The 70,122-nt window shown below is 50.7% G+C and overlaps 8 annotated features.

Annotated features, from left to right (window-relative positions):
• Nucleotides 16,246–17,445: an enhancer, noted in NCBI's record as "CDK7 strongly-dependent group 2 enhancer chr22:48841523-48842722 (GRCh37/hg19 assembly coordinates)". NCBI's record gives its function as "activates an origin of replication core promoter dependent on BRD2, BRD4, P300/CBP, MED14 and CDK7 cofactors, with strong dependence on CDK7, by STARR-seq in HCT116 cells {active_cell/tissue: HCT116}" and the evidence as "EXISTENCE:reporter gene assay evidence [ECO:0000049][PMID:35650434]".
• Nucleotides 18,661–18,790: an enhancer, noted in NCBI's record as "active region_19276". NCBI's record gives its function as "activates an Ori minimal core promoter by ATAC-STARR-seq in GM12878 lymphoblastoid cells {active_cell/tissue: GM12878}" and the evidence as "EXISTENCE:reporter gene assay evidence [ECO:0000049][PMID:35858748]".
• Nucleotides 26,680–27,181: an enhancer, noted in NCBI's record as "H3K4me1 hESC enhancer chr22:48831787-48832288 (GRCh37/hg19 assembly coordinates)". NCBI's record gives its function as "activates a minimal SCP1, AML or CMV promoter by ChIP-STARR-seq in naive H9 embryonic stem cells {active_cell/tissue: H9 hESC(naive)}" and the evidence as "EXISTENCE:reporter gene assay evidence [ECO:0000049][PMID:30033119]".
• Nucleotides 29,484–30,024: an enhancer, noted in NCBI's record as "H3K4me1 hESC enhancer chr22:48828944-48829484 (GRCh37/hg19 assembly coordinates)". NCBI's record gives its function as "activates a minimal SCP1, AML or CMV promoter by ChIP-STARR-seq in primed H9 embryonic stem cells {active_cell/tissue: H9 hESC(primed)}" and the evidence as "EXISTENCE:reporter gene assay evidence [ECO:0000049][PMID:30033119]".
• Nucleotides 38,180–39,171: an enhancer, noted in NCBI's record as "H3K4me1 hESC enhancer chr22:48819797-48820788 (GRCh37/hg19 assembly coordinates)". NCBI's record gives its function as "activates a minimal SCP1, AML or CMV promoter by ChIP-STARR-seq in primed H9 embryonic stem cells {active_cell/tissue: H9 hESC(primed)}" and the evidence as "EXISTENCE:reporter gene assay evidence [ECO:0000049][PMID:30033119]".
• Nucleotides 47,828–48,365: an enhancer, noted in NCBI's record as "H3K27ac-H3K4me1 hESC enhancer chr22:48810603-48811140 (GRCh37/hg19 assembly coordinates)". NCBI's record gives its function as "activates a minimal SCP1, AML or CMV promoter by ChIP-STARR-seq in primed H9 embryonic stem cells {active_cell/tissue: H9 hESC(primed)}" and the evidence as "EXISTENCE:reporter gene assay evidence [ECO:0000049][PMID:30033119]".
• Nucleotides 48,366–48,904: an enhancer, noted in NCBI's record as "H3K27ac-H3K4me1 hESC enhancer chr22:48810064-48810602 (GRCh37/hg19 assembly coordinates)". NCBI's record gives its function as "activates a minimal SCP1, AML or CMV promoter by ChIP-STARR-seq in naive and primed H9 embryonic stem cells {active_cell/tissue: H9 hESC(naive and primed)}" and the evidence as "EXISTENCE:reporter gene assay evidence [ECO:0000049][PMID:30033119]".
• Nucleotides 65,244–66,236: an enhancer, noted in NCBI's record as "H3K4me1 hESC enhancer chr22:48792732-48793724 (GRCh37/hg19 assembly coordinates)". NCBI's record gives its function as "activates a minimal SCP1, AML or CMV promoter by ChIP-STARR-seq in naive H9 embryonic stem cells {active_cell/tissue: H9 hESC(naive)}" and the evidence as "EXISTENCE:reporter gene assay evidence [ECO:0000049][PMID:30033119]".

Raw genomic sequence — 70,122 nt, 5'->3', positions numbered from 1 at the left:
CGGAGTCTTGCTCTGTCTCACCCAGGCTGGAGTGCCATGGTGCGATCTTGGCTTACTGCAGCCTCTGCCTCCCGAGTTCAAGCTATTCTGCTTCAGCCTCCTGAGTAGCTAGGATCACAGGCATTACACCATCACACCTGGCTAATTTTGTATTTTTAGTAAAGACGGGGTTTCACCCTGTTGGCCAGGCTGGTCTCGAACTCCTGACCTCAGGTGATCCACCCGCCTCAGCCTCCAGATGTGCTGGGATCTACCTCTTCACTGCTGCAGTGCAGTGTCTGCCACCGTCCCTTTGGGAAGCCCCTGGGCAGCACCTCCTGAAGCCAAAAACCAGCACATTCCGTGCCCATGCAGTTCCCTTCCTGGGTATCAACCCAATAGAATGGGTCCATGTGTTTACCAAGTACCACTTCCTGGAATATTCTGGAAGCACTTCTCTTGATAGTGCCCAGTTGGAGCCTGCTGCCTGCTCATCCAGAGAATGGGTACATACACCAGACACTTCACACAATACAATCACACACAACGGGAGTGGAGGGGCCACAAGGTCACGCACAGGGTCATTCCTGGAGGAATCCCACAAACATTCCATCAGCAAAAAGAGACTTTGGTTCCATTCACATGGAGGCTAAGAGGCTCAAGAGGCATCCCTGCCATGACAGGGAAGATTGGAGCCTCCCTTCGGGTGAGGCAGAGCGCCAGAGACTCCTGGGGCTGATCAGGTCCTGCCTCGTGATCTGATGTACGCTGTGTGTGAACACTCAGGGAGGCGGGCCTTTCAGATGTGTTCTCTATGGCACAATAAAAAGTTGATATGAGAATTTGTTAAGTAAATCATGTTTTGATTTGCTAAACCTTGGTGGTGGGCAAGAGGGTGTTTATTAGTCTCCTTTATAGTCTTGTCTTATATCTGAAATAACTTTAATAAAATAACATAGATATGTCTATAAAATGAGAACTGAAAATTCCCCATCCTAGCGTCTACTCAACCCTCTCTCCCAGCCCTTCTTGATGCAGCCACTTCTGACCTTGATTTTGTACCGTAAGTTCTGTCATTTTACCTGGAAGACTCTGGTCACAGTGGAGCTTGGGACTATTTTAAAAATCACCTAATAAAAATGACTCCTTGAGTTAATGATTTCCGAACTGTATTCTGGTTATTCTTTAATTCCTGATATTTAAACTATTCCAGAACACACAAAAAGATGAAAAGCTGAACACCAAAGATTGATAATGATAATAAAAGAAGAAAAAATTACATGTTAATTTCATTTCTAAATTTGGATTCAAAAATCTTCAATAAAATTTAAATAAGAAATCAAATCCTGTGGTATATTTAGATGGATAATCCATCATGGACTAGCAAGTTTATTCCAGGAGCGGAGAAGCCAGCCTTGGTGGAGGCGGCAGAGCAGGTCCATTTGTTCTCAAGGCTGAGAGTAAATGAACTGATGCCGAGCTCTGCCCGCATCCTTCCCTGTCCTGCGGAGGTCCTGAGCACATCTCAAAGCTCTTCTGGTTGCTTCCAGATGTCAAAAGCCTAGGCTGGGCACGGTGGCTCATGCCTGTAATCCCAGCACTTTGGGAGGCTGAGGGGGCTAGATCACCAGAGGTCAGGAGTTTGAGAACAGCTTAGCCAACATGGTGAAACCCCATCTCTACTAAAAATACAAAAATTAGCTGGTGTGGTGGTGGGTGCCTGTAATCCCAGCTACTCTGGAGGGAGGCAGGAGAATCACTTAAACCAGGGAAGTGGAGGTTGCAATGAGCTGGGATCACACCACTGCACTCCAGCCTGGGTGACAGAGCGAGACTCTGTCTCAAAAAAACAAATAAACAAACAAATAAAAACCTGTGCAGCCTGAGGGCTTCCCTCCAGACTCTCTTCAAAGTGACCTTCTCACTGTACTTCTCTGTGGGGGGCTGCAGGGTGGCCTCGGTGGGGAGGAGATGCCCCACCTTCTCTCCTCCGGGCTGCGCTTTCTTCTCTGTCTTGTACCTGCCCTTGAAGAACCTTCCAGGTTTATCCCAAGTGACCAGGGGTCAGGAAGCAAGAGCAGAGGTTTCGGGAGTGCCCGGGGCTGCAATGGGGAGTTGGCGTGCTCTGTGCAAGATGGGTGCCCTCCAAACTGGTGCTGTAGCCAGTCTTCAAAAAGCTATTCCATCATTCTTTTGGAGGGGGTGCCTGTGTGTGTCTTGGGCACTGCCCCCCTTGGGTTCCTGGGGCAGGTGACACCCCTCCCCCACCTGGCCTCCCGCAGTCCTCCCCCACCCCAAATCTGCCTCACATCCTCCTGTCCTTGCTGCCGCAGGGCCCTTCCCACAGCAGGAGTCTCTCGGGGCAGGGCTTTCTTAGGATGGCTGAGGTCTGGCTCTGGGATGGAGCCAGGACATGCTCCTGGCCCTTGGGAAAGGCGACCTGGCCCGCAGGTGGTGGGGACACTCTGCCAGCTCCGCAGGGCACTTCTCTCCACTTGAGAAGGAGCATTGAGGCTGGGGGATGCCAGCCCCCGGTTCCCTTCCTGGCACTGCCTCTTCCCACCTGCAAGAAACAGGGTGTGTCCCAGCCCCTCTGTGTCTTGGTTTTCTCAGCGGTCAAAAGCAGGTGATGCTGGCACCAAGGTGGCGGTGTAGCTGGCTGATCACCCCAGGGAATGGTGCCACATCGGGGCCCAGCGCTGGTCTCTGCTGCTTCAGGATTACACAAAGCAGGATGCGACCAGGGCATTCTATGAGCCTGAGCCCATTGCCGCACTTCATTTGTGTCACGTGAGCTCCTTGGTGAGAGGCAATGCCGTGTGGACAGCACGATGGTGGACGAGGCAGCTGTGAGCCCAGGGATGGTGGTTTTTGCAGCAGCATTGAGTGCAGGGAAGACAAATCCACGCCCAGAGTGCCTGTTCCAGCAAGGACAAAATGCTGCCTTGTCCAGGGTGGAAGCAGTCCAATGTAATCAACCTGCCCCCAGGTAGCTGGCTGATCACCCCAGGGAATGGTGCCACATTGGGGCCCTGTGCTGGTCTCTGCTGCTGGCAGGTTGGACAATCCATGGTGGCCATAGCCACTGGGGCTTGATGAGCGGGAGTCTGTTTCTGAGGCAAAGCACAGCCTCCATCCCAGGCACCACGGGCGCTTTGTTCAGGAGCCCTGGTATGCAGATACTGATCTGGCAAATGCTTTCTTCTCCATTCCCATCATAAGGCAGTTCGCTTTCAGCTGGCAAGGCCAGTCAGGCACCTTCACGGTCCTGCCCCAGCAGTCCATCAGCTCTCCAGCCTGTCAGAATTGAGTTCTTAGCATGTCAACCACCTTTCACTTTCACAAGAGCTCACACTAGTTCATTCCATGGATGACTTTATGCTGATGAGACCTAGTGAGCAAGAAGTAGCAATTACTCGCGACTTACTGCTAAGACATTTACATGTCAGACTCTCTGCCACTTGGGCCATAAGACCCAGCAGATCCAGTGTTGTTTGAGGTGTCAGTGGCAGACAGGGACTGTGTGTGTAGCCTTTGGCAGGCCCCAGAGGTAAATCACAGCGGAGGATGTTTTAGAATTTGGGAGCAAAGCCCCACCATCCGCTGTCGTTGCTCTCCTTTTGAGAAACAGCTCTTGGCTTGCTGCTGGACCTTAGGACAAATGGAACACTTCATCAGGGGCCCCCCAGTAACCGTGTGACCTGAGCTGCCCATCATGAACTGGTGTTATCTGACCCAGCAAGCCACGAAGTTGGGCGAGTATACCAGGGACCAGAGGATGTGTCCATTAGCTCAAGCCATAAAACCTGCCCCCAGGTCTTATTGTACCCCCACATCTGGTACAGCAGTCACAGGTGGAGTGTCCCCACTTGGTTAAGTGACTTGAGAACTCAGTGTCATTCTTCAGGATCTAGTTGTCCTTTGCACAGGCCAAATAAAATGCAGTGAAGACGCAGTGGGACTCGCCACCCCTGCATCCTACAAGTCCTTGGTGGTGGCACCAATGTCTACAGTGCTTCCAGGGTTGCAGTATTGTTTTTGGTTCACTATTGTCCTGGGTAGAGGCTGTTATAGTGGCTTCCACTGGCCTTTCCCACCACTGTAACACTCCTCACAACACGGGTCAGGGAACCTGTATGGAGACCCTCCAGGTGCTGAGGGCGTCTATCCCAACCATGCACTTGGAACTAGGAAAATAACCGCACGATGGGTTCAGGGACCCACCGGGCCCACCGTGAGATGAACGTGAGCAGAAACTCCATTGACCACCTGACCTCCCTAAGCCCCGACTCAGACTAGAGGGTGATAGTGACTTCTGGGGTCCCTGGAATTAATGTCAGTTCAGAGCCAGTGTCCAGCAGTCCCCCAAAGCTCTGATTAGTTTCTTTTCTCCAATGTACATCTACCCCAGTAAACGGCCACAGATCCTTTGGGGAAGGTTGGGAGAAAAGTTGACTAAATTTTTGGCAGCCTAGCTGGGTCCTTCCTAAGGTGGAACAGGCCTCCCCTTTATTCAAGGGATTTTGTGTTTGTAAACTGGCTCAAGACTGGAAATTGATTGAGGGGCTGTGGCTGAGTGATTCAAGTTACATTTTTGTTCACTTGTTCTAGAACATTTCCACTTATATAGGTCACGTAAAAACTTAGACTGCCCATATACTTCTTATTTATTTATTTAGAGATGTAATTTCACTCTTGTTGCCCAGACTGAAGTGCAATGGTGCAATCTCGGCTCACCGCCACCTCCGCCTCCTGGGTTCAAGCGATTCTCCTTCCTCAGCCTCTCAAGTAGTTGGAATTACAGGGGCCCGCCACACGCCCAGCTCATTTTTGTATTTTTAGTAGAGATGGGGTTTCGTCATGTTGGCCAGGCTGGTCTTGACCTGACCTCAGGTGATCCACCTACCTCGGCCTCCCAAAGTGCTGGGATTACAGGCATGAGCCACCATGCCCGGCCTGCCCATCTACTTCTGTTTTATGGACACCGCAGTCCACCAACCAACACAATAGGTCTCTGCAGGTCAGACTATTCTAATTGCTGCAGTGACTCTGCTGTCCATCACCACAACCACGCCCCCTTGTTCTCTGGCTGTGAAATGCTGCCCCCTGACCCTGCCACACCAGGGGCCAATGACCCCCATTACATTTTTGGATCTCAGTTCCCTGGCAGCGTTTCCCACCATAATATCTGACCTACAGAAGGGAACAACGACAGGGCACTTCAACAAAGCTGGGATCCTGCATGCGTTCATTTCTCATGGCCACAGGCAAAGGCATGGCCTCTAGGCCCTCCCAGGGTGAGAGTGGGTCTTACTGATATGTCCACTGTCATGCTCCAACCTCTCCAGATCTTCGAATCACTTCTTCTGCAGTAAACCAATTCCAGCCCTGCATTTCCAGCTCACATGCTGTGGTTCAGCCTTCAGGCAACCAGCCCAACACATGGTTAGAGACCCCACCACCGCCTCCCCTCCACCTCTGAGCTACAGCACTGAATTGGGAATTTCTGCTTAGTGAGCCTATATCAACAAATTGAGCCTGAATTTATATTCCTTCCACCATTATCCCACATTCTCAATGTCCATTTCCACACATAGTCCTGAGATTTCTGTCTCTATAAATTGGAAAAATGTAGGTTTTTAAAATTGTAGTGAGGCCGGACGCAGTGGCTCATTCCTGTAATCCCAGCACTTTGGGAGGCTGAGGCGGGCGGATCACCTGAGGTCAGGATTTAGAGACCAGCCTGGCCAACATGGTGAAACCCCATCTCTACTAAAAATACAAACAATTAGCTGGGCAGGGTGGCGCGCCTGTAGTCCCAGCTACTTGGGAGGCTGACGCATGAGAATCACTTGAACCCGGGAGGCGGAGTTTGCACCACTGCACTCCAGCCTGGGCGACAGAGAAAGACTCTGTCTCAAAAAAAGAAAAATTATAGTGCACCTTCTCACAGGTCACACTCGTGCATGAACCCCTGACCTCTCGGCTTCTTCTGGGACTTGAGCCTAGTTACAGGCCTGGAAGCAAAGAGAGGTGGGTGGCGGGGGGGTGGTCCTGAGGGCATTCAGGTCTGCCCTCCAATCAACACCCTCCCTAAAAAGTGGGATTCAATTTTGATTGCAATTCAGCCACTTGTAGGATGAGACTCTGGATTTCGTTTTCAGAAATCTAAGCTCTGCAGCAACAGGAGGGAAGGGCTTCCTTTGGGGTAGACCCAGACAGTTCTAGGTCACTTACCGGGTGCTCGTGCTGGAAATTCTAATCCCTGAGCTCATCTCTCTTTTTTCCCTGCTTTGCCGAGCACAATTAGGAGAACCAGCCAATCTCCTTATGCTCTTTAGTTTGACAAAAATGTTCTGAGGCACCAAATACATGGCCACCCAGAACCTTGGCTCTTCTGCGTGTTTTATGAGGAGCATCCGGTTGTGGGCTCGTGTGTGTCTCCATCGCCACATTGTGTTACAGACGCATCACCCCTGGAATGGAGTCATTAGGGCTTTGAAATCTAATCCGATTAGAGAACTGATTCAGAAAATTTGAGGTGTGGAAAGAGAGGTTTATTTTAAGGAACAGGCTCATGTGATCACAGGGTTTAGTAAGTCTAAAATATGTAGGACAGGCTGGCAGGCTGGAGACTCAGGCAGAGTTAGCGCTGCTGTTTGGAGGCAGAATTTCTTCTCCAGGAAATCTCAGTTTTTCCTCTGAAGGCCTTCGGCTGATTGGCTGAGTTCCACCCACATGATCAAGGGTCATCTCCTTTACTTAAAGCCCATCAGTAGGAGGTGTGAGCCACATCTACAAAATACCTCCACAGCTACACGCAGGTTTGCGTTGGGCTGAGTAACTGGCTACTCCAGCCCAGCCAAGTTGACACATAAAAATGGCCATGGCAGTGACAAATTTGGGCATTTTGTTATGTTCCATTGATCTGTTTTGGTCTATGTGTGGAAATGTCATATTGTCTTGATGGAAGGAGGTATTTATACTTAATTAAACAAATAACAATTCCTGGACATTCTATCTTCCGTGTGCAGTTGAAGATTGCTTTGTCCAGTCTGCCAAAATATCCATGGGGAATCTGGTTGGAATGTTATTCGATACATAATTAACATTGAAAAGACTTATTCACTGGTCCAGGATATGGTTGTATCCCCAGAAAACCAAAAGACTGAAGACACCATGAACACCACCCGTGAATGTGGTGACGTCGCTGGGGCAGAAGGTCAATTCACAACAGAATAATAACAATTCTTTCAGAACTATCCAGTTTCAAGTGGAGATGGACAGAAAATCTATTCATCATAACGAATTAACTTTCTAAAATACCTAAAGGTACATTTAATCAGCAAAGCATAAGACTTATATGTAGACAGGCCGGGCACAGTGGCTCACGCCTGTAATCCCAGCACTTTGGGAGGCCGAGGCGGGCAGATCACTCAGGAGTTTGAGACCAGCCCGGTCAACATGGTGAAACCCTGTCTCTATTAAAAATACAAACAATTAGTCAGGCGTGGTGGGGTGCACCTGTAATCCGAGCTACTTGGGAGGCTGAGGCAGGAGAATCACTTGAACCCGGGACATGGAGGTTGCAGTGAGCCGAGATTGTGCCACTACACTCCAGCCTGGGTGACAGAGTGAGACTCCATCTCAAAAAAAAAAAAAGACTTCTATGTAGAATCTATAACATCTGAATAAATGACAAGATACAGGTTGCTTCTGGATGGTGGGATTTTAGGCACCTGGACAGTGATGATCCTGGAAACCCTCCTGGGGTGGAGGGTGAGACAGCAAGGGAAGAACAATGGAGCCGAGAGCAGGAGATGTACCCACGCCCCACAGGCCCCAGCCAGTGTTGGGGAGTGAGTTCTCAACTCCCCGGATCTCCATCTCTTTTGTTTTTCTTGAAAAATGGTAATCATGATACCTGTCTCTCTACCACATATGGTTTTGTTTTGGAGGGATCAAATGGGATATTCTATTGAAATTGTTTTGTAATCTGCAAAATAAGGTTTTATGACTGTAGCATCAACATCATGAGGCAACGTCGGATAGGAGGGGGTTTCCCTTTCTCTCTCTCTCTCGTGTGTGTGTGTGTGTGTGTGTGTGTGTGTGTGTGTGTGTGCATGTCCATGAATGTTCTTCACCTCATGAACATCTCAAATAACCATGCTTCCACACAATTTCTCAGGAAAAATCTCTAAACTCTGCTTTCTAAATCCACACCATGGAGGCGATTCTCTGTTGGCTGCTTCCTGGGGCGTGGGGGGCTCTGGATTTTCCTAACACAAGTGTCTGGTCACCTGCGACTTACCACCTGCACTTCTCTTCCTATCTCCCTCATATATGGGTTAGTGAAGAAAACTGACTGCTGAAATACACTTGCAGCGGGGAGGTGTTTGAAATGCAGAGTTAATGTGTGTTACCAAAGGGCCTTAAATTATTCAGGTAACCTTCGGTGAGCCAACTAACCTCCCAGGGCCTCACTGTCCTCGTTGGCAAGAGGAAGAGGTTCTGGGAGATTGGCTGTGGGAGTGGTCTCTGAGCTCCTGCCCTGCTCTGGGGCTGGGATGTTGGGCGCAGCTCACCAAGACGTGCAGATGTTAAAGCTTCCTGATATTGATGGTGCAGATAAGAACTATAAATAAACCGTTTCCAACGTGAAGATGTTGTCATAAGACTAGTATGTGTCCTCAGGTAGAGAATAATTATTATCTTCAGTGAACAAGAAAACCACCTAAAATTATAACAAATTCAAGCAAATCCTCTTGATTACAAAATACAGCCTATAATTCAGATGTGGCTGTATATGGCTGCAAAATGATATGTTATTAGGGGCTCAGAATAGCAGCAGGGATTTTTCATCTTGGGCCGTATACACCATGGAGGCATGCTCTGGGCCACGGACATCGCCTCGCCAGCCTGCTGCAGGAACTGAGCTGGAAGATATTTAATCCTGAACTATAATAGAATTCAGTGCTCATTATTCAAGAGCAGGCGTGGGTTCTGGCCCATGGTAATTATTAAAATCATGTTTATGCCAAGTAATGCAATGAACGTCACCTACTTTTGACCCACTGTGCACAGAAGGTGGGGGAGGCAATGTTTTACATCTTATCAATTGGATTTAGGACGTGTTGCACGGTGGTGGGGGCGTGAGGTCTGACTGTGGTGATGAGGGACGTGGCAGTGCAGGAATGGCTGTTGGATGGCCCACCCTGCTCACAGCCAAGGGATCAGCTCCCTCATTTCCTGCGTGGGAGACATGGGGAGGCAGGGGTGTAGCAGGGGCTGCTGTTGGCTACAAGATGAGGCCCTGACTTCCTGGCCTGGATCCACCACCCCTTCTGCCGGGCCCATCTTGCATTTGGTCAGTAGTGACAACTATTGCTGGTGCCCCGGTTTCACATGATAAAGGGTGCGGGTCTAGGGGTGGGAGGCACCGGAGAGCTCATCAGAGGCCAGCGAGATGCTCTTTAGGCTGCAGGAGAAGGAAAGTGTGCTGGCTGCTGGCAGGCACAGCTCACCACCTCCCTCTGGCCTATGGACATGGGGATGGGCCATGTTACCAGGAAGGACCCAAATGTCCCTGGACCTTGCCCCATCTGCTCTCTCAGAGTCCCTGTTCTCTCACATCTTATCTAGGTGTTTCTGGGAGAACTCCCAGGGTGTCCCACCCTCAAGAGAGCCAGCCACAGCATCCTATGTTTTAAATGCTGAGAATTGTGCTACACAGCTCGTCTCTGGGGGCTGCCGGAGCTGTGGCCCTGCAATCTCGGGGTGCCCAGCCTGGTCTCAGCTCTGTGCTTTGCAAACACACGGAGGAGACACCTATGCTTCTGTCCTCATCGCACTTGACGCTTTGGCTTTGGCCTCGCTACCCTCCTCTGGCCATCCTCTAGGAAGAGTTGTCCCACTCAACCCTCTCCCCTCCCATAAGTCTCACACAGCACCACCCACCCAGCCTGAGGGAGGGCCTTGCTTTGGAAGTCACAGGGAGAGCAGTGAATGTGGTTCCCCGAGACCACCCGGCCCTTCTTTCTTCCTCCTTTGCATTCACTGACATTCAAAGCCAGCCTGGCCTGGACTCTGTGCTTCTTGGGCTCCCAGGAAGCCCGTCTCTCCTCAGTCCCCGCTTTGTCCCGCCCCGATGCACAGGCCCTCACCGCAGGACTCAGGTGCAGTCTGGGGGCTACACCTGCCATCTCCCATGCCTCCTCTGGGGCTCATCAGCTTGTGCACGAGGGTGGCCCCTGGGAGGAAGTCCGCTCCCTGCAAGCAGAGCTCTGTGTACACGGACCAGGGGCTGGACCCCAGGTGGCCCAGGAGAGGGTGAGGGCTGAACCTTCTCAGTGTCCTGGGGTTTGGGTAACTGTTGGAATCTTCCCTCAGAATGGAGAGGATCCTCCAAGTCCCAGAAGGCAGCGCTTGGTGCTGTGAACGGTTGTTCTCATTACTTGAGGCAATGGCGTATCTTGATAAGTGCAAATAGATTTTATTTTTTTCCAGCAGAAAGTCTGTTATTCCAAATTTCTTAAACTTTGTTCACTGTTCTGTTTCAGTTCCTCTGTCAGTGTCTTTGCAGGAAGAGTTTGACTCTGTGGGTAATCTATGGGCTGATGAATACAACAGATTGAGGACTGCGTGGTAGAAAGAGAAAATTTGTGCCATTGACTTGTTGGGAAGCAGAAGACGAGATCTGAAGATATAATTAAAATGTAGATTGAGAGCACATTCTCAACTTACAATGCTGAAGATAAGATTTAGCATAGACGGTGCCCTGGGAGGGGGCAGAGATTGCTGCTCTTGCAGCCTCAGTCCCCATGGTGCTCGGGTGGGTGCTGGAAGCCAGGCTTCTGCAGAAAGGAGACCGGGGGGCAGTGCTCACTGCTGACCCTAATGGCACCTCATTCATAGTCACTGAAGCCACATCAGAATCATGTGCTGTGGGTCCAATCTCATCCAGTTCCCCAAGAAGAATCATTAGCCCTTGGGGACTGGATTTAACCATGGCCTCTACCGCTCACTAGCAGCACCCCCGGCTCCCATCTGTGAGAAGGGGTGACAGGCAGGGGCCCGTGGGACCACTCCCATGTGACCTCGGTGGCAAATCCCAAGACAAGCTTGGCTTCCGATGCCACTACTTCCTCCTCTCAGCCCTGGCCGTTGTCGGCATCCCGACAAGCAAGGATGGCTGGCGGCATCCTCCTCTTTCCTCCTATCCCCTTCGCAACATCGTTTCTGTGATGAAGAAAGCTAAGGAAGACCCAGCAGCCCTGTGACACCTTCACCTTGGGCTTCTGGCCTCTGGGACTGGGAGAGAACAAATTCCTGTTGTCAAAGCTTCCCAGGTTGTGTTATTTTGTCATGACTGCCCAAGCCGACTCATACTCCATCTCAGATGTGGTTTTGTCATCCTGGCAGTGGCCTGCCTTGAATAAATGACATGCGTGGGGCAGCCCGAGCAGGTTGAACGCAGGTCCAGGGTCCAGGCCTTCCAGCGCTAACACCAGGTGCTCACCAGCAAGCCTAGATGCTCAGCGCTCCCAGGAGTGCCCTGTACCTTACTCAGCTTCCTGCGCAGCTGTGCCAGGTGAGTCTCACTGCAGAGGGCCTTTCCCCTCTCTCCCCTCCCACATCTGCTTCCTGCGCTCCCGAGGCCCAGGAGACCCTGTTTCCGCTGTTCCCACTAAGCAGGCACTAAGGGGTGAGTTGACCCGGAAGTTTATTCTTTCGCTTCTGTTTTTGGTTTTTTGAGACGGAATTTCACTCTTGTTACCCAGGCTGGAGTGCAGTGGTGTGATCTCGGCTCACTGCAACCTCTGTCTCTCAGGTTCAAGTGATTCTCCTGCCTCAGCCTTCCAAGTAGCTGGGATTACAGGCGTGTGCCACCAGGCCCAGATGATTTTCTTCGCATTTAGTACAGACGGAGTTTCACCATGTTGGTCAGACTGGTCTCGAACTCCTGACCTCAGGTGATCCACACGCCTCAGCCTCCCAAAGTGCTGGGATTACAGGTGTGAGCCACCGTGCCCAGCCCTGAAGTTTATTCTTAAGTGGATTCTCTCTTTCATAGGAAACTTTCAGTGGAAAAAAATAAAAGAAAACAAAAAGATGATGCTAATTATAGAAATCAGATTTAAAAAAGAACTAATATACCAGAGCTTGTTGCTAATCAGTAAAAAGTTCAAAAATAGATAAATATTATATATTCCATCAAAAATTTACAATTAATTACCATTTTAGTATATCATTGAAGTTGTCAACGAATTTGATTACTATTCTCAATTATAGACTTCGCAAATTACCCCCCCCTTTCTCAAAAGCTCAAGTGACATTTCTAATTGCTGATCTAAGACTCTGCTTCCCAGAATAGATAGAGAAGACAAAAATAAGTGTGGGAGATAATGAAATTTCATCACACAATGTTGAGCAAATCATCACAGGCAGCAGCAGGCAGGGCCGCTGGTCAGCCTCACCGCCCTGCCCAGGTCACCTGCTGCGAAGGGTCGCCCGACCCAGCCCTCTCCCCTCCCATGAGTCTCAGGGCAGCGCCACCCACCCCGAGGGAGGGCCTTGCTTTGGAGGTCACAGGGAGGGCAGTGAATGTGGTTCCCCGAGAGCACCCGGCATTTCTTGCTTCCTCCTTTGCACTCACTGACTTCTGCTCCTGAAAAGCCGACTGGCCCAGGCAAGCTCCCCCACTGGGGAGTATCTTCTCAGCCTTGAATTTCAGGCTTCTGGGTGCCCACCTGCCACCAGCCCCAGGGAAAAAGGAGTCCTCCCTCATCCCAGACTGCTTCTGGGCCCATTCCCAGAAAACCCTCTCCACCCTGTGGAGTCCTGTCTCTTTCCTGTCTGGGGAGGGTCTGGCTTCCTCTCTGCTTCCCCAGCTCCAGGCTCCAGGCTCCGCACATCACAGGCCCCCGCTAAACACCCAAGGGCGAGTAGGCCCCAGGAAGAGGCAGAGTGGCCCACTGGGAGAGTGAGGGTACCTGACCCTGAATCCTGGCTTCTCCACTTCCCACCGGAGCTCCCCAGCCCAGTCTATTCATCTGTGACATGGGACAGGAACAATGAGACATTCCTCAGAGCTTGGGTGTGTGCATTAAGAAAACACACGCGTGGCTTGGCCCCGGCACCCAGCCCAGGACTAGCACTCAAGCAAGAGGAGCTTTGGAAATGACAGAAAGCCTTGGGGAGAGAGTTCCACCATCATGCTCATGTGTGAAGACACTCAGATGTGATGGCAGCACAGCCACCTGTTTGAGTGTCTCTGTCCCCAGGGCTGGAGGGCCAGGATGTCTTTCTCGGGGGTGGAGTTAGCAACCCGCCGACCAGAGCCTGGGCCCGGCCTCTGAAGCCGGCTCTCTGTTCTTCCCATGTTCCTCCCACCTCTCCCTGTGTGCCACGAGAAGTCCTCTGAAGCAGATTCTGCAGCGCTGGTGGGGGCAGCCGCAATGCTGGGGTCCTTTCCCTGGCCATGTGGTCAGAGTAGGGCAGAGGGCTTTTCCCAGGCCTGCCTCCTCCTTGGCCTGCCGATCCCAGGGCTTCCCTCTGCTGGCGATGCTCCAGCACAGCCCCCTCCTGAGCCAAGAGCCCCCCAGGTCCCAGCACCTTCCAGCCCTCTGCTCCTGGATGGCTCCTCAGACTCAGTGTGTGGGCAGAGCACCTGGCCCCTCTTCTTCCCCGCACCCTCTCCCCACCCCTCTCCCGAGTTCTGTGGCTGGGCCCTGGGTCTGCAGCACAGGATGGAACACAGCGACCCCCACAGGTGCCACTTTAGGACCCAAGACTCCTTCACTGTCTCCTCTGTCACCCTCTGCACCCAGTCACTCACCAAGCCCTGTGCATTGTGACCCCATAAGACTGTTGAATCCGCCCACCGTGTCTTCTTTCTCAGGGTCCCAAGATGGTTTGTGGTCTTGCCGTGTCTCTGCTGGGCATATTCCTTAGTCACTGACAGACCTGCCTGCCATGGCTGTCTGTGGTCAGAGCTGTTGGCGTTGTCTACACTCCGAAAGGCCACCTGAGGCCCAGAGAGCTCCAGGGCTTTCTGAAGGACACAGCTGCTGAACGACAGAGCTGCGCACAGAAGCTTGTCCCCACAGCTGCTGCTTCTGTGGCTGGCTGACCTCACAGCTGGGACGTGGGCAGCACCGACACCACCCTCATGTGGGTGTGGACAACACTGCCCAGGCCAGGGCAAGGCATGCTGGGAAGGAAGGCTGTCAGACTGGAGGCAAATCCTGGTGCCAAGGGAGGTGTGGCTGTCGGTTGTAGGGCAGAGCATCATGGGAAGGAAGACTGTTGTTGGCTGTGGGGCAGAGCATCATGGGAGGGCAGACTGTTGTTGGTTCTGGGAAACAGCATCATGGGAGGGCGAACTGTTGTCAGCTGTTGGGCAGGGCATCATGAGAAGGGAGGCTCTTGTCAGGCTGTAGGGCAGGTCATCATGGGAAGGAAGACTGTTGTCAGGCTGTACAGCATAGCATCACAGGAAAGAGGGCTGTTATCAGATTGTAGAGCAGAGCATCACGGGATGCTTCCTTCATCATGGGAGGGGAGATTGTTGTTGGTTCTAGGGAAGAGCATCATGGGAGGGCAGACTGTTGTTGGCTGTTGGGCAGAACATCATGGGAAGGCAGACTGTTGTTGGTTTTAAAGAAGAGTATCATGGGAGGGCAGAATGTTGTTTGTTCTAGGGCAGAGCATCATGGGAGGGCAGGCTGCTGTTGGTTCTAAAGAAGAGTATCATGGGAGGGAAGAATCTTGTTTGTTCTAGGGCAGAGCATCATGGGACGGCCGACTGTTGCTGGTTCTAGGGAAAAGCATCATGGGAAGCAGACTGTTGGTGGCTGTTGGGCAGAGCAGCATAAGAAAGTAAGGCTGTTGTTGGCTGTTGGGCAGAGCATCATTGGAAGGAAGGCTCTTGTTAGCCTGTAGGGCAGAACGTCATGGGAAGGAAGACTGTTGTCAGACTGTAAAGCAGAGCATCATGAGAGAGAGGGCTGTTGTCAGATTGTAGAGCAGAACATCATGGGAGGATAGACTTGTTGGCTGTCGGGCAGAGCATCACGGGAAGGGAGGCTGCTGTCAGGCTGTAAAGCAGAGCATCATGGGAAGGGAGGCTGCTGTCAGGCTGTAGAGAGAACATCATGGGAAGGCAGGCTGTTGTCAGGCTGTAGAGAGAACATCATGGGAAGGCAGGCTGTTGTCAGGCTGTAGGGCAGAACACAGTTGTCTGGGCTGTATGGTGTCTGTAGAAGAGCTGGGAATGGAGGATGCAAATACATGGGGTGTTTATTTGCTGACCATGGAGTTTGGGGTTAAAAAGAATCCTTCTGCCTGAGCTGAATCTTCAATGAAGTGTCCCTGATTTGATTATCTTTAAAAGTGCATTTCCTTTATAATTTAGCTGTCTCAGATGTTGGGAGTCCTGTGAGACTTCCCTTGGCCAGCCCAGCACTGGCTCTGCCATTCTCTTCCTGGCCATATTGGGCGAGTGATCCAGTCTCTGTAGATATTGGCTTTCAATACCCTGTAAAATGAGGGCTTTGCTGTACACCTAATTCAGCTCCATATTATTCACTGAATCCATGGATTTGTCCATACCCATTTCTTTACATGGTCATGAAGCACTTCCTGAGTACCCCATATCCGTCTATGTTCCTGTTCAGTGGTACTGAGGTTAGGGAACACGCTGACTTTCTCAGCATCAGTATGCCATGGTCCAGTGGTTGGATTATTCAGATAGAGAAAATCCCTGCTCGCATCGGAAAGCAAGGCTAGCAGACGTGCAGGTAGATGGAACACTCAGGGGGAAGCTACTAATGACAGCACTGATGATGGGCTGGGCCTTGATCCATATTGTTTCATTAAATCCCAGAAGTGACCCTGTGTTGGCCTTGTGACCCCAATCTTTCAGTGAGGAAATATAGGTGTAGAGAGGTTAAGTGGATTCTTGGAACAGTGAGTGTGGAGGCTGGGTTCCAGTCAGGGCTGAGAAAGTCCTGCCCTCACGTCATTTCACGATGTGCGTGTTGTACCCACTCTGTCTGATATGGAAGCTCTGCTGTAGGGGGCTTGGCAGAGATCTCTGGCCATGAAGACCTCACTTTCTCGATGGCTGGCAGGAACAGGGTAGAGAAGGCCGAGCTGAGGAAGGAATGGATGGCAGAAGAGAATGGCTCTCATTGTCCTCTGTGTTGTGGGCAGTGCTCTGGGCTTGGGGTGTAGGCACATTGCTCAGTTAAGGGGGCTGAAGACCTACTGTGCTCCAGGGACAGGCCTAGGTGTGACGAGGTCTCCTACAGCCCCTCCATCGGGTAGGACAGCATGGGACACCGAGACAGTGACCCAGGGCCCCTTGTTCTGTGCGTCCTGGTGCCTTAGCTGGGTCAGTGGTGGGCTCCACAGAGAAGCACAGAGCTCACAGTTGCCGATGGCAGAATCACAGAATCGAGACCACTCCTCACCAGGGTAAGAAGGAATGGGTGTATCCAGAGACAAGTAGACACGGCAGCGTCTGATCTTTTATGACTCAGCCTGGGTCAGCTCTTTCATTAAAAATTAGAATTCCTGCTTCATCATTTTCGTGGCTCTGACTCACATGTGATGAGAGGTTTCCATGATCACCCATAAATTTCAATGCTCATTTAAGGGAAAAAAAATAGTTGTGGGAATTTATGATGAATAGGGTAAATTTTTAGGAGCCAGCATTGGGCTGTCAGAGGCCCAGAAGGTCTCCATCCCTGGAGGGGGTTGGGGGGTCTGAGAGAAGCCTCACCTCCCTACCTGTCACTCCTGCAGCTAGAGCCACCCACCAGCTCTCTGGGGCCGCTGGTCAGCACACTCTGACCTGGGCACACTTGGCAGGGAGGAGAGAAGGACTCCAAATCTCCCTAACTTCAAACAGGAGCTATCCAGGCTGCAGAGTTCCATGAGGCATCAAAGTCAGGAAGACGGGCGGCGCCTGCATCTTCTAAAACTATTGTTGGCCAGTGTCCTGTAGGAAGGCCGGGCGCGGTGGCTCACGCCTGTAACCCCAGCACTTTGGGAGACCGAGGCGGGTGGTTCACAAGGTCAGGAGATCGAGACCATCCTGGCTAACACGGTGAAACCCCGTCTCTACTAAAAAAAAAAAAAAAGACAAAAAATTAGCTGGGCGTGGTGGCAGACTCCTGTAGTCCCAGCTACTCGGGAGGCTGAGGCAGGAGAATGGCGTGAAGCCGGGAGGCAGAGCTTGCAGTGAGCCGAGATCATGCCACTTCACTCCGGCCTGGGCGACAGAACGAGACTCCATCTCAAAAAAAAAAAAAAAGAAAGAAAGAAAGAAAGAAAGGTGGCACAAAGTTGGGGGTGGTGGGGAAGAAACATTCTCCCCACACTTTGGTTTCCATGAGGGTCCACGTACATTGCCGCTCTCGAGCCCCAACACGAGCTTTTTGCCAGGGCTACAGTGGGGTGCCTTCCTGGGCAGAGGGGAAGCTGGGCAAGTGTGACTCACACTCACCATGGGAGCTGGTGCCTGCAGGTCGGGACTCATCCTGACCAGCTCCTCCTCACCGGCTAGTGTGACTGAGAAGCCCTCTTCGTGCTCGGCACTGGGGGACCAGCGGGGCTGCAGAGCTAGGCGTGCCCGTGAACCTCGCTCCAGCAGCAGTGAGCATGCCTTTTGATGGTAGTTTGCTTGTTTATTTGTGTGTATTTTAATTTAACTTCCATCCTCCTGGATTCTTCATATACCTCAAGTCATTCTGGACGAGGACAGAGAGAAAGCTGGGCTTTCCAAGGACTTTCCTGGCTATAAAACTGGAAGTCCCAAATCTTGGGCACCCCTCAGTCCTGAGCCACGCAGGTGTGAAAAGAGAAGTCTTGTGAACCGACCTCTCAAACCAGCTTGCCTGGAGACAGAAGATGCACAGTCCTGCCCCGTTCTGCTGTTTGCAAGCGGTCCTCTTCAAGGAGGGCTTGAATTTGCCAGGTCTCAGTTTTCACAGCTATTTCATGGGAGTAAAACTCTGCCATGTAACCAGGAGTTAAAATGTGCCATAGACTTACTCCTTGCAGAGGAGGTTTCTGCTTGCAGAGCAGCAGACGATAGAGAAAATGTCACTGCCAGTGGGAGTTCTGGAGGGCTCGCTGGAAGAGGCAACTGCATTTCGGCCAGGTCTTGAGGATTCCAGGAAGGATGGCTTGGGGCTGCTGGGGGTGGCAGAGCCTCCATGGGTGGCCACCATCTGTGTGTGTCTTATGCCTCCTCCCTCCTTCCCTCTTACCCCGCCCCAGCACAGAGCAGGTGCTCAGGAAACATGGCCTACATTGCAGCCTCTCATGGCACTGGCCACAGGACTGGAATTTCCTGGAGATGCTAATCCATCAGCTCCTCCAGACGGGGTGCTGCTGTCTGACATCCCAGCTGCGGCAGGACTGACTCTGTAGGCAGGTGGGCAGTCAGACCAGTGGCTCCTGGCCTGGCTGTGCCCTGAGTGCCTTCTCCAAGCCAGTTCAGGGTGTACGGCAGGCACTCAGTGTCCTGCATGGAGTGGGCCCGCATCCTTGTGTTTTGCAGCTGAACAAGACCCGGCCCTGCCCTCCCAAATGTGTCCTCCAGCCGGAAGATCAGTAAGCGTGTGTGAGCGCTGCAGGCATGCGCTGGCCGAGGACATGTGGTTGCTCGCATGAGTGAGCCAACCAGCCTGTGGGAAGAAGTGAGAGAGCCCCGCTGTGCAGACCTCTGAAACGAAAGGCACCCGCAAATCCCAGAGAAGCTTTGATCAAAGCCTCACTTCTGCTTTTACCAGCACAATGCCAGGTCGGTCACCTGGGGCCCTGGGGCAGCTCCAGCCACAAGAAGTTTCTCTTAAGCAGCCCCAGATCTGCATCGGTGAGCACATGGGCATCTGTGAGGCATCTCCTGGGCGCTGGGCTCCATGAGCTGTCCCTCTTGGTGTGGCCATAGACAGAGGCTGGGTTGATCCATGGGTTCTGATGCATTAATGATAATGTCACTGATACAGGGAGACTTTGCCTGAGAAGCTGGGGCTGGCCCATTTTTCATTAAATAATATAATTTGTTGCATTGGTACGCAAGGACAAATAGCTCTGTCGAGCTGAAAGCCTGAAAAAAAAAGGTAATATAGTGTTGTTATTCATGAGCTGAAGCCACGCTTGGAGAATATTCCTCATTTTGACTAAAATGTATCTTCTGCCCACTCAAAGCAAATGCAATTTTCCTTTTTATGACTATCGGTTATTTACATAGAAAAAGTTTAAGTAAGGTCTGTACTACCAACAGCCACTGCTCCCTACAGTGTGGCACCGGAGGGGTTGCTGGGGTCAGGTCCATGCAGGGGCCTCTGGAGTCCCCAGAGGGAGGGAAAAAGGCAGGGTGAAGAGAGCCAGGGATACCCTCCCACTTGGCCAGACAAGAAGCCCCTTGAGAGAAGGGACAGAAACCCCATGCCACCTTCCTTCCCTCCCTTCCCTTCTTTCCCTCCCTCTCTCCCTTCCTCCCTTTTCTTTCTTTCCTTCCTTCCTTCCTTCCTTCCTTCCTTCCTTCCTTCCTTCCTTCCTTCCTTCCCTCCTTCTTTCCCTCCCTCCCTCCCTCCCTGCCCCCTTCCCTTCCCTTCCCTTCCCTTCCCTTCCCTTCCCATCCCTTCCCTTCCCTTCTATTTTACTTTCTCTCCCTCCAAGAGTCACTTGGCTACTTCCTTAATGTCCCATAGGATGTTTCTCTGGGTCTGAGGAAAGAGAAATCTAACAGTTCCTCCATCAAGATGTAGGCTGGGTGCAGTGACTCGCCTGTAATCCCAGCACTTTGGGAGGCCAAGGCGGACAGATCTCCTGAGGTCAGGAGTTCAAGACTAGCTTGACCAACATGGCAAAACCCTGTCTCTACTAAAAATTAGCCAGGTGTGGTAGCAGGGGCCTGTAATCCCAGCTACTTAGGAGGCTGAAGCAGGAGAATCGCTTGAACCCAGGAGGTGGAAGTTGCAGTGAGCCAAGATTGTGCCATTGCACTCCAGCCTGGGCAACAAGAATGAAACTCCATCTCAAAACAAACAAACAAACAAACAAACAAAGATGCTATAGGTTGGGTTGGGTACAGACACAGTCAGCTAATTTTTGTAATGTGTGATGAGCCTGTTTGCTCACCCATTTACTCAGGACTTATCGTTCTAAGCCGAGCCCCACCCCAGGCTCCAGGTGCAGTGGGCACCAGTGGGGATGCCCCTCCCCTCATCCTCAGCCTGGCCTGGAGCCATCTTGGGAGCTCACAGCCACCCTGACTGTTGGAGACTCACCCGAAAACAGGACACAGCCCCGTCCCCGGGAGCTCCTGCTGCAGCTGTCCTGTTGGGCTCGGCTCAAGGCACAGCAGAAGGACAGAGAAAGGATGGGAGCCTGAACCTCACTCCTTTTAGGCCAGAGCCCAGAGCAGGTCCTGGGGCCACGCTGAGTTCATCCCCCGCTACATCACCTGTCATTGCATCTGACCATGGGATTATTATAATTAAGGACAGAGAGGAAAATGTAACTATTAAGGATTTTATACAAGTAAAACTAGTCAATTTCCCCTGCAGGGCCTTGCCGGCCAAGTCTATGTGGGCCAGGCACAAAAAAACTGGAGCTTCAGACTCATGGTGCACAGCTCAGGGCTCAGGGTTAGGGCTCTGGGCTCAGGGCTCAGGATTAGAGCTCAGGGCTCAGGGTTAGGGCTCAGGGCTCAGGGCTCAGGGTTAGCGCTCAAGGCTCAGGATTAGGGCTCAGGACTCAGGGCTCAGGGTTAAGGCTCAGGGCTCAGCGCTCAGGGTTAGGGTTCAGGGCTCAGGGTTAGGGCTCAGGGCTTAGGGTTCGGGGCTGAGGACTCAGGGCTCAGGGTTAGGGCTCAGGGCTCAGGGCTCAGGATTAGGGCTCAGGGCTCAGGATTAGGCCTCAAGGTTCAGGGCTCAGGATTAAGGCTCAGGGTTCAGGATTAGGGCTCAGGGCACAGGATTAGGGCTCAGGGCTCAGGGCACAGGATTAGGGTTCAGGGCTCAGGGCTCAGGATTAGGGCTCAGGACTCAGACTCCTGGCTCTCCTCCCCTGCCATCTTTCTCCCGGGGTCTCAATATTGATACGGCATTCACACAATCCAAACATATGAACCTAGTAACAAAGGGCTTGCATATTATCATGGAGTTTCCCAGAATGTAAAGCACCAGGGGCCCAGGATGTCTCCTGGCTTGTCCTCTGCTGCCCTTCCCAACTTCCAGATCACATAGTCCTGTCCCAAAGGCCTCCATGAGCAGGACAAGTCTGTGCAGACACTAGGAGGCTCTCAAAGCCAGGAGACACTGCAGGTCAGGCTGTGGAGCCGTCGTTCCCCAGGCAGGGGGCTTGGACCCACAGACAAGGCTCATGGCTGAGGTGAGCAGGCAGGGGTGGGGGATGGAGAGGCAGAGGCCTGGGGCTGGGGCCTCCATGCCGGCTGCATCTGCGGGGTCTCCTCTTGGCCCAGTCCATGGTGCAACAACTCACCTGCAGAGCCAGAGCCTCAACACACCTTCAGGCAGATGCCGATAGAAGAGGACCTGCTGCAGGGGGCCTCGTACCTCTCATGGGTGCAGGTGGCCCCTTGCCACCCACAGCCCTGAACGGCTGCCTCTCCCTGCAGAGGGCCAGCTTGCAGGAAGGAACAAGTCAAGGGTGGATGAGGCCAAATCCTGCAGCTACATTTGACAGGCTTCCCTCCGGGCATCCACAGGGCAGTGGGAGATGGACTTGCACCCTTCGCCGCAGCTGGGTCCCAAAGTCAATGCTGTGGGAGGCACCGAGGGAGGGACAGAGGCGCCACTGGAGGCAGCTTTGAGGAAGCCCTGAAAGGAGGTGCCACTGGAGGTAGCTTTCAGGAGGCCCACCTGCGAGCAGGGGCACTGCACTGTGCCGAGCCTGGAGGACAGCCCGAGAGAGACGGGGCAGAGGCCAAGTGCTCCAAGCAGTCCTGGGCAGTGCACAGAAGTGTTGCATGGAGAACCTGGAGGGAATGGCAGGGACAGGGTCCCCAGGGGCGTCAGGAGGCATTCCCTGGGTAAGGTTCCACTGGGGAGTCACGGCTCCAATTTAGCCCTGCCATCAAGGTGCCAGCCCCGTGGCGAAGGCCTCAGGACGCAGACATGGTGAGAATAGTGAGGAGACAGCTGCAGGATGGGGTGCTGGCCCATGGGGAAAGGTGGTCAGGCTCTCAGCAGAGGATGAGTCTGCACCCGTCTCATGGGACAGACGGCAATGTCTGGAGACATCTGGGGTCCTCAAGACTGGAGGGGGCTCCCGCATCTAGTGGGGAGAAGTTGGGGGTGCTGTAAACACCTGATGACACGAGGGGCTGTGACCAGCCTGGTGTGTGCCTCAGGTGGATGGCACGCTAAGGTGATGGAGGAGGACTGTCGTGGGGAGGAAGAGGCCTCTGAGCAAGAAAGGGTGGCACGGGGAGGCCACAGTGAGGCCCCGCAGGATGTGTGTCCCACAAGTGTCCCAGGAAACGAGAAAGAGAATGGAGGAGCCAAACCCAGGGACAGGGCCATGGAGGGCGCTGGCTTCATTACATGCGTGTGTGCTCTTTGGAGACCAGTGTGAGCCACAGGACCCCTTTAAACACCAGGAAAGAGACAGCAGCTGCGGTTTCTGAGCATTGGTGAAACAGGGAGGCTGAGACTCCACGGAAGCGATATCTGTTTTACCCTTAAAAGCCATCCTCGGAAGACGGCGCGATGGATTGTGAGTGCCTTTCAATTGCCCGGATAAAGCCCGCGCGGCTGAGGCACAGAGGGAACAGCACCCGCCGGGGTCAGGCTTGCGGATGGCACACTGACACGGTGCTTCTCCAGGAGATCTTGCCCGTGGTGGGATTGCGTTCGTTCCCGTTCACGCAGAGGATAAAACGCAGGGGTAGGACATTTACCATGTTGTAAAAATGTGAAACTATCACCACGATCCCAATTCATTGCCTGCAAGGAGAACGCGTCATTCTTGACAAAATGATTCTCCTTTCTCCTACTGGGACTGGAAAGGCACCTGTTCCAGGATTCTGAGTGGAGGGGGGCACAGGGCATATTCCAGAAATGGAGGGACTGTTGCTAAGTCTGGGGTAAAGCGGTGCACCCGTCATGGAGCAGGTGGGTGAAGAAGCCGACGGTGGCCATCAGCACTGAGGGGAGCACCCAGCTGGGAGCATGGAGCCTCTGGCTGGTGCAGCCTGGTGAATACTTTCTTCCCGCAAGCAGCTCCAAGAGGGAGGAAAGCGTCTCACTGTGGGGCGATGTAACTGCCGTCCTCTGGGTGCCCTTGGCCTCCTCAGCCACCTCTGATCACACTCCTGAGCCAGCCCTCCCTACCACCCACTCTCCCTTCTGGTCTTTGCCACCCTCACAAGAGGGCCCCTGACTGTTTCTGCCACAGGCTCTGCGGGTGGCCCTGGGCCACGCCCTGGGTATGTTCTGTCCACTGCTGTCAGGAGTAGAATTGCACCCACCCCAATTTCATGTTCTGAAGTTCTGACCCCTGGGACCTCAAGATGTGCTTATTTGGAGACAGAGCCTTTTGGGAGGGGAGAGGGCAGTGATTAAATTGGCAAAAGGAAGTTACACGGTGGTCCTGATCTACTAGGACAGGTATCCTTATAATAAGAGGAGCTGCGGATGCAGGCACCCACAGAGACTGCCCTGTGAGGACACAGGAGAAGATGGTGTTTCCAAGCAGAGGAGAGAGGCCCCAGAAGGAACCAGCCCTGCCCACCCCTTATCTCGACCTCCAGAGCAGTGAGACAATGACTGTCCGTGGTTGCAGCGGCCAAGCAGACTAACGCACCCGCTGTGTGCCTGACTCACCTTTCTACAAATCCTCCCCTTCCTGCAAAATGGAAAGGTGACAGCTCCCCGCTGCAGGCACGGTGACTGCACAGGAGACGCCGCTGCTCTCCGGGCTCAGGGCTTAGGGAGCGTCCACTGTGGTCTGGGCCATTCTGTTGCTGGGGCCATGGGAGCAAGAAGACAGGCAGTGACCCCCACACTCTTGTGGCCAGATCCTGGTGTGGAAAGGAGTTGGGAGGGATGCCCTCCACAAGAATGTATGAGACGGAGCTTTCTAGTTCTATGAATAATCAAAACCCATAAATGACAGCGTCTCAGCTTTGCATAAGAAGTCATTTTGTGGCCGGGTGCGGTGGCTCATTCCTGTCATCCCTCTCAAAGCCAAGAAACGATTTTCCATGCCCTCCTCTGAGAATGATGCAACTCTTCCCAGATAGAACTTCTTTTCCCCTTATTTTATTTTTTATTACTTTTAATAAACATTTCGTAGATAAAAAAGAGCATGTGTAGACTCAGATGTAGGCTGTCAGGAGTCCTGATGCTGTGACTACCCCCAACCCTCCATACAGTCTAAGGACAAGCACGTGGTGTCATCTCTACCATCCTGAGTGCCACCCCGTCTGTTCCCATCCCCACCAAAGGCAGTCCCCATCCTGGCAATGGAATCCTTGCCATTCCTTTGTTTTTCCTTAGTCTCACCATGTTGATTTTTATCTATAAACGTTACACATTCATGCTATAAAACTTTATTTAGATGGGACGGCCTTGACTCTATTCTTCTGTGACTCGAGGTCTTCTCCTCTCTCTGTGATGTTTCCTGCTTGTCCGTGCTCCTGGATGTGTGTGGCATGGTGTGCCCATCGCCCCAGTGCAGAATGCAGCCATGCAGGTGTGACCGCCACCTTGTCCTGGTGACAGCTAATGGGCGTTGCGTTGTTGCCGACACCCTTGCCGTCATGGACAGCGGGGCCACAGGCATTCCCCCGTCTTCTTCTATGGCCTGCGGTTCTCGGATCTGGAATTGCCTCGCTGTCACTGGCCTGTCCACTGAAACAATTTCCCCAGCGGTTGTGCTGGTGTCCTGCCTGCCAGGGGCGTGCCATTATGTGGCTTCCACCACTGTGTATCTTCCCCTTGCTGGGCATTGCCAGGCTGGTTATTTCAGAAATGTGGTTTCTTGCTTTCATCCCATTACTTGATGAGGTTCCTTGCATGGTTTCCTCATTTCCAACATTGCTGTTGTTCAGGACGGTGGACTGGGGTGCTGTGACCGATTAGCAATGCCTGCCATGGCGCAGGTGAGGGACACAGTGGCTCACCTGCCATCATGGCTCCCCCGGATTAGGTGGGTTTTGTTTTATTAAAAATCAAGCTTTATGGAGAGTTGGTGCCTGCCTCCTTTATGTGTTATCAACGGATGGAGATTTGAAAAATGATCATGTGAGCTTAGAAACATCTGACTGTATTTCCAGCTTGCCTGACCCTGTGGAGGACGGAGGGTCCCCAGAGAGGGTGGAGTCACGTTCCTGTTGCAGAGACTGCGGTGGGAGGTTTGGGTCCACGTGTAAAACAAAGTGCAGGGGAATCCACAGGACAATGTCAGAACAGGAAAGTAGATGCTCAGGTGAGCTAGTGCCTTCCCGGAAGTGATCTCCGGAGGGTGGACAGGTGTGAGAGTTGCCTGAACGATGTCTGTTAAGAACCATATGGCCGGGCATGGTAGCTCATGTCTATAATTCCAGCACTTTGGGAGGCTGAGGCAGACAGATCACCTGAGGTCAGGAGTTCAAGACCAGCCTGGTCAACATGGTGAAATGCCACCTCTACTAAAAATACAAAAAATTAGCTTGGTGTGGTGGCGGGCGCTTGTAATCCCAGCTATTCGGGAGGCTGAGGTACGAGAATCACTTGAACCCGGGAGGAGGAGGTTGCAGTGAGCTGAGATCGCACCACTGCACTCCAGTCTGGGTGACAGAGCAAGACTCGGCCTCAAAACAAACAAACAAACAAACAAAAAAGCCATAAAATACTCATACTTCCCTGCCAGTACTATTGCATCTAGGAAGTTATCTTGAGGACATAATCTGAGATGCACTCAGAGACGTTTTACAAAGTATTAACCCATCAATACTTAGCAGGAGATAATGGCTGTTGGCCTAAAGTCCTCTGGTTTATCTCTGCCTCATAACCCTGTCTTATCTTCTCGTAACATGTCACGGACAAAAGAGGACCTTGTGCACTTATTTGACCATTTGTTTATCCATCTCCTCCCTCTGGGATTGATGTTCCAGAAGAGTGGGTGGGCTTCTCTTCCATCTACCTTCCCCTCACTTTTGCCACCTCGAATGTCCATGGAAGAAAACAGTGAATTTTTATCAGATGAATGAAGAGGCATTAATCAGAATCGCCTGTACTCTATACATCCTTAAGCAGCTAATAGCATGATGTTTTTAAAGAATTTCCAAGTGCAAATATTCAGAGGATGATGTTAAGGAAAATAGGAGGATCCAGACCTGCACACTCTCCCCACAATCACAGTTGTGCAACACACACCCCTCACATCCCAGCCACATGACGTGGGGTCTGTCACCACCACGGGTCTGTCCACCTGGCTGGTGCGGACCTGGCGGAGACATCCCCTGTGATGTCCACCAGAACCCCAGGCTCCAGGCAACTGCTTTCGCCCGGGTTGGGTAAGAGCTGGATGTAGCTTTGCCCGAAGAAGGTGCAGGCATCACCTGCCCAGGGTTCTGACTGTCCCAGGCAAGGTCTTGGCACAGCAGCCCAAGACCCAAGAGGAGAGCCAGGGGCGATGACTGCTGCAGCTGGAATTCACTCCCGTGTTTGTGATAAAGGGACTCTGCATTGGAGCTGGGGCAGGCTTGGAGGAGCTCCCCAGCAGGGGCGTCTCCCCAAACAGGGACGTGGCTGCCTGCTCCTGGCCACTCTCCCGTTCTTGGCTGCATGGGCAGGAAGAGTGAGGGCCGCCAGCACAGAGGCCTTGAAGCGCGTGATCCCCCATCCCTGCTGTCCCCTCTGCCCCTCCGTTTCCCCAGGCACTGGATGTCAGGCTTGGACCAAGCCATTTTCTCCCTAGTTCTCACATGCTTTGAGTCTTATTTTATTTGGGGGTAAAATTAGATTAGAAGAAAGCTCCGTCTGCATGGCAGTCCCTTCTCAAAGAAAAGGCAAATTAAAGTATTCCCAGGAGGCTGTGTCTCCTTTCACATGAGAGAAATACACTCCGTGGAGAATGTTTCCTCCCCAAGCCCAGACCTGCATTCGGAGGAAGAGGGTCCTTCATTCATTCATCGATGGTTTCTTCAGTGCTTGCCCGACGGTTTTCTAGGCTCCAGGGGATAAACTAGTGTGTGTGTGTACGCGTGTGTGACAGTACGTCTGCGTGCACAGGTGCGTGACAGTATGTCTGCGTGCACGCGTGTGTGATAGTATGTCTGCGTGCACGGGTGTGTGACAGTATGTCTGCGTGCACGGGTGTCAGTGTGTGTTGCATGTGTGTTTATTCCTGTGCAAATGCACACACGTAAGGGAATGTGTGTGACTACACGTATGTGTATGCTTGTGAGTGTCCATGTACATACTTGTGTGTGTGTTATGCATTGTGTGTGGGAGTAAAGGGGTTCAGATATTTTGGGGGAAAGACAGAGACCTGACGTTTATGGAAACCATGACCCAGAGGAGGGAAACTAATGGTAAAAGCCTTTTAAAAAAATTTTCAGCAAGAAAGAAAGATAAAAGTTCCACATGCTTACTTGTTAAAATTAGGAGACTATGGCGAATGTTTCTAAATAGAGTAAGAATACAGTGGTGGCTCACGCCCGTAATCCCAGTGCTTTGGGAGGTTGAGGCAGGTGGATCACCTGAGATCAGGAGTTCAAGGTCAGCCCGGTCAACATGGTGAAACTCTGTCTCTACTAAAAATACAAAAATTAGCCAGGTGTGGTGGCACACACCTGTAATCCCAGCTACTCGAGAGGCTGAGGCAGGAGAGTTGCTTGAACCCAGGCAGCGGAGATTGTAATAAGCTGAGATCGCGCCACTGCACTCCAGCCTGGATGACAGAGTGATACTCCGACTCAAAAAAAAAAAAAAAAAAGAATACAAGCGAAATGAAAAGTCTGTATGCAAACAACCAAATAAATGAGCAGAAGAACCCTAAACTATGAATATAGCCGGGCTTGTGTCTGCAGCATGGCCTGGCTCTGCGCTTGCTGTGAGAACCCTGTGACTCTGTGGAGTCACCTGTAGCTTGTGGGCTTGGACTCCATTCAAGCCTGAGCCCGGGCCCCTCCAACATCCTGTGGCTGGCTGTCAGAAGAGCCCAGCACAGGGCCCCTCTCCTACCTGGTGCTGGCCAGAGCTTGGGGGAGAGAGCAGAATAAGGCCCCTGCTGTCCAGAGCATCACAGGGAAGTGGCTCTGGGCAGAGCCCTTTAAGCTTCAAGAATCAGAAGTAGATTCACACCCTCACACCAGCTCTAGTGTATGAGGAGGGGTTGATAAAGGCACCAGGGCTGTGGGGCGCACCTGCTGGGTTCTCCTCCACAGTCCTTTCCAGGGACCTGCTCTCCTCGCCCCCTTTCCTGTGGCAAGAGAAACTTGGAGGTTTCTCTGCATCTTGAATTGGGATGCAGACACTGAAACCAGCTGTGGCTGGGGTGTCTCCAAGGATTCTGTCCTGGCTTGTCATGACTGGGACTTCCCCGAGGGCTCCGTCCTGCCTTGCTGTGGCTGGGGCATCCCCGGGGGCTTTGTCCTGCCTTTAGGGGTCTAGTTCCCATTCCATTGCTGAGATCCAAATATCTGCAGGCCCTCGGCCTCCTGATGCACTTTGAAATCCACATGCTCTGGTCCAACTTCCTCTGCTACGGAGTCTTCCCGGGCCTCCAGCCTGGGGTCTCTGCCATGCTGGATTCCAGATGAACTCATGGCCACCTGGTCCAACCCGGGGCTCCGCCTCCCTGCCCTTCTGGGGTCCATGTGCTCCTGCCCTCTGTCCCTCTCCAGTTCTGCTTCCTGGTCCAGGAGGCTAACCTGGCCACATCACACTCTGCCACCCTCTCTGATGTCTCGGGTTTCGCACTGTGGATGTTGGGTCCGGGCTCTCGGCCTCCTCATGGCTCCGTCCTCCTCCATGCCTGCCATCACGATGGATGTTATTTTTGCTGAGTACATCGGCAAAACACATCTGTTAATTTTCTGTATTTGTTTATCCACAGTAAAAATCTGAATTAGTAGCTATTTCACACTGCAGCTCACAAATAAACAGGAAAGAGGCAACCCAACAGCCATCTTCAAAGAAAATGAGCCCCGACATTACCAGGCAGACGGGCAGCCAGGAGGAGCCCTGGAAAGAGGCGGAAGGAGGTCGGCTCAGGAGGAAGGTCCTCAGGTGGCAGCACTGGAGGAGCCATGGGCATGGGGGACTCACAGAAGCCCTGGTCCCATCCCATGACTGCCTGGCGCCACCGAAGGACAGGAGATTCCCGAGACACAGCAGCCAACCTCGGCTCAGCCCAGGCCGTCCTGCTCTAGCCAGGGCTCTCCCCAGTGGCCAGTGTTCCTTTTCCTGCCATTGGGTCCTTCCCAGCCCATCGGGAGACAATCACGACCCTCATAACCATGCAAGTGATGCCACTTCAGGGCCTTCAGATTCCTGAGGACGGAGACGTTCCATCCTCTCTGTGTATCCAGCATCCAGTAGGACCACTGTGCAAAGTCTCGTAATGAGAAGGGCAGAGTCCTACAAAGCACCCTCGCCTTACAGTCCAGATGGGGCCGTCAGAACCTCAGTCCACCTCCACCTTAGTCCCGCAAGTTGTCCGTCGTCACCCTCATTTTACAGATGGGGAAACAGCCTGGGGAAGAAAAGAGGGGTGTATGTGCTGGGGTCAGACTCAGCCCAGAGAAGGGAGGCACGGAGGGACACGATGCCGGAAGACGGGGTGAGGCCCGGGGTGGGGAGGGCGCCTTAGATGGGGGGATGTTGCTCCAAGCAACACCTGCCAGGGTTTGGGGACATTTTTGGTGTTAGGACTTGGGGCAGCTGTGCTGCTGGGTGACTGGCATCCAGTAGGCGGGGGCAGGGATGATCTGAGCATCAGGATGCCCAAAATGGCAGATGGCCCAGCCCCAAACGTCAGAAGTGCCAAGATGAGAAACCCTCTGTGCCCTGGCAGGAGGGCACAGCGTGCCAGGGAGGGGGATGCTGCCTCAAGGAGGCTGTCACCAGCCCCAAGTGACAAGGCCCCCTCCCAGGCTGTGTGCTGCAGCTGAGCAGTGAAAGAATCTCTCAATAAAGGATCTCGCATCTTCAGAGCTTAATCACAAGCAGCCTTGTCATTCTGAGTAATGGTGACTGGGTATTTTTTTTTCCTTTCTTTTCTTCACTTCAGATGAATGTAATTGAAGGAAGCCGTCGCCCTTCTCTCTGGATATAGACACAAGCCCTTGAGGCTGGTAGGGGCAGGGTGCAGAGCACAGCTGAGCTGTGGCCCCTCAGTGGCAGAGAGGGAGGAAAAGGGCCTGGTGAGGGCTGGAGGGTGGGCAGAAGGCTGGGGACAGACTGCTGACCACCCCCTCTGCCCTCGGGGAAAGGAAAAGGCCCAGAGTCTTTTAACTGGACCTGCCTGTTCCCCTGCAGGACAGGCACCCTCTGCCCCACTTAACCCCGCACACAGGCACAGAACTTCTTGGGCGTGAAACTGCTTAATTCTCATGGCAGCCTGCAGAGCGCTCTGATGGGATCCTTACCATCTCTCACCCCTCACATCAGAGCCGCCAGCTCATCTGTTTCTCCTCCTGGGAAGGGCCAGGACCATGGCCACCTGGTTCCCCACCCACCCCACCCAGTAGGGTTTATGCAATTGCCAGACCCCAAGGAGAGCCCTGAGTCCTACAGCACCAGGCTGGGCGCATCGAGGCCCAGGGGCTCAGTGCCAAGGGAGGCCCCGTACCCAGCTCCAACACCAGCCTGATCTCCATGGTTGGGGCTGCACAGAGCGTGGGCTCTCTAAGTGTATCCTCCCTGTAACCTCCCTGGGTGAGGGGCCCAGGGAGCCAAGAGTGAACCACTGGGGGCCAGGGGGCCGAGGGCCGTGTACTATGCACGCGCAGGGGGCTTAAACAGCGGCAAGGGACTGCCTCGTGGTTCTGGAGGCCGGAGTTCTAGATAAAGGTGTGGGCGGGGCTGGCTCCTTCTGAGGGAGAACACGCCCCAGGCCTCTCCCCTGGTGTGTAGATGGTTGCCTTCTCCCTGAGTCTTCACATTCCCTCCCGCTCCTTATCCATGTCGAAATCACCTCTTCCTATAGGACACCTCCCTATTCTATCCGGGGCCTCCCTAATGACTCATCTTAACTCAACCACCTGTTCAATGACCCTCCCTCCGAGCCAGGTCACAGTTACAGGTACTGGGGCTCCTCACTCCAATGCCTGAATGCTGGGGGACGGTTGGAGGTGGAGCCAAAGGGTGGGGTCCAGGGAGCAGGCCAGGAAGGTCTGAGGATGAGTGGGGTTTGGAGAAAGAGGGGGTGGGCCAGGTGCCGGTCCAGCTGTGCCTGGTGGCAGGGGAGAAATGACCAGATGACGGTGGTGGGGTGGGGGCCCCGGCAGGGTCCATGGCAGCTGAGCACAGCAGGGTTGGGGTGGTACCGAGGGCTGGTGGGGGCCCGAGAGTCCTGGGAGACAGAGGTCCTGGGAGGATGGGCAGGGAGACCCAAGGCCAGGTCTGCTCCCCATGGCCTGGCCTGCCCCTGGGAGTCACTGCTCCACTGGGGAAGTTGTCAGAGGAAGCATTTCCTGAGAGCCACTGAGGAGACCTGTGCTGGTAACGATGCCATTAGGGATCCGAACTTATACTATGTGTGTGTGTGTTGAACAGCAGTCATTGAATTACCAGATTGTAATATTATATCTGGCCCCTGCAGAGACCCTATTATCCATTACATAAACAAATAGCACAGACTCATTAAGTTATTAATATCTTACGGAGGCACAATCTCCCTGTTTACATCTTGAACAGATTTATGAATAATACAACCATAAATCACCCTGGAACCGGGTGCGCTGGGAAATGGGGAGGGCACTTCCAGCGTCAGCTGACCCCGGCAGCCTTCCCACCCTCCGGGAAGAAACCCTTCGCTCAAGTTCGCGTTCTCCACCAGTTTTCTGCACGAGCTGCAGATTCCCTCAAACTGTGACAGTTTAGAGGGTGGCTCTGGTCTCTGGTTTTTGAGGATGTTGGGGCCATGTCTATTCAAACAGATAGTGTGTCCCACCAACCAGTTCATTTGGTGGGTAGACATTTGTGGCCAAAGTGTGGAGTCGTGCACTTGAATCCGCTGCCAAAAAAATGTCAAACGCATGATTCTAAGAGCTCTCCAGAGGCTATGTGTGCAAGGGACAGGGGAGGGCCTGAGCAAGAGAGGGAGGAGGGCAGGGATACCCAGCAGGGAAGATGGGGAGGTGGGCGGCCAGGGGTGCATTGAGACGTGGAAAATGCCAGCTCGTGCTTTGTAGGTAAAGATTTTCTTTTTTTCTTTTCTTTTCTTTTTTGAGAGGGAATTTTGCTCTTGTTGCCCAGGCTGGAGTGCAATGGCGCAATCTCGGCTCACCACAACCTCTGCCTCCCAGGTTCGAGCAATTCTCCTGCCTCAGCCTCCCGAGTAGCTGGGATTACAGGCATGCACCACCACGCCCAGCTAATTTTGTATTTTTACTAGAGATGGGGTTTCTCCATGTTGGCTAGGCATGTCTTGAACCCCCAACCTCAGGACATCTGCCCGCCTCGGCCTCCCAAAGTGCTGGGATTACAGGCGTGAGCCACTGTGCCTGGCCTAAGATTTTCTGATATAAGTATTATTCCAGAGTGAGTGTTTAATCCATCCAAATAGCAAATTTCCCCGAAACTCTTCAACGGCCCATTTGCCCACAGACAGGTGGATCATAGCCCACTGCTACCTGGACAAGCCACACTTTGAGCGTCCCAACGTCCCTGAGATTGTGAGGCCTTGGAACCGGCAGCCTGGCCTTGGTGTTTCTGGTGAGAGGGTCTCTAAGAGTTAACGCGGTTCCTTTCCACAGGTGTTTATTAGGGCCACGAGAGGTGGGGGACACTGTTCTCGCTCAGAGACTGCTCCTCATCTTGTTGGGGTTCAGAGAATGACAACAATCATCCTTTCCTTTGGGTTTCCTCTGTTATGGGTCTCCCGTTCAGCACTGCCAACAGACGGGGTCCACACAGCTTTTGTACCTGAGCCTTTCCATACATTCAAAAGCTGACCCCATTTGAATGGCCCTAACAGGAAAGTCTTTCCTGCTCAGTGAGGCCTCAGTTTACCTTGAGCGTCTCTTGGGGGCAGACAACTGCAGAGTGCTAGGCCCAGCCTGGAAGGGCAGTGGAAGCCCTCCAGAAGGGGACTTGGACAGCTCCCTGGCCGGCCCTTCCCAGCTGGACTCTCCTGATTCTGCGCCTCAGGAAGGCATCTCTCTGCCCACCAGCTCTCAGGTGGCTCATACTGGCTTCTCCTGTTCTCTGCCTGTTCCCCAGAAATGTGTCCATCGACTTCTCAAAGCCACATGGCCCAAGAGCCCCGGGGATGAGGGCTCAGACCCCAGCAGAGGTTTGTCGGCACCCAATGGCTTTCAGGATCTCTGGTCTGGTCCAAGAGCCCCGGGGATGAGGGCTCAGACCCCAGCAGAGGTTCGTCGGCACCCGATGGCTTTCAGGATCTCTGCTCCAGCCCAAGAGCCCCGGGGATGAGGCCACCTGCCACTCTCTCTTGTCCTCCATCCTTCCCTCTCTCCAGCCCTCCTTCCTCCCTCCTCTTTCTCCCGAGAACTTTCATGCCTACCTTAAAGAACCAGATGCAATCCTCCTGGTTTTCATTGGAAACTGACTCCAGCATGAGGGTCTCTCCCTCCTTTTGATTTCCCTAAGCAAATTACCATCCAAACAATCATTTCCCATCGTATGGAATCTCTCCTGCTAAGTTATTATTGCTGACGGAGGATCTCTCATGCAAACGGCCCATTTTTCTAGCTTGTGTGGGGTCTCTGGGAAATTTCTGACTTTTCATTAGCAACCTTCCGAAATGACAAGTGTCCCCGCATCACAGTATAGACAGCCGGGATCCGCAGCTAGATGGCTGTGTAGACAGCCGGGATCTGCAGCTAGATGGCTGTGTAGACATGTCCTGAGATCACAGAAATTATCCAGGTTTTATTCCTCTTTCCTTGCACTCATGAAGAGAACATTCTTCAGAGATTGAAAAACAAAACAAAACAAAACAATGCATGGAATGAGAGCATTTTTCACATCTGAGATGCAGGCGTGGAATTTAAAGCATGAGGATCACCCAGGAAGCTGCCAGAGGGCCCTTTTTCACCTCACACCGAGTGTCACCGAGAGGAGTTCATCTATCACACTGCTTACTCACAGCAGCAATTTAATTACGCAAACCTGATCTAAGGCCTTAATTAAATTTTTAAAAATGCGGCCTGTTCTCTCTGGGAACAACAGAGGCAGCTTTTCCACCCTGCTTCCTTCACAGATTAGCTCATCTGTGGCGCGGGGTTTCTCGGGAGGCGTTGGAAATGCAGATCTTGGTCACACATGTGCCTCCTAGGCCGTTCTGCACATTCTCCTTATCTGGAAATCTCTGCACCTCTGATTGGTGCCCAGAAACGCATACCTTTTGACAGGCACCTGCGAATTGGAGACGGGAGCCCAGCAACCCTCGCTGTTTGTCAATTTAATATCCTAGAACAAACAGCCCAAATCTCTGTCAACAGCCATTACGCGGAATCATATTGTGTTTCCTTTTCTATAAATCCAACTCATTACCCTGCATGACGGATTTGGGCCTGTTTCTCTTATTTGCCTTTCTCCAGTTCAACCAATGCTCCTTTCTGGGGAATATGCTGCTGAAGGCCAGGTAGCTGCAAGGTCTCATCTCCTCGGCAGCTCCTTCCAAAGCCCAGCTTCTCTCTGGAACAGGGAAGGGGCGGAGGTTTGGGTGAGAAGGAAGGGGGCCTGGCAGGCTGGCAGAATCACAGGTGAGAGGTGTAGGGGGACAGGGATCACAGGACCCCACAGGCCTGGCTGCCCACTGCCTCTGTCCACACAGGGCGGTCAACGTGCCACACACCACACCCCAGGCTGCTCATCCTGCTTCACAGGGCAGCCTTGCCGAGGCCACTAGTGCCTTCCTGGTGCCTCTTTCCAGCAATGCAGCCGGAAAGCCTGCCTGGGATTCAACACCCCACAGGGCACCCGCATCCTGCCTGGGATTCAACACCCCACAGGGCACCCGCATCCTGCCTGGGATTCATCACCCCAAAGGGCACCTGCATTCCACACCCGGAGTTCCCAGACGGCGCTGCTACACATGCTGGCCCCCTGGAGGTGGTGAGGGCACACCGGGCCCATGAGTGCAGACTGAGGGCTGCAGACCCTCTGTGTTCTTGAAGCTCACTGGGTCCAGGGTGCCGGGAGCCCTCGGCCCCAGGACACACTGACTGCTGCCTCACTTCCTCCAGGCTGTGACACGGTGCGTGGGTCACTGTCCCGTGTTTAACAAGACCAACACGTCCTCCCCTCCCTGAGCCTCCAAATGGCCAGATGGACTAGAAACTGACTCTCTCCAGACCAGGAGGGGCATCTCTGGGTGGGCTTTTGGGGCCTTAGCATTCTCTGCTTTCCTCATTTCCCCTGATCTCCTCTCAGGAATGGGGAGGTGGGTTGGGTCCCAGGCTGGGGATAGGAGAATGTGCATTTCTAGAAGGTTCCTGGGTCATGCTGATGGCTGGTCCTAGGACCCTCTCTGAGAGCCACTGGCTTAGAAGGTGACACCCCATGATCCCAGCTCTTCCCGTGACTCTTGGGCTCCAGGTCCTCAGGTCCGGTGTTTGCAAACCCTTCACGCTCTCTACAGAGGCTAGCTCCTGCCCATGGAAACCCCACGTGCAAAGCCATTGTTTTGGTTGCAGATTGACAGAAATCCATTCTGCCCATCAGTGGGGGCCTTTGTTCCCAGCCCTATTGACCCACTCTCTGCAGGTCTCAGGCATAGAAAGCAGTCACTGCAGGGCCTGGCAGGGAGAGGGAGGACAAGAAGGGGTGTTTCGCCATGGAAAGGGTGGAGCATGTAAAATCCTCCTCCCGCCCACCCACAGCGAGCAGAGTGGCCTCCTCACCAGGTGGGCCTAGACCTGTGGGCACCCTCCCCCTGCGGGCTGCTCACATCCGCTCATCCAGCCCAAGCGCTTTTCCAGCATGGCTTGTGGCCAAGCGCACCAGACCTCAGCAGGTCTGCTCACATCCTTGCTCCTCCTCTTCGTTATCGGGCCGGGGGCTTCACTCCCCTGTGCCTCAGTGTTCTGCTTTGCAGCTGGGGTCACACAGTCCCTCCCTTACTGGATTGTAGTAAGATTAAGGGACCCAGCACACACAGAGCTTTGGGACACTGCCTGGAAGGTCACATGTGCAATCCATCCAGAGTTATGAGAGTTCTAGAAAGTGCTCAGCATTGAGGTGCAGACACGCGCACGACACTGTGACCCCCACCCCCTGGAGATGGCCACAGGGTCCTGGGCTACATGCAGAGACGCTGGTGGCTGCCCATGATGCCTCAGGGTAGGCAGTGGGATGATGCGAGACTGGGACTGAAGTCCCTCCATCTCCCTCTGCCGTGGGATGGGTTTCAGGCACACTGACCTTTTTCTCAGAGGGGTTCTGGCTGGACAGCATGCCTGCCAAGAACTGGAAGCCAGAGGGCCCACCATGGACAGATGGCCTCGTGCTGGTCCTGCAGCAAGAGTTGGTTTGATGAAAGCAGCTGAGTTCTGAGGCTGCAGAGGGGGAGTCCCTGCTTACCCCCAACTCTTGATCTTGGGGAGGACTGCAGGGAAGGAATAATTGTTAGATATGCAGAGCAGAATCCCCTGTGCCCACAATCACTTGCAGACCCACTCCAGGGGCAGGCAGCAGCACTCATCCCGACCCTGTGCAGCGGGGGTACCTGGGACAGGGAGGCCCTGCCCAGGTGTGCTTGCTCAGGTGTGCCCTTCCCAGGTGTGCTCACTGCCATGCAGTAGGATACACAGCAGAGGGCAGCCCATGGGAGCAGGAAGTGTGTAAGGAAGGTGGAGTCTATCCCCCCTCCGAGCCGATGTCTCTGCTGACCAGCAGAGCAACCAGAATGGGTCCAATGTGCCATCTTCCTGGAGGTCCCTGATGTCCTGTGTCCCCCTTCCTGTGTTCCTGGAGACAGAGCCTGTCAGGCATCCTGTCTGTGCTCTGCCTTCTCCATTACTGGGTCCAAGGCTCTGCTGAGCTTTCTCTATTACAGCCCGGCCTTGGTCACCGGTCCGACGCCATCCTCATGACTCAAGGGCGCATTTCCTGGGGGTGAACCACCACTGAGGACTCCTCCAAAGGGTGGCTCTGACCCAGTTGAAGTCCAGCTGGACAGGACTCGGGAATCTCAGAGAAATAGGGATGGTCCTTCCTGCGCCCCTGCCTTGGACCAAGGCCTCTGGCTGCTGCTCCAGCCACTACGGGCCGAGCTCCCGGCACAATGACAAACACGTTTCCACCTGTTCAAGGTTGCACTTGCACGCCAACACACTCCCTTGAACAGCCATTCTGAACCTATTCTGGCTACTCTGCTGGTCGTCAGAGACATTGGCTCAGGGTGGACAGAGCCTAGAGTCAGGCTTCCAAGGATGAGCGTCTATAGGGCTTCTTGGGCCACCTGGTGAGCCAAGCGGACATTCAGATCATGGCCATCCTCAGCCCCCCTGGGCACTTCCCAGGAGCTGACCTCTCTGAACCCCTGACGGCCCGGGGCCGATGCGGGAGGAAACACACCCAGTGCCTCCCTCCTGTCCGGGTCCCTCTGGGCATGGCAACATCTCCCCAGGACCCTCAGGGTCATCTCTGCCTCCTCAGCGAGCACTCCAGGCTGTCCCCCACTGGACCAGAACCAGGCTGTCAGCCCCACGTCCTCTGCTCTCCTGCTGGGCTGGTCCAAGCAGGTCTCTGGCCCGAGGCACACGTTTGGGGTGTTGGGGATACGGTGACGGGATCGGAGGAAGCCTCAGTGACCCTGAGAGCTGCCTGGGGACCCACTTGGTCCTGAGCCCATGAGAGTGGATCTTGCGCTCCCCGATCCTGGAGGAGCAGCCGGGCCTGGCAGAGTGCACACAGGGAGGCCTGGGCTCCCGGAAGAGCGGCTCACCTGTCCCTGCTGCGTGCAGCCGGTGGATGTCCATGCCCAGCAAGCTCATCCCTTGTGAGGCTCCTCTGGCCTCTAGAAGAGCAAGTCACTGGGTGAAAGGAGGGAAGCCCATGGGCCCCGGTGGAGAGAACATTCAGGAAGCTGGAAGAAGTTCAGTCTGGCTAGAGCAGTCAGCTGGAGGGGGTGGGCGTGTGGGTGGAATGGGGCTGCCTCAGATTCTCTCCTCCTGGTGGGCTCCTCCAGGGAGTCAAGAGAGGTGGGTCTTGTGCTTGTCAGCCCCAAGGCCTTCCCTGGCCCCTGCCTCTCCCTGAGGACCTGAGAGGTCTCAGCAATGCTCACGGGCCTGCCACTTCTCTGTCCTCATCCTTACCACTCCAGGGCACCCACCACTCCCTATCCTGCCTCAGGACCCTGGCGCTTGCTTTCTTGCCCCTGCGGTCAGCCTGCCTGTACCCCTCACTCCCTTCTGGCTTGGTCCAAGTGCCAGCTTCTAGGGATGCCTTGGCTGTCCTACTGACGACTGCACTCCTGCCCCCGGGGTCCCGGCCCATCTTGCTGTACACCTCCCCCAGCGAGCCCTTCCCATCCTCCAGTCCCTCAGCGCAGGTTATCTGCCAGTCTGTGTCCTGAGTGTCTCCCCCGGCATGGGCAGCAGCTCCGGGCGGGGATTTGGACCTGCTTATTTGCTCCAACAGCACCTGCCTGGAAGTGTCACTGCCGCATCCAGGTGCTCAAGAAAGCGTCAAGCGTCCGTGAGCGGATGGGGGACTGCAATCATAAAGGAAGATCACAGTTGTCGCCTGCCTTCACGTCCCATCCGGAGACACTCTCGGCAATGGAGGGTGTCAGTGTCGAGTGCCCTGGTCCTGCAGCAGAGGGAAGCTCCGAGGGTCACATGGCTGCAGGCACAGCGAGGTCCCTTCTCTCCACTTCATAAATTCAGCAAACAGCAGAGTTCCTGAAAGTGCATAAAGGAGAAATAAGGCTCCCTCCAGACAGAAGAGCCGTGTGTAAAGATGAAGTCCTCCTTCTTCTCAGGCCTTTTATGGGAGGTGGAGGGAGGCCCCGCCGCCATCCATTCCAAATCAAAGCCCTGCTCCTAAATCACCTTCATTGGTGAGACCGATGCGTGTGGTATTATTCCAATACTCTTTTTAACGAAATGCAAAATATGTGATAATCATTATTTTAATGTCACTAGGGGCCTCTCGGTCAAGTAAAGATATTTCAAAGGCTGCATTTCCAAGTCAAAGCTGGCTACAAAATATTTAGGGAACTCCACCAAAGAATAGCCAAGCTATGAATCAGAGGCTGCACACCAGAGTGCTTTTTAATCCCGGACAGGGCTGAAAAATAAGAGGAAGATACATTTTCATTCTTTTCACTTGTTCCATTATCCACTCCAACTGAAGTGCCCAGGCACTCTGCTGTCCCTGGCTGCAGCCCCAGGCGGCGTCTCTGCCGTGAGGGCTGTCCACTTGGCATTAATAATCATGAAGGCTGCAAGCAGCACGGGGCAGGAGACAGTGAGGCTGCAGGAGCATGCTGGCCTTCCTGGCGGTCCTTGCTTCTGTCTCATGGTCCCTGGAGACAGACATGCTGCTACATGTGTGGATGTATGCATGTATTCTGTCGACCCTTTCTTTCCTCTTCAGAAAGTGACTGTGACATGTGACCTCATTTCACAAGCTCCACGGGTGACCCTCGAGGACCCTCTAGAGCAGGGACCTGCATAGCATGACCTGTGGGCTGAGTCTGGCCCTCTGCCCGGTTTTATAAATAAAGTTTTATTGACACACAGCCCCTCCCCATCTATCTACAGCTGCTTTGGAGCTACAAAGGCAGAGCTGAGTAGTAGTGACAAAGACCATGTTGTCCCGAAGCTGACCACGTTTGCTGTCTGTCCCTCTAAGAAATAAGCACCTCACTCCTCCCTTCACAGTCAGCCCTGGGGCTTTGCAGAGACGAGCCCCAGGGGACTCACTCCAGAGGAACCCTTGCCCAGCCAGCCTGGCCCTGCTGTGCCAACTCTGCTGTTTAACTCCTCTGTTCCCTTCTTGGTCTTCCAAAACCCCCTCAAACACAACAACAAACAAGTAAGCAAAAAAAAAAAAAAAAACCCAAACACTGGCAGGAAGGTAAATAGATCCTGAACCAAAGAGTAACTCTGGAAATCAGAGAGAAATTTCTCACAACTTTCTTTTGAAATAAGAGACACGCCGGGTACGGTGGCTCACGATTGTAATCCCAACACTTTGGGAGGCCAAGGCAGATGGATCATTTGAGGTCAGGAATTCAAGACCAGCCTGTCCAACATGGTGAAACCCCTGTCTCTTCCGAAAATACAAAAATTAGTCAGTCGTGATGGTTGCACACCTGTAATCCCAGCTACTTGGGAGGCTGAGGCAGGAGAATCGTTTGAGCCCAGGAGACAGAGTTTGCAGTGAGCCAAGATTGCGCCACTGCACTCTAGCCTGGGTGACAGAGTGAGACTCTGTCACAGAAAAAAAAAAAAAAGAAAAAGAAAAGAACTAAGAGAGGCATATTTCATTTATTTTATGATGATATTGCTGGTAGAAGTAACACAAAATAAATGTGTCAGGCAATAAGCTTCACACAGTAAAATGTATTCTTATCATTTTTGAAAACTTTAAATATGCAAAATTTAACTTGGAAATTTTAAACTGTGTAGAAAGAATGCACCTAAAAAGAAAATGTACAGTGTTTATCATTGGTATAATCGCAGAAGATTTGTATGACCACACCGATTGTTGTTGAATACTTGTAAAATTCAAACCAAAGTAATTGATTCCCACAAAATTAATGTCGGTAAAACAAAAATGAAAATAAAATGACGTATTTGAATTATGTAAAAAAATCAAAGAATTATGGTAAGTTGAACAGTTTGATAAATCTTGACCAACAGTTATAATTCTATTTTAAATATTTATAGTCATTAAAATGGAATCAGATGTCCATATGGTTTTAAAGTACCCTCTTTCTGGAAACTAGCCATCCACCCAACTATCCAAACATCCAAATATCCAGCCATCTACCTTACCACCACTTTACTCCTTCCATCACTCACCCCTCCTTCTACACATTTACTCATCTACTAACCCACCCATCCATCTCTCCATCTATACATCCATGTACCCATCCACTCCTTCACCCACCTACCCACTCATCCACCAATCCATTCACCCATCCACTAACCCACCCATCCATCTATCCATCTCTACATCCGTTCACCCATCCACTCATTCATCCACCTACCTACTCACCCACCAATCTGTTCACCCATCCACTAACCCACCCATCCATCTATCCATCTCTACATCCATTTACCTATCTGTTCATTCACCCACCTACCCACTCATCCACTAATCCATTCACCCATATCAACCCTTATATCTGTACATCCATCATCCACCCATCTACCCAACCATAAGCCACTCAACCATCTATCCACCATAATCCTTCACCCATCCATCTATCCACATAATCCTGCACTGATCCATCCAGCCAACCTTTCATTCATTCCACAAGAATACCTGAAATCATTTAGAAGAAAAAGTATAACAAAATAATCATGTGTTAGGATCTGGAAAAATGTCAGAATTAGAGGTCAGACCATGGGAAGATGGGAAAGAAAATATTTAGGACTTGGATCCTGGATCGGCATCAAATGGGAGACTCACATACAGCACTGAGCTGCATTTTTTTTTTTTCTTTTTTTTTTGAGACGGAGTCTCACTCTGTCACCCAGGCTGGAGTGCAGTGGCACGATCTTGGCTCACTGCAACCTCCGCCTTCTGGGTTCAAGCGATTCTCCTGCCTCAGCCTCCCGAGTAGTTGGGACTACAGGCGTGTGCTACCATGCCCAGCTAATTTTTGTATTTTTGTAGTTTGTATTTTTAGTAGAGACTGGATGGAACCAATGTGCTGACACCATGTTGTCCAGGCTGGTCTCAAACTCCTGACCTCAGGTGATCACCTGCCTCGGCCTCCCAAAGTGCTGGGATTACAGGCATGAGCCACCACACCCGGCCAGCACTAAGCATCTTACTGGAAAAAGCAAATTCAGCCAGTAACACGTCCTTCCTGTACACTAGGAGAAACACACCAGTATGGTAAGAAAAGTGAATCCTTGCTTCACAGTCAGTTCTGAAAACTTCTCAACAGTGATGCTTCACTGGGGGAATCGCAGGGCAGATAACATCCTCTGGCACTTCCCTGTGGTCCACGGGCAAAGGTTTCCTCTGCAGCTGTGGTGACACCCCCTCTCAGCATGGAAAGACACCATGAACCATGACATGTCACACGTCAGGAGGAGCGGTCTCTGGGCCTTGTTGGATCTACTCCAGGGAGCTTGAAATAATGAAATCCTATGTCTCTGTCAAATGCCATAATGCAGGCTTTCTAGTCCCTGAGGGCTGTCGTCTCAACAATGAGTGTGGAGCTGTGACATGAGGCTCCCCTGGACCCTCCTTCTGATTGTCTTGTTGAATCATGGTTTAGCTGGTGAGCAATTCAGCCATGGGTTTGGGTTGAATGGTGGAGCCCCAAAATCTGTCCACCTGCTCCTCCTGTAAATATGGCCCTATTTGGAAAGGGGTCCATGCAGATGCTAAGAAATTAAAGATCTTGAGGTGAGGTCATCCTGGATTATCCAAATGGGCCCTGAATCCAGTGACAAGCATCCTTATGAGAGACAGAAGAGGAGAAGGGAGAAGACACAGAAAGAAAAGGAGGTCACATGGAGATGGAAGAGGACACCAGAGGTCACATGGAGATGGAAGAGGACACCATCTACAAGCCAAGGAGTGCCACGGAGTGCTGGCTACCACAGAAAGCTGGGAGAGAGGCCCGGAACACAGCCTCTCAGAGTGTCTGGATGGAACCAACGTGCTGCCACCTGGATTTTGGACTTCTGGCTTCTGGAACTACGCAGGTCGTGGTAAGTTTTAATGGCAGCCCTAGGAAGCGAATGTACCATGGATCAAGCATTTGTTTAGTTGACATGACTCTAGATAGAACATCGAAACCCTTGGGTTCAGAACGCCAGCTTGCTTCCAAGGAGTTTATTCAATAGTAGGCATTTTACCAAATGGACTTACAGTCTGTGTACGTACATTTTCTTCTTCCTCCAACCCCACCCACCTTAAAATAAGAACAGCAGAACTAGGTAAAGAGAAATAAAATGTCTCTTCGAATTCCTTGGACAAAAACCTGATTAATACAAAATTATTATTTATTATTATTTATTATATTATTGTGATGAGAATGATGCCCCTTATTTATTAAATGTTCTTGAGAGTTTACTGCATGTCAGGCACTTTGTTGGGTACGGGGGGATGAGGTGAAGGGATGGAGTCATTCTGGTCAGTTCAAGGCCTCCCTAGGGCCATCCAGGTGACTGAGGACAAATGGCAGGGCCCTGGGTCACGGCTGTTGGGAGGAGGGAGTTTGCTCAGCAGGGAAGGAGGGGGTCCTGTCCCTTAGGCAAGTTCTGGGATCTGAGCTGGGAGCAGGAATAGTTATGTCAAAATGAGAACTTTTAAGATGCAGACCTTGTCACTAGGCAGGTTTAAGTGGATCACATTTTCACAGATAATTTTCAGCTGAGACTCTTAAAACTTCGAATAAAAGTTCCCCAAGCCTCAAACGTTCAGTATGTGCCTCTTCCGTATCCCTTCCCATCCTTACAATAGAAGACATCACTTCCTCCTGCCCAAAGATTCTTTTTTCCCTTCAACACTCAAAGCGCTGCCTAACCAAACCTTCCATCCAATTATCTCCCTGCAGCTTAATTTGACTGTTCCTGAGATGCTTTTTCTGGAACCCTCTACTTTTGTTGCTAAAATTACACTTGGCTATCCTGAACTCGGCTCAATTAGAATTCTCACTTCTGAAGATTTATTTCCTGCAAAAAAAAAAAAAATCCTCTGACGCGCCATGGAAATATCTCTGCTCCTCCGTGTTGATACCTGCTGGCGAGGCCGTTCCCCCAACACCGAGGCCTGGAGCCCGGATTCCTCGGGGCCTGGTACAGGGGTTACCCAGTCCTCAGGGAGCTTGCTGGTGAGTGCAGAGGGCAGCCCTCAGATTCATTCAAGGGGTTTATCAAATAATTGACATTTCATCTAACGGACTCCTAGTATCTGCTGGGTAAATTTACTTCTCCCCTGGCTCACAATCCTTTTAGAATAAAAAGAGCAGAAGTAGGTATTGAGTTAAAAGTGTTTAGCCAGAATTTAGGGATGGAGAGGGACCCTGCCTTCAGATGGATAATTGTACCATTCCATCTCTTGCTCAGTGAGCCCAGGTGGACGGTGCCGTCCCTGGAGGACTCATGACGTGCTGTGTGCACATCCTCAAGTCTGACCTCAAGCTTGCCAAACAGATACTATGGTTTTTCCCCCGAGGAGGAACTGCTGATCCAGAGTTCATGATCATATAGTCAGTTGTGTGAGGATAAAGGATTTGACTTGGGACTGTCCAATGAGGAGTCTCCCCTGACACCGCATCGCTTCATAGTGGAGAGATAAGACCTCATTCGGTATCTTCCAGAAGCATCCCACAGGAGACACCAGAAAGCAGGGTTCCTGGCCTAATAAGTTTGTGAATCAGAGCAGGCAATGCCCCTTTCTTAGAGATGACTGTGCACACTAGTATTGCAAGAGCTCCAAGACATTCTGCAATTTAAAAAGTCAGTTTAACTGTTCAACTCATCATGTACTAATTTTTTAAAAATAGCACCTATGAATATACCCAAACTAGTGTGCTAGGGGCATGTCGGGGACTTAACATGTTGGCCCGGTTGATTCTGTAGCACACCACTGGCCACAGATCCCACACCCTAGAACCACCTCAGTCTTGGAACTCCTCTCCCTTATGTCGCCCCTGGATTTGATGCCTATTTGCAGTTGGAAATCAGCTCAAATCCCCCATCCTTATTTGGCCTTCTTTACTGAATGACACTTTTACCCCTCTCCCTCCCGATTTGCCAGCCCAGGTTAAACACCTTGGCTTTGTAAGCCCAGTCACCATGGCCCATATTTGCACATGGCCACTGATAAACTCAGAGACAGGGACCACCGGCCTCAGTGAGCCGGGAACATAGCACGGTGGAAAGAAGCCCAGGAGGAAGGGTGCCCGGAGCGAGTCCTGCTCCAGTCCCCCGGAGGACGGGCTCCCAGGCTCTGCCCTCGAAGGTGGGCTGCAAGCCTCCTGCAGAGATGTCTTCTTTGGGGGAGGCAGGAAGCAGAGCAGGGGGAATGGGCCTCAGCCTCAGGAGACTGGGCCCACCTCCAGCTGCCGGGGTGAGCTGAGCCGCTTTGGGCAGAGGCTCAGCCTCCCACCCCTGGAGGCGCTGACCATCAAAGGCAGGGTCACATGGACCCTTCACTGGCTGCTGAGAATTAAATGGGATGGTGCATGATGGTCTGTGGCCAGAGCCAGCCCCCAGTGAGCCTCTGCGGCCTCCTGGTAATTGATTCCTGGGGCTCTGCTCGGTGTCTGCGCCTGCACGATGGATGTGGCCCTTTGCTGGCTGCTGTGTGCATTAACTCGATGGAGTGGGCCACCCGCCCTCAGCGCCCCTCCCCTGCAGATTCCATCAGAAGCCACAGGAGGGGCTATGGGCGATGAGGCCAGGGAGGCTGCGGGCCTCAGCTGCCCAAGGGCTCTGCCATGGCCACAGGGAGCCCCCTTCAGCCCCTCGTGCATGCCCTTCCCAGTCCTGAGTGGAGGGCTCTTCAGGGGTGTGGTTCAAACTTTTCCCAAGAGTCACAGCAGCTGCCTCTGGCCCAGCCATCGGGAAGGGAGCTGCGCTTTGCTTGGTCCTAGCTCAAGGAGTTCATCTCTGCCACTATCCTGCTGAGTGTCCCAAGGCTGGTGATATGCTTATTAGCTCACGCGTTGACTGTTCACTGTCCACAGATACCAGGCTACAGGAAAGGACAGCAGTTCTCAGGCTGGGCTTCAAGGAGCATGTTGAAAATAGCAGGGAGTTCCCTGACCATGTCGACACGTGTGCCTTGACTTTATTCAACTCCAGACAACAGCACAGACTGCAGATGGCAATCATCTAATTGCTAATAGATTAATGCAGTCAGCCCAACCGGCTTACTGCTTGTTAGGAAGTTGTTGTTTTCAACATTTATTCGGAGACACTGCTGAAAACCTGTCAGAGGTGCTGGCTGGAGGTTTGTCTGATGAATGAGAGGATGGGTGCCCGGCTCGGATGTCCACACCTTCATTAGGCTGGAATTTAAGTCGACATGAACTGGGAATCCAGACGTGTCTGTGATGAGAAAACAAAGCAACTGCCCTGTCTCCAGCTTTCCCTAATAAAATCCTGAATTTCTGTATGGTGTGCTCGCCGCAGACTGTGTGAGCGTATGTGAAGACAAGGCTTGTGTTTCCTGTTTGCTCAGTTCTACAAGTAGTGGTGACACAAAGTCGTAAGTCAAATGGTGTTTTTGAAGGGTGGAAGAGAGAGAGCACAGCTTAATTGTTGCATTGTGGGTTTTAGAGGTTTTGGGACACACCTCCGTAGACACACACAATGAACTCACTTTGAAAATGAAAGTCTCCTATATCCTGGCTGTTCCTAAGGATGAAGCTTCTCATTTGAAGCCTCCATATTTACTGGTGCTCGACTTTGTAAGCATTTGACGTTGAATTTACAGAAGGAAAAACAATCAACTCTGGCTTCTTAGTAAATGTTAAGAAAGTTGTGATAGCTGTTGGGTTTGTAATTCACAGCTATTAAATTCCTTAGGGAGGTGATAAAAAGTTTTTCTTGGGGCAAGAAAGTATGAAAAAAGATGAAGGAAAGTGCAAAAACACGTTTATACATGGGGCTTTGATACAGTTTTGTAATGCTAAGTGATGAAGAGCTATCAGCTTGGAATTCACACCTAATCAGTTCAGCAAATAGTTGTATAAACGCTGCCCTGAAAACACAAGAGTGGGAAGAGAAACCCAGGTGAGCTGCGAAGGTTCCCTGGCTTGAGTCCCAACCTACGCTTTCAGTTTAAGGGACATAAGGACGATATTTTTAAAATGCAATATATATATATATATATAAATAATACATATAATATTAAATAATAAGTATATATAAATATATATGTAGGCAACCAAACCACTTCGTGTAAAAACATAAATTTGCGTATCAAACTGCATTTTGTGAAAGTCCTTGCAGTTTCCTGAGAGACAGCAAGCCAACTAATTGGACACAAAATTGAATTCAAATGGCTTAGCCTGGCGTTCAAGGCCCACCAGTACCGGCCCTCCTTGTCCACGTGATTCTTGCACGCGTCTGAGCCTCTGGCCGAGGGGATGGCATGAAGGCTGCCAGCCTGTCAGACCTGACTGCTGGAGAACCGGCTGGTGCCCTCCTCAGGCAGCCCTGATGACAGAACGGAGGGAGGTCTTCCTCTTGACTCATCTGGTAAACCATCGTGCTGTGACTCGAGATACATTTTGAATTTCATGTTTTACTTCTCAAAAAAAAAAAAATCTCGACTCGTGCTGACGGTGAGAGAAAGCCGCCAGGATGCATAATTTAATTGCCTCAATTTTTACCTGAAGTCTCTGGATGAACAAAAGGATCTGGAATGTGCTTTCTTTCTTCGTTTAAATAGAACTCGCCTGCTGAAATATAGAGCATGAAAAACAATATATTCTTTTAGACAATTTGGAAAGTATTTATAAAAAGACATAGGAGAGGACTTTTAATTGTTATATATTTTGATCTTAGACGATGTCATAAAGAATGCTTGGATGCCATGTCTCACATTAAGGGGCAGCTCTTGCAGATCTGGCTGTGACAGTTTTGGGACCTGATGAAAAAGGACAAAAAGAGGAAAAGAGGCCCACAAAGAGGAAAAGAGGCCCACAAAGAGGAAAAGAGGCCCACAAAGAGGAAAAGAGGCCCACAAAGAGGAAAAGAGGCCCACAAAGAGGAAAAGAGGCCCACATGTATATGTCTGAACATCTGAGCTAGGAATCTACTGGGCGTGTTGTGTTCTGATCACCAACCTTGATGGATGTGCCACCATAGCCGCCTGGAAGCTGAGGTTTGAATTTAGAATCCTCAGACACACAAAGCCTTGCCCAGGACTATGGCCAGGGTGGAGAAGCCTCACCTGGACTGGGTGCTGGGTGCTGGGTGCTGGGTGCCAGCCTGTGGCCTGCCCCACTGGGGGTGGAGGAGCCTCACCTGGGCTGGGTGCTGGGTGCCAGCCTGTGGCCTGCCCCACTGCTCTTCCTGTTTGCGGGTCTGTCCTGTGCCTCCAGGGACCTCATGGAAGTGAAGGAAAAGGCTGTGGGCAGAGAACATGTTGAGGGCCACCTGGCAGAAATCAGTGTGCTGCCCAGCTGAAATGGGCTAGGACTGGGACCCCCGCCCACGAAGGAGGACTGCCCTACTTTGGGCCAGTGGCGGGTAGCGGGGATGCTCTGAAGTTGCCGGCCTCACATGAGGGCAGGACTGGGACTGCCTCTGATTGTCCTAAAGGAGAAATCAATGATCATTTTTGGGAAGGATGAAGATTTCACCCAGGGCAGGAGCCAAGAGCATGGCCCACAGCTCTTGACCTTAGAGAAACTCCTCTCCCAAAAAGGGCGGGGGGTGGGGGGTGCTGGGGAGCCCTCAGCTCCGTGTGGGCCTCTGTAAGTGTTCACTGGTTTAGAAAAGGAAACTGGGGATAATTCGTATCTGATCATTACTGAATGCATTCTTCAGTAGAAAGCAGGTATCTATAATCTCCTGAGCAAATTCCCTCAGAATTCCGAATCTTTTACTTGCAAATCTATATACACTTTTTAGAAACTGGTGTCCGGCAGGAAGAAGGAGGTCCCTAATATTTAGCTAAATATCCCTATGAAAGGCTGGGCTGTGCTGGGCTGTTTCTCCCGGCCAGATTCCTTCAGGTGGCTGAGAGCTCATTTGTGAAAGCTGCGGTGAACATCCTTGCGTGAACATCTCTGCCTGCATCTCTGAGCTACTCTGAGGATGGTTTTTGGAAGCGTGATGGTATTAAGGAGTGTAAACTCCTAACTCTCGTCTCTTAGATCACCACATTCCTTTTGAGAGGCAATTCAGGTTTCTATTTCCACCAGCAGCAAAAAATATCACCATTTCACTTCACTCTTCCCAACATCAAATATTGTCTTGCTAAACTGCCAATTTGAAAGGTGAAAAAACTTTCATAATTGCTCCTATTCGCATTTTAAAATCTCTGTGAGGCTGAATGTTTTTCACATGTTTAGAACTTCTGTGACTTACCCATTCAAACCATTTGTCTCCTGGTGGTGGATAAATGCTCCTTAAACGTGGAGGATATTAAGGCTTTGCCAGAGTTGTTGCTGATGTTTTTCTCAATATGCCCTTTGTCTTTTAATGACGGAAGAAAGACAAAAATATTACTTTATGACAATAAACATTAATAAGTTAAACTCTCCTATTCCGTGACAAAGATTAGCAGATTAGGGTAAACCATAAGGCCCATTTATAAGAAGCATACAGAAAACAAAATGCTATTTTAATGATAGTTTCGATAACGAAAAAGTTACCATGTACCACGATTTACTGTGTGAAGCATGGTACGTTTCCTCAAAGCCTTTCTTTCTTTTTTTTTTTTTTTTGAGACTGAGTCTCGCTCTGTCGCCCAGGCTGGAGTGCAGTGGCGCGATCTCGGCTCACTCCAAGCTTCACCTCCTGGGTTCACGCCATTCTCCTGCCTCAGCCTCCGGAGTAGCTGGGACTACAGGCGCCCGCCACCACGCCAGGCTAATTTTTTTTTTTATTTTTAGTAGAGACGGAGTTTCACCGTGTTAGCCAGGATGGTTTCTATCTCCTGACCTCGAGATCTGCCCGTCTCGGCCTCCCAAAGTGCTCGGATTATGGGCATGAGCCACCGCGCCCGGCCTCCTCAAAGCCTTTCTGATTGGACTTCTCTCACAAGCTCTCCTGAGACCTCTTAGTTTTTACAGATGGCACCTTGCACATGAGACATTGATTACAACATTTGCAACTACGTGCTTGAGACATTGTATACAATATTTCAACTATGTGCTTGATGCCAGTCTTTCAGCCCGCTTGCGGGGTTGCAAATTCCTGGAAGACTGTGTGTGAGTGTGCTATTCACCACTGAATCACTCAGTCAGTAACTGTTCACAGACGGACCCTAAATTCATTCGCTCATTTAATTCAACCTTATGTATAGCAATTATTGCCCCCATCTTATAAGTAAAGAAACAGGCTTGGAGAATGAAGTGACGTTCCTCCAACCACGAGTCTCTGAAGTAGCTCAGCCAGAATGGAAGCCCCGGTTTTAGTGACCACAAAATGCATCCACCACACAACAGCTGGAGGTTCAGGAGGAAACTCCAGGAGAAGCTTGTGGAGAAAAGCAAAGGAAAAGAAAGGAAGGCTTGAAATAGTCATTTACAACAAAGGCCAAATGCAAGGCAACCATCATTTAACGAAAAAAGAGAAACATTATTTTTTGGAAAGAAAGGATATTGTTCAACAAGGCTGTATCAGTCTCGAACATTTTGTGCTAAATGCCAACATCTAAATATACTAAAAATACTTTTAGAAATGTAGATATAAGTGGGCAGAAATCCATTTATAGGAGATTATGTTTCTCCCAGGCTTTGATCAAATAGACAATGTATACATTAAGGACCTAATGAATTTGAATAGTTTAACTAAAAACGTTACATGAAAGCATCTCTATCAAATATTGTATTGCATGAATTATTATTTTATCCTTTCAAGTTGCTATGAAACATATGCAAAATAGAGATTATATGTTAGACCACAAAAATAACAGTTATTCTAATGCATTAAACCAGAAATTAATTTTAAAAATACACAGAATGAATTGCTTGTAAAATTAAAAACAAAACAATACAAAGCAACAGCCGGGCTTGGTGGCTCACGCCTGTAATGCCAGCACTTTGGGAGGCCGAGGCGAGTGGATTGCCTGAGGTCAGGAGTTCAAGACCAGCCTGGCCAACGTGGTGAAACCCCATCTCCACTAAAAATAAAAAATAAAAAAAAAAATTAGCCATGAGTGGTGGCGGGCGCCCGTAGTCCCAGCTACTCAGGAGACTAAGGCAGGAGAATCACTTGAATCCAGGAGGTGGAGGTTGCAGTGAGCCAAGATTGCACCATTGCACTGCAGCCTGGGCAACAGGAGTTAAACTCCGCCTAAAATAAAAACAAAAACAAAAACAAAAAACACTTCCCTAAAGGGACTGTTGAATCAAAAGATTCATCCAAACAACCAGAGCAGACCAATTAGGCTTCTGAGAAGCACTGCTGAGCCCCCACCACGAGGCCAGTGTGGAAGGCACCTAAGACATTTGTGAAATGAAGGAAGACCGAAGCACCCAAGTGACTTGCTTTTGCCTTTGCAGAACCCCTCTCTCTGTAACAGAGCCTTTGTGTACATTTCTAGCATCTCACAGCACCAACAAGATGTTCCTGACTATGATCCCCTCCACTTGGAATAATTTCCTTCCTCCCTGCTTTTACATGTTGGGGTGACAAGTGAGTCCTTAGCCTACAAGACCTCAACCTTCAGCTGAAACTTGAACCCACCAGAAAGCTTTCCGCACCCACAAGGCAGGCCCAGGTTAAGGCAACTCTTGTCCATGGTGGAGTAGAACTGCACGGGTAGCTCATGCCTAGAGCAATGCACTACACAAGCGAGTGCTCCTTCTCCATCTTACCCTCTCTCCTTCTGAAGAAACCTTCATGAGGGCATAGATCCTGACATTTCTGAATCCCCTGAGCCTGGCAGGGACTTGTCATTCCTCCTTATGAGAAAACCTGAACAATCTAAAAATCAACAGCTTTTCAGGACTCATCAGAAAATGGAGATCACAGGGCAGAATCTGGAGAGCTGGAGACATCAGAGAGACACAGCTCAGATTTGCTTACCTGAGCTTATGGCCCTGAAGCCATCAGCCAGTAGGACCACATGAATGGCAATTTTGACAGATTGCTGGAGACAGGTGTGGGCTGGCTGAGAGGGAGGAACTCCTACGAGCTGCAGTCCTGGGGACCCCCACATCTTTACCCTCCTTCCCTGCAGAAACCCCATTGGGTTCTCACAGTGAGGATCAGAGAAAGATCCCCTTGCATTATGAACAGGGGAAGGAAAGACTGATCATGGAGAAATACCTCCCCAGAGCTTTCTCCACAATGAAGGCCCGCTCTGGGGCAAGGACTTTGCCAAAGGCAATTCTGAATCTTTGTCTGGGCAGAGGACAGCCATTTCTCCTCACCCCAGCCCTGTTCAGCCTTCTTGTCTGACCCTGGCAGGGAGAATCATCACCAGTGTGGTACAGTGATTCCAGGAAAGAGACTGGGGAGTCTGCCACTGGAGAAGAAAGTAGGGGACAGGGGCCAGAAAGATCTGTATCCGTCAGTCAGGGTGGGACAGAAGCGTGTTCGAAGAACGTAGTAGTAGTTCAATAGTAGCAATATATTTTGTAGAAATTAACAAATTTGATTCCAAAATTTACATAGAAATGCAAAAGACATAAAATAGTCAAAATCATACTGAAGAAAAAAAAGTTGGCAGAATCACATTGCCCAATTTCAAGAATTATTATAAAGCTACGGAAATAAAAGCAGATTTGGAAAAATAATAGATCAGTGGACAGAATGTAGAGTCCATACGTAGACCCATACAAATATAGTCAACTGATTTTTGACAAAGGCATTGAAGGCAATTTAATGGGGGAAAAAAAAGAATCCAGGTACAAATTTCACATCTTACACAAAATTTGACTCAAAAGAATAATAGACAAACATGTAAAATGCAAATTATAAAATTTCTAGAAGAAAACGTAGGTGAAAATATATTTGACCTTAACTTTGGTGATACATTTTTAAATAAAACACCAAAAGCATCATTTATGAAAAAACATTGGTAAGTTGGATCATTAAAATTAAATGCTTTTGCTCTGTAAAAGAATGAAAAAGATAAATTACTAAATAGAAGAAAACATTTACAAATCATATATCTGATAAGTAAATTGTATCTAAATTATACAAATAACTTGTAAAACTCAACAATGAGAAAATGCAAATTGTAAAATGCCAACTAAGTTTCCAATTTAAAAAAATGGGCAAAAGTCCTGAACAGCTATCTCATTAAAGAACATATACAGGTGGGAAATAATCATATAAAATGCTCGCAATCATTTTTTATTAAATAATTTAAAATTAAAGCAATAATAAGTTACCACACACACCTATTAGAATGGCTAAAATCCTAAACACTGACATTACCAAATATTGATGAGGATGTGGAGAAACAGAAACACTCATGTTTTGCTGAAGGGAATGCAAAATGATCCAGTCACTTTAAAAGACAAGTTGGCTATTTCTTAAAAAGTTACATATGGTCTTAACATACAATCTGGCAATCATCCTCTTAGATATTACCTGATTTCAAAACATATGTTCACATGCAAAAAAAAAAAAAACTTCACATGAATGTTTATAGCAGCTTTCTCCATAATCATCAAAAGCTGAGAGCAACCAAGATACCCTTTGGTAGGTGAATGGATAAACAAATCCTGTTACATTGTACAATGAAATATTATTCAGCAATAAAAATAAATGAGCCATCAAGCCACAAAAAACACACAAAAGAAACTTAAATGTATATTGCTCAGTTGAAGAAGTCAGTCTGAAGTGGTAACAGACTACGTGATTTCAATTATATGACTAACGGAAAAGACGCAACTAGACAGATGGGTGAAGAGATCAGGAGTTGTCAGAGCTTCCGTGGAGGAAGTACTGAAAAGATGAAGTATTGTACATCTTTAGGATGGTGAACTGTTCTGCATGATATTGCAATAGCAAATACATGACACCATGCTTTTATCAAAACCTACATGTCTTTACAAAACAAGAAATGAATATTAATGAATAAAAATCATTATTATTATTATTTTTTGAGAGAAAGAATCTCACCCTGTCACCCAGGCTGGAGTGCAGTAGTGCAACCTCGGCTCACTGCAACCTCCACCTCCTGGTGCGAGTGATTCTCATGTCTCAGCCTCCCAAGTAGCTGGGATTACAGGCATGCACCACCACGCACTGCTAATTTTTGTATTTTAGTAGAGATGGGGTTTCACCATGTTGGCCAGGCTGGTCTCAAACTCCTGACCTCCAATTATCCACCCACCTTGGCCTCCCAAAGTGCTGGGATTACAGGCATGAGCCACTGTGCCCAGCCTATTTTTAAAAATAACTTTAAGTGGTGAAGGGATGTGAGGATGGAATGAGCACAACAACAAGAGTTCAACTGTATTACCAATGTGTGAAAGAAGCTTACTGAAAGAAGGAGCTATCTTAAGCAACTGGAAATGGATAGAGAAGGAGCTACTTAAGTAACTTTGGAAATGGATAGAGAAGGAACTACATAGGTAACTTTGGGAAATGGATAGAGAATGAGCTACAAAAGTAACTTTGGAAATGGATAGAAGAGCTACATAGGTAACTTTGGAAATGGATAGAGAGGGAGCTACTTAACTAACTTTGGGAAACGGATAGAGAAGGAGCTGCTTAAGTAACTTTGGGAAATGGATAGAGAAAGAGCTATGTGAGTAACTTTGGAAATGGATAGAGTCTGTAGACTAAGGGTAAAAGACACTGTACATAGCACTGCACTCTGACTGATAAAGTTATGTCCCATAAGGGTATGGGTTAACAATACTAATACCACTCTACAGGTGCACTAAAACTGAGAAACCAAGTAAACAGCAGCAGAAAATGGGTGCTAAGTTTTACCATGTTGGAGTGGGGGTGTAGAGAGAAGCAGGGAGAAGAGGCTCTAATGATCCACATGGCAATGGATGAGAGCTGGAGCCATCAGTAAGAACTCAGGTTTAGCTCATTATAGACATAGATGGTTACATAGAGAATATTTATGGATTCATGCACATACTCGGGTCAGAACACACATGTACATTCCCTTGCTCCTCAGATGAGGAGGCCTGGAAACGATGGTACCCTCATAGCAATGACTGCACCTGATGCCTGAAATTTGGTTTCTCATGCCTTTCTCTAATAAACAGAACCAGGAGAAATGTCTGACTCCAAGAATGGGGCAGGAAATATGCAAGATGAGCCAGGAGCAGCTTGTAGTGCCATAAAGTAAGGAAGTGCTCATAGCAAACCAACAAGGATGGGACTATGTTCCAGAGAAACAAGAACCAACTGAAAGAGCTCCCAATGGCCAAAGCCAGAACAATGAGAACAATGAAAGAAACAAAGGAGTATTGTATGACAACCAAGCGTAAAGCAAACATCGATGAGTCTATACGGGCAGAAATACATGATTAAACAAATAAAGACACAGGCAAACTAACAAATAAGTAAGGTGAAAGAGATCAATCTCTCATGCGGAATGATTCCACATAATTTATGTAGAAACTCCACTCTCAAAAAGATGTAGAGAAAGCTCCCCAACCCCTCAAGTGTGGGTTTCCCACAGTGACTTCTTGCCAAAGAGTTCGGTGTGGGCAGGAGGGAAAAGGAACAGTTGTATAGTGGAGACATCTGATGGACACTCTTCTAGCTAGATCATCTAGCTCCGCACCAATGATGACAGCGCCTACTGATGTTAATATGCTGGATCTGAGGTGACAAGAAGGCATATCACCTCTGTGGTCTTCCTCTCCAAACCCATCACCCCTGTCAAGCCATGAGGAAAACATCAGACAAATCCCAGTGGAAGACATTCTACAAAACACCGGATCAGTACAACTCACAACTGTCAAGTTTGTCAAAAAATAAAGAAAATCTGAGAAACTGTCGGAGACAAGATGTGCCCAAGGAGATGTGATGAGTACATGTAATGAGGTACTACGGATGGTGTCCTGGCATAGAAAATGAACATTAGGTAAAAAAATAAGGAAATCTGAATATAGTAGGAACTTTAGTTAATCATATTGTATCGGCCGGGCGAGGTGGCTCACTTGTAATCCCAACACTTTGGGAGGCCGAGGTGGGTGGATCACCTGAGGTCAGGAATTCGATACCAGCCTGGCCAACATGGCAAAACTTCATCTCTACTAAAAATACAAAAAATTAGCCAGGCGTGGTGGCACACACCTGTAATCCCAGCTACGCAGGAGGCTGAGGCAGGAGGATTGCTTGAACTCACTGGGCAGAGGTTGCAGTGAGCCGAGATCATACCACTGCACTCCAGCTCGGATGACAGAGCGAGACTCTGTCTCAAAATAAAGAATCATATTGTATCACGATTGGGTCATTGAATCAATATTGGCTCATTGTTGGTTAGTAAATATTACATCAATTCTTGTGACAACTGCATCATGTGACTATAAGATTAATAACAGAGGGAACTATGTGTGGGGTATATGGAAATTCTCTGTAACTATCTTTGCAACATGTTTGTAAATTGGAAATTTTTAAAAAATAAAAAGTGCATTGTGTATTAAAATGTTTTGTAAAGGGTTGGCATATTTTAACAGCAACAATTTTTAACTGATAAAAACCTCTTGTTACATCTTTTTAAAATTATTATATCGGCAAAAAATGTTGTATGACAATTTTGAAAAAGGAAAATTAATTCCACACTCATAACTCCACCGTGTGACAAATCTTGCCGGTTTCCATTTCCAGGCTTTTGGCCTGACTTGGTCACATGGATGCAGATTTTTCAGAGTTGGATATTTTACTGTTCTTGTTCACCTACTACTTTCCTTACTGCTTGTTTTTTAAATAAAATTATAAAATGCAACAACAGAGTTGTGTTCCCCCGAGAAATTATTTTCTATTACACACAGTGCAACTGTGAACATCTTTGTGAGTATAATTTTTCTCTTCCATTGAATAATTTCTTAGGATGCCCTCTCAAAATTCCTTGTTTGGGGTCAAATGACAGGGATCCTTTCATGCCTCTTAAAATTGATAAATAAGATTAAGAATGTGAAATTACTACATGACAAGAGGAAAATTAAAAACAGAGGCAATTGCAAAACGACATTTGGCTGAGTTGGTGATTGATTAGCTCATTGAATGACAGAGATGAGAAACAACTCTTGCCCAGTGCTTTTTCTGGGCCAGGCACTTGGCATTTGCGATTACGCTGTGAATGACGCATGCGAAGTTAATGTTTAGCAGCATATTCCAAGCATGGGAAGATAATATAACAACATGCATCCAGGTCTGCTAGGGACACTTTCCTATTTCTTTCAAAGCATTTTTAAAAATAAAAAATATATTATAATTTAGTTAAATGCCATCGTTTTTTGTTTATCTGATATAACTCCTTTTCCTGCCTCTTAAAATTCACTTCTGTGTCTCACATTCATACTTTGTATTTCTATAATGTATGTGTATATAATAAACAACATGTACTATTGATTTTCATTGTTTTAAGACTTACTGTAAATGGAACTATGTCATCTTCCCTTTTGCAACTTGCCCATTTTGCTCAACACGCGTTGGGTTTTATGCTTGTACATAGATATTCATGTAGATTGAGTTAATTCATTTTAAATATTGATGGCATTGCTTCGTGCAAATATAACACACATTCTGCGAATACCTGCTGCTGGGCATTTAGGTTGTTTCCGGGAAACTGCCTCCCTGGGTCTCAGCATCTTCACCTGAGGCTCCCAAACTGCTCTTCAGCCTGTTGCATCCGTTTTTGCTCCCATTATAGCACCCGAGCACGTCCACCCAGGCTCAGGAGTGTCCTGAGTGTTATGGGGGAAGAGGTTCAGGATAGAAACTCAACTTTCTGCAACGGTGAAGGGAGCCAGGGAAGTTGAGGCCTGAGAGGGACATTGCTGGAACTGGGAGGGGACCATGGACCTGGGAACGCATGTGTCCAGCCCCCTTGCTGGACGTAAAGGGAAGCTAATAGGAGAGAGATCTGTGGGGAGCTCTTGCCCCCAGGGCCTCTCAGCTGCACCCCCTTGGCCGAGTGCTGCACGCAGCTGTGGGGCTGCCGTGGTCCGGAGAAAGGCTGAGGATGGCGTGCAAGGGACTGGGACTGGGACCGCACTGGAGCCTGACGGAATCCCTGGCCTTGTTTTCACTTAATCACCTCTTTAAAGACCCTCTCTCCAAACATAGTCCCATCCCAGGGTGCTGGAGGTTAGGGATTCAACATGGCATTGCAGGGAATAGGACACAGCCTGTGACACCAGGCAGGCAAAATGTGTCCCCGGAGGGCCTGGGTCAGGGAGATCTGACTCTCTGTTGCTTCAGCTCTCACATGTCACAGGGGCTCATCTTCTGGCCAAGATGAAGGCAGAGCCCTCCTGGGTTCACCAGAGGCCCCAGCGCCCTGCAGAGTAGCTAAGGGTGCCCACGCTGAGAGGTCGCTCTCACCTCTCCCACTCTCTCCTCTCCCGCTCCGCTCACTCCTGCATCTTTCCCTTCATTGACTTTTTCTTTTTTGAGCTGAGCCATTCAGTTAAAAGCATGTGCTTATTATGTTTTATCTTGCTTTTCTAGGTGAATTATGTTTTAAGAAGAATTGTTTTAGTTTATTTATTCTACCCCATTGCTGGAACTGGAAATTTAGCTACAATATATAATACTCATAACAAGCGGCACAACTTTCCAAGCCTGGGAGGTGAGCCCCTTCCCCCACTCACACAGCTGTTACGTGATGAGCAGAGAACCCACCTGGGCCTTGCTACCCCAAAGCTCACGTCTCATGCACGAATGTTCTATTTCCGTAAGCTGTCAGAATACCATTCTGATGAAGGCTGGGCTCAGTCCTTCCTGGCGCTCCGCTTTCCCAAGAGGCACTGGCTCAGTCCCGATCTGATCCCATCTGGAGTTGCCTGTTTGTGGCTGATGCGGCCCCGTGGAGCTGCGTGTGGGTGTGGGGCCATTGGCTCTCTGCCTGGCTAGGGGAGGAGCACCCTCCATCTCCCTCCATGCGGGGGTCTGTGTTGTCCTCTGTCTGCTTCTCTCAGCTCTGGGAGCCTAGACACAGAAAGCCCAGGTCCTCCTTGTCATCTCTCCTGCCTGGAGTCCAGTCACCCTTATTCTGATAAAAACTCTTGAAAGTTTTGTGGAATCCTGAAAAGTTAGCAACAATGAGGAGGGGGACCCAGGTGGGGGACAGTGATTGTTCTGAGGGACGCTAACTGCAAACAGCACGCTGCCACAAGGACCTTCCTCGGTAGGTAGCCCCTCCGGCATGACTCCATCAAATCCTGCAGCCCCTGCCTCTTTGCAAACACCCCCTTCCCTGCTGTGCTGTCCGCTGCGCCCTTGCAACACACTTTTCCTCTAACCAACCTGCCTTTCTTTACCTGGGACCGTCTCGGTAAATTCCTTTACCACCCAGGACGGCAGGACACCAGCCCCAACCATTGGACCTGTGCCAAGTTTCTTGTCGGGAAGTGCTCCTGCTCCATGGGGTGTGCAATCTGGGTGCAGATTCCCGGAACCCAGGCCCCCTGAGGGACACACATTGCCTGCCTGGTGTCACATTCTGTGTCCTGTCCCCTGCAATCCTATGTTGAAGCCCTAACCTCCGGCACCCCAGCATGGGACTGTTTGGAGAGAGGGTCTTCAAAGAGGTGGTTAAGTGAAAATGAGGTCATAATGAGTGGGCCCTGATCCAATCCCACTGGTGTCCTCGTAAGAAGAGGAGATGAGGATGCGGACACACCCAGAAGGGTGGCAGGGAGAACACAGGGAGAAGATGGTGTCTGCAGGCCTAAGAGAGGGGCCTTAGGAGGAACCAACCCTGGCCACATCTTGATCTCAGACTTCTGGCCTCCAGCACAGTGAAAAATTAAAGTTCTGCTGCTTGAGCCACCCAGTCTGTGACAGTTACGGCAGCCGGAGCAGATGATGACACCTGTCCAGTTGGTGCACGTGCCCCAGGGCCCCTCAGGTGTGTTCAGGGCTGAGGGAATGACCCAGGTGGGGTCAGTAAGGAAAAGAAGCTCTCTGTTCTCAGATGTTCCGGACATCAGTGCCCAGACCTGGGCAGCGAGTGGCCGTGGTCACGGCTCATGGCAGAAGGCTGCCATCTGGACATCAGTGCCCAGACCTGGGCAGCGAGTGGCCGTGGTCACGGCTCACGGCAGAAGGCTGCCTTCCGGACATCAGTGCCCAGACCTGGGCAGTGAGTGGCCGTGGTCATGGCTCACGGCAGAAGGCTGCCTGCATACAGTCAGTGCCAGGGCGGGGACAGAGGGAGGCCCCCCTCCAAAGACTGGTTTATGCCCACGTCAGGCTGTGTGGGCTGCAGACCCACCCCAGGGTCGTGTCTCTGCCCTCGGTGCCCCAGCTCTGGAGCACAGGCTGTGAACGTGGCCCTCCCGGAGGACCGAGCCCAGGTCCGCATTCAGATGCCCTCCTCATCTCGAGGGCGTGCGGAGTGTGATGGAAACACAGGCAGACATGAGGGATACACTCCTCCTTCTCCATTTTCCTTTGCTTGAGCCAATGACTTGGTTTTTGTAGAACACAACTTTCCCCTGGAGGGCGAAGCGAGCAGATTTCTGGAGCTTGAAATGGCAATCGTCATTAGGGTAACCCGCTTCCCCAGAGCATGTGCCCGGCTTGTCCTGGAAATGACAAGAATGGAGACGTGGCTGAGCACAGACACCAAGGCCTGAGGACGCTGAGACTTGGGGATCTATATCATCCTCCACGGATCTCTCCAAAGCCAGTTTCTGTCCTATATAATATTCACCTCATTGGGATATTTCCCCATCATTTCAATGGGATGTTATAGTGAGATAAACATGCCAGACAAAATTGAATTCTGTGGGTTTATTTATTGATTTATTTATTTTTGGAGGGGGAAGTCCAATGAATGTGAATCAAAGCAACATTTTGCACTTTACATCAGAATTGATGTTGCTGGCATAATTAAGAAACTCATTTCATTAAGAATTGCTAATTACGAGATGCTAAAAAACAATAACCCTGGACTGTATATATTTCAAGCTAGGAGAGACATTTATTAGAAGGAGAAATGGTCTTAAGGATTTCTAAAAATGTGAAATTAGATGCCACCCAGAGGTCGCATGGGCAGGGCTGGTGAGTGGAATTGGAGTCTGAACCCCACAGTGATGGGGAGCACAGGGAAAAATGTTCCCCAATCCAAGGACTTGGGCTGAGTTTCCTGAGACCATCCAGGCATGGGGCCTTGACCGCTTTCTCCCACCAAGCCCAGGGGCAGTGAATCTGCAGGTTCTTTCCTTTCTTTCTTTCTTTCTTTCTTTCTTTCTTTCTTCCTTTCTTTCCTTCTTTCTTTTTCTTTCTTTCTTTCTTTCTTTTTCTTTCTTTCTTTTTCTTTCTTTCTTTCCTTCTTTCTTTCTTTCCTTTCTTTCTTTCTTTTTCTTTCTTTCTTTTCCTTCCTTCCTTCCTTCCTTCCTTCCTTCCTTCCTTCCTTCCTTCCTTCCTTTCTTTCTTTCTTTCTTTTTTTCTTTCTTTCTTTCTCTCTCTCTCTCTCTCTCTCTTTCTTTCTTTCTTTCTTTCTTTCTTTCTTTCTTTCTTTCTTTCTTTCTTTCTTTCTTTCTTTCTTTCTTTCTTTCTTTCTTCTTTCTTTCTTGTACTGGGTCTCACTCTGTCGCCCAGGCTGGAGTGCAGTGGTGCAATCTTGGCTCACTGCAACCTCCACCTCCCGAGTTCAAGTGATTCTCCTGCCTCAGCCTCCTGAGTAGCTGGGACTACAGGCGCCCGCCACCACACTCAGCTAATTTGTATTTTTAGTAGAGACAGGATTTCACCGTGTTGGCCAGGCTGGTCTTGAACTCCTGACCTCAAGTGATCCACCCACCTCAGCCTCCCAAAATGCTGGGATTACAGGCGTGAGCCACCACGCCCAGCCTGGAGGTTATTTTCTGATCCCAAGGGAATTTCATGCAAATTGTTTATGTTATCAATTCCTGCTAGGGGCTCTCGAAGACAACTCTGCTTGAGGTTTCAGAGGTACCTACGGAGGCCACAGGCCCCAGCCCCTCTTGAATGGTGGAATTGTGCTTTTCCAGGACACAGAAGCACTGAATGCCACCCTTCGCTGCCCCCAGTTTTTACTCCTCACACTGGATTCTTAAAGAGATTCACTGCTGTTTCTCCTCACTGGACAAAGATGAAATGTGCTTTCTGTCAATGTCGTCCAAGAGGCAGAATTTGAATACTCATAAATAAATGGCAAAACACTGCAGATGGCATTTTAAGTGACTATTTGTGATTTAGAGAGGATTCATTGTGTGTTTGGTTTTCTTTGAGCCCTTATCAGACGCCTTTGTTCCTTCTTCAGGGGACGTTCATGGAGCCACCATTGGGCTCTGGACACTGAGCAAAGGAGGATGATATCCCAAAAAACGAGACCATGACCCAGCTGGGAAGACAGAGCCCAGCCGGTCTCTTCCTTCCTCCTCTCTCTCTGTCACTCTCACACACACCCACTCTCTTTAATGAAATGACACATCTACACAATTTTCAACAACAGCTGCTAAAATGACCCAGTGAGAGGCAGAGGGAACTGTGTGATAGGCACATCAGGCCAACGGCTGGTTATTTCTGATACCCTTCCTGATGGATGGGACACAGTCAAAAGGACATCAAAGGTTCTTTGGTGAGGGCTTCTTGCCAAAATTTAAACCGGAGTCCGACCATGATCCAGTTACTAATTTAAAGAAAACACAGAGGCCGGGCATGGTGGCTCACGCCTGTAATCCCAGCACTTTAGGAGGCTGAGGTGGGTGGATCACCTGAGGTCAGGAGTTTGAGACCAGCCTGACCAACATGGTGAAACCCTGTCTCTACTAAAAGCCAGGTGCAGTGGCTCATGCCTGTAATCCCAGCTAGCAGGGAGGCTGAGGCAGGAGAATCACTTGAACCTGTGAGGCAGAGGTTGCAGTGAGCTAAGATCACACTACTGCACTTCAGCCTGGGCAACAGAGTGAGACTCCATCTCAAAACAAAACAACCAAACAAAAAAAGAAAATACAGGGACAGAGGAATATGTTAGAAACACCACAGGGGTAAAATTTGGCAGAATCTTGAGAGTGTGTGGGAATGTCTATAGGACAAATGAACTTTCTTCAACAAAAACTAAAAAACAAACAAAACCACACACACACAGAAGATGTCCTCTGCAGATCGAAAGAACTTAAGAGGCATAGAAACCAAATGTGTGAACCTCATCTGGGTTTGGTGAACCAACTGTCTGTAAAATAACGAGTGTGAGAGAGGGTAGAACTATCAAATATGGAGAGGACTGTAGATGATTTTCGGAAATGATCAAGGTGTTCGGCATAGATGGCATAGCTGGGCTAAAAAGAAGTCCTTGTTTTCTAGAGGTACACACACCAAAGTACTTCTGGATAAAATTACTGTGTGTCTAGGATTTATTTTTAAACAATCCATTTTGGAGTATTAGTGAGTGTGGCTGTGGCTGAAACAATATTGATCATGTGTTTAAAACCGTTAAATATGTGTGATGGTGGCCGGGCGTGGTGGCTCACACCTGTAATCTCAGCTCTTTGGGAGGCCGAGGCAGGTGGATCACCTGAAGTCAGGAGTTTGAGACCAGCCTGATCAACATGGAGAAACCCCATCTACTAAAACTATAAAAATTAGCCAGGCGTGGTCGTGTGCCTGTAATCCCAGCTACTCGGGAGGCTGAGACAAAAAAACAAAACAAAACAAAACAAATCTGGGTGACGGTTAGTGGGGGCTCATCTTCCTATTCTCTCTCTTTTTATACACACATGAACATTTCCAAAATACAATGTGAATAATTTTTTTTTTTTTGAGACAGAGTTTTGCTTTATTGCCCAGGCTGGAGAGCAGTGGCGCAATCTAGGCTCACTGCCACCTCCGCCTCCCAGGTCCAAGAGATTCTCCCGCCTCAGCCTCCCGAACAGCTGAGCTACAGGTGCATGCCACCACCTCTGGCTAATTTTTTGTATTTTTAGTAGAGATGGGTTTTCACCATGTTAGCCAGGATGGTCTCGATCTCCTGACCTCGTGATCCACCCACCTTGGCCTCCCAAAGTGCTGGGATTACATGTGTGAGCCACCACACCCAGCTGAAAAGATGCTTTGCAGGAGGTTAGATGGAGGTATGCATCTAGGAGATGGGATAACAGCTCTGAGGATCAAATTGTGCAGGTATGAATAGCAGCCTGGTGTCTGGAACACCAGCACGCAGAAGCAGCCATGTCTGGAAGCTTCTCTTTGTTTTGTGAAGGAGAAGGCCAGGCCCCTGCTGGGCGTGTGGGTGAGCTGAGGTGCTGAACTCCAAGGCTGAGCAGTGGGCAGGAGGTTCAGAAGAGGCCAGAGTGGATGGGGCAGGGGTGTGGCCCAGGGCAGTGGACACATCGCCAGGATGAGAACTGATTGTGTGCTTTTGTGATGTTGTCCATCAGGCCGCCTGGCTCCAGTATGACGACTGGAAAATCCAAGGACAGGTCTTTGTCTTGAAGAAAGACAGAGGAGCGAAGGAAGTTAGGGGTTGTCCAGAATGGAACTAGCCTTGGGAGCTTGAGTCTCAGCTACTGAGGGGGTGAGAGCAGCGAGGGGAAGCTACAGGGTTTCTTATGTTAACCGTCTGCCCCATGGCGCTCCAGGAAACCCACGAGGAGTTTTACTGGGAACCATTGAACAAGGACATTGGCAATGTGGGGCATTTTTTATAGGGGAGATCGATGGGGTGGAGCTGAGGGGATGGATGGCAAAGCTAAGCTGTGACCTTGGGCATGGGGGTCAAGGGTAGATCAGAGGAGGTCACTGCAGGCAAGAAAGTCAAGGGACCACTAGTTTGTGCCTCTGTAGTGGGCTTTCACATAGCTGCTCCAGACCTACCACTAATGCAGGGCTTGAGGCAGAAAGAAGAAGGCTCTGGGTTGGAGCTCAGACTTCATGCAAGCAAGGAGTGGCGGGTGTGATGGAAGTCAGTCCGAGGGGGAGGCAAGCTGGTGACATGGAAAGGCAGGGGGCTCAGGAGCAGAGCTGTGGGTGCATATGAGGGTGCGCATGTGTGAGTGTGTGTGCACATGTGTGTACATATGAGTGTGCATGTGTGTGTGCTGCGAGGGTGCAGGTGTGTGTTCCCGTACACGTGTGCATGTCTGAGCATGCCCTTGTGCTCTCCAACTGGAGAACGAAGAAGCTGTACAGCTGCCGGGGAGGTGGCCAACTTAAGGAAGGAGGGAGGCGTTGCCGGTGACAGCAGGATCAGGGATATGGTTCTGAATGACTCCGCACAATTTTGGGGGTGTCTTCTGGAGCATTTGTTCCAGGTCTCATGCTTTTTCCTCAGAGATTCCTATCCCAACAGGAGCTGTGCTGTGACGGGTGCAGACAGGAGCCCAGAAAACAGCTGGTGGGGCTCTCACCCCAGCTCTGCACGGCCACGTCACTCACAGGTGGCACTGGGACTTCTCCGAGTCCCATTTCCTGTCTCTGAGAAAGTTAGAGGGCTCTGAAGCCTGAGTATCCAGCGACATGCTTGGGGTGCCCTGTGCTTCCCCTTCTCCCTGTGGACCCTGGCTCCAGCGCAGGGCTGGGGTATGAGCAGGCGTGGCAGACAGGCCCAACCCAGGCCCCGCACCGCGGCTGTGCTCAGCACAGAGCAATGGAAGACGCGCTTCCCGGGCTGCAGCAAGCGTCGCCCGGCAGGCAGGGGACCTCAGGAACAGAAGCTCTGTCTGAGACCAGGGCCCTTTCCTATGGTGTGACTTCAGGCGGGTTCTTCCAGCTCGCGGTGGGTGTCTTACTTGCTGTTGGGCAGGTTTGCTGAAAGGGAGGGTGAGACTTGCCGCCTGCCCTGGGCTCCCACCACCCAAGCGCAGGGGGCCCTTCCCTTCCTGCTGCTTTCTCACCGGGGACAGGAGCAGCGCTGGAGGCTCCTTTTCCCTCAGGCTCAGGAAGCAAAGTGGCCTCTGCCCCAAATCCCAACTGAAAAAGGTGACCCCCAGGATCAGATGTGGATTCCCTGCCCCGTTCTCGGTCAGAGTCCAAGTTCCATTGCACACCATTGCACAATCTCGCCTGAATGCTGTGATGGTGACGGGGCCACGCTTCCTGCCGGCTCTGCCTGGGCCTGGGAGCCACCCCTCGGGCCCTGCAGCGGTGGCCTCTGCTTCTCTCCGTTTGTGCGTGACTCCACCTTCCGAATACAATCATTGGCCTCATTAGCTGTGGTCGGCACTTCCTTTGAGAGCTGGGGGAGAACACGCTGATGATACATGGATGTCCTGAAAACCCAGACGTCTGTTTCATTGGCTTGTTTTGCTTTACCAAGGGCTCCGGGGTCGGCCGCTGTCTCCTGTAAGGGTGAACTTGGCTGTGACCGGGGCAGGCTGGAAGCCAGGGGTCTGGCCAGGGAAGGCTGGTATAACTACATCACAGGGGCTGCATTTTCCGGGTTCTGTACGTCCAGCGGCCAGAGTGGGGTGGGGAAGGGGAGGCGTCCGTACATCTGGCTGCTCCCCACTCCCAGCACTGTCTGCTGAGCCCTGTGGATCCTTCTGGAATGCACCCTGAACTTTGTTTCTCCCCGTGCCAGGTCCCTTGGGATGGAGCTGCAGCCCGCAGGATCCAGCCAGCGGGAACTGGGGCTGCCTCGTGCCCTTGACTTTCCTGGTGATGGATGAGCTCAGGTCCCCACACGTTCGCCTGGGCCTCCCTTCTTCCCCATATGTCCCCCAAATGCAGGTCTGCCTGGGCATGGGCATCCATCACAGGTGTCGGGGGGTGTAGAGGGGGCCTCCTTACAGTCAGGCTGTACGGGAGGCTGTGAGCTCACCTAACCCCCCACATCTTCAGAAAGCAGGGCGACGTGTGCCCAGGGGGAAGATAGATGTTTGGGGACCAGGCTTGGCTGCAGCACTTACAGTCACATGATGTCAGATGGCCCCTCAGGCCTCTCTGAGCCTGAGTCCTCAGCTGGAAATGGCAGGCTGCTATTCATTACGGTATTCATTCAACAAACCTTTCCAGTGCCTCCTGAGAGTCGTTCTGTTCTAGGGGTTGGGGACACAGCCATGAGCAGAACACCCAGCCCTACCCTGAGGAGCTGAAATTCCAGTGGAAGAGCCAGTGTTGGAAAAGTCCCTGGCACACCATGGCTATTGGATTTAATATTTATGAGTATCATCAGAGAACACAAACATGGCTCTACCAACTGCCAAGTAATCCCGGCCTGAGGAATTGGCCCCAAGGAGCTCATCCTTGAAGGACGAGGCCACAGGTAGAAAGCAGTGTTTTCAATGCAGAGTTCTTCACACGGTGAAAACCTGGATCAAATACCCCTCTGTGGAGAGCTGATCTAGTGAAGAACGGTTCCTCATTTGAAGGAATATTATGAGGCATTCAAAATCATAATTACAAAGCAAAGTACATAACCACATACAATGTTTATGGGGTACAATTGCACACACGCAGTGTTTGCAGGTGAGGAAAACTGTGTGTGGGGACAAGGACTGTGCATGTGTGTGCATGCGTGTGTGTGCACGCATGTGTGTGCATGTGTGTGCACAGGGGCTGGGAAAGGCAAGCAGAGAGAGAAGAGCAGCTGGTATACTTGGGCAGCAGGGTTGAATCCGCCACTAGTCACGGGCTCGCACACGGGCACAGCCGCGGCAGATGGACCTGGCCTGGCTCTGTCGTGACAGCTGTGGCTCTTCAGCCACACACTGTGTGACCCCTCTCCTCCTGGTAACATCGGTTCCTTATTACCCTGGACACTGTCTTCTCTGGAGCATGTGGCATCATGCTTCGCCCTCTCCAAATGCAGCTGCTGCCTCGGGCCTTTTCATCCTGGGTGCAGAAGTGTGACGATGCAAAGTGGTGCCTGTCACTTTTTGCTCCCTATGTGGGGGCTGCTGAGGGTTTTCATCAGGCACTTTCTGCTTCCCGGACTCCCGAGCTGCCTGGCCCCTGCCTGTCTCCTCACCTGGCTCTCCGGACAGCCCTCCGGGTCTGAGCTGCCCAGGATGCCTCCTGCTGATGCTACATAGCCACACCCTGCTGCCTGCAATCAAAGAGCCACAGGGGCACAGAGCCTGGCACCGGGAGTCAGATGCCAGGCCCACAGCCAGGAGTGGACTCCACCAAGGCAGCCTGGAGGAGGTTAGGGGAGGCTGGCCGGCTGGGGGAAGGGGAATCCTGGTGGCCCTGCGGAACTCTGGGATTAGGAATGTGAGTTCTGACAGTGCGGAGTGTATGAAAGCATCAGGTGTGGCTGTACCTGCCTCTGTGGGATGCTGCCACGCTGAGGCCGGCTTCGCTGGCCTGGCCCCTGTGGAAGCAGAAATGTGGGAAAAATATCAAATAGCCAAGAGAAACCTTTTTTGCCTGAAGCCTGAAAATAAAAATACTTTAAATATGGAAAACAGGTTCTTTATTGAGTTAGAAGACCAAGTTTTCACAGCAAGCTAAAATTATTTGTGCTAAACAGGGAGGTAGATCACAGAGAAGAGAATTGCCCAGCTCCCTCCAATACCTCCTCTGTATCCCTCTATTGAAATTCTATCTGAAAAGGGGACACTCACTTTTTTTGGGAAAAAAAAAGCAGAATAAAAGCAACAGAAAACCAGGATGCTATGGGAGCCAGAAGCCCCGTGATGAGCTTCCGATTGCCCCAGGACAGAGCCCAGTGGAGACCCTTCCTCTGAGAAAGAGAGAACGGGTTAGCCGTGGACTCTGATGATTATATTCCAGCCATTCTTTGATTTTATATTCCAAAACTATGACGCAAAAACCTTTCTGGCTTTGGACACTTGGCCATGGAAATGATCACAGTAAAATAGATCGTAAACTAGCCAATGGGTGTCTGGTGCCGGAGCCAGGGCAGCACTGGGCTTTTCGACAAAAAGGGGTCCGTCGTTCCCAATCCCTGAGTCAAGACCAAGCCTCCTTCCATGCCAAGAAGAAGTGTGCACCCAGAGAGAAGCCGCAGAAGACCATGGGCCCAGAAAGGGGAAGCCAGATGGGCCGACTGATTTTAAAATCTATAAATACGCACACTGCATAGTGTTTAGGAGCTCCTGCTTCGGAATTAATTGGGCCTGGGTTAGAATCTCAGCCTCATCGTTTGCTACCTTTTCTGAACTTGAGTAAAATATGTAAACTCAAGTCCTATTTTCTCATCCTCCCCAATAGGGTTGACATGAACAGTAAATGGGGTTGTGATAGAAATCGCTTTTCCGGGTCAGGCACGGTGGGTGACGCCTGGAATCCCAGCACTTTGGGAGGCTGAGGCAGGCAGATCACCTGAGATCAGGAGTTCGAGACCAGCGTGGAACTCCTAGACCAGCCTCTAACAATACCAAAAAAAAAAAAAAAAAAAAATTAGCCGGGCATTGTGGCGTGCACCTGTAGTCCCAGCTACTTGGGAGGCTGAGGCAGGAGAATCACTTGAACCTGGGAGGTGGAGGTTGCAGCGAACCGAGATCATGCCACTGCACTCTAGCTTGAGCAACAGAGCGAGACTCCGTCTCAAAAAAAAAATTGTTTTTCTGGGTGCCAGGAGCCAGTAGGCATTCCATAAATACCTCGTTTATGCCTAATTTATAGGACAGAGGTGGGTGGTTTTCTCCCAAGTCGGACTTGTTATCTTGCCCCGAATGTCGTCTTTCTCCAGCCGCATCTTCCATTGCCCATTAATATCATCTCCCAGCCTCCAGGCTCCAGATCCTGGCTCTGCCTTCCACGCCTCTCCTTCACGGTCCATCAGTCCCGCGCATGCATATTGTTGCCGACACTATCAGGTTCTGCCTGGATCCTGTCCAGCCCCTTTCTGTTCCAACACGGGTGCTCTTTCCTCCCCCTCGCTGTGGCGGACACTCGGCCCTTCTCCGGGGGACTGCCCTGGCCCCTGGCACTGCATCGTCTGCCCACACAAAGGGCTGGAGATGTCTGGGAGTTGGCATCCTGCCCCTCCCCCGGGGTGCGCTTAGCTGGGGTGGGGCAGGAACTCCCAGCTCCTCAGCTGACTCAGGACATCTCTGAGG

This window comes from Homo sapiens, chromosome 22 (assembly GCF_000001405.40).
Source record: "Homo sapiens chromosome 22, GRCh38.p14 Primary Assembly".
NCBI classification, from domain to species: Eukaryota; Metazoa; Chordata; class Mammalia; order Primates; family Hominidae; genus Homo; species Homo sapiens.
Note: the sequence above shows the minus strand (reverse complement) of the source record. Positions and strands in the feature narration are given on the sequence as shown.